The sequence below is a fragment of the Podarcis raffonei genome, chromosome 6 (genome assembly GCF_027172205.1).
Source record: "Podarcis raffonei isolate rPodRaf1 chromosome 6, rPodRaf1.pri, whole genome shotgun sequence".
Lineage (NCBI taxonomy): Eukaryota > Metazoa > Chordata > Lepidosauria > Squamata > Lacertidae > Podarcis > Podarcis raffonei.
In genome coordinates this window covers 94802274-94874106 of record NC_070607.1, presented here as the reverse complement: position 1 = coordinate 94874106, position 71833 = coordinate 94802274, and the positions used below count along the sequence as shown (strand labels likewise).

The 71833-nt window shown below is 47.2% G+C and overlaps 1 protein-coding gene across 1 annotated transcript; it reads left to right on the top strand.

Moving 5' to 3' along the window:
- The first annotated feature begins 33230 nt into the window (after window positions 1-33230).
- Window positions 33231-52439, top strand: LOC128416617 (serine/threonine-protein kinase 35-like). Its single transcript, XM_053394602.1, has 4 exons — window positions 33231-33335; window positions 33986-34606; window positions 40600-41349; window positions 52174-52439. Exons 2-3 carry the CDS (start codon window positions 34156-34158, stop codon window positions 41310-41312), a joined length of 1164 nt encoding a protein of 387 aa, XP_053250577.1. The 5' UTR covers window positions 33231-33335; window positions 33986-34155; the 3' UTR covers window positions 41313-41349; window positions 52174-52439.
- Window positions 52440-71833: the final 19394 nt, after the last annotated feature.

The window sequence follows — 71833 nt, the reverse complement described above, 5'->3', positions numbered from 1 at the left end:
TCTGTAACCTGAAGCGTCTGTAACCAGAAGCATCTGTAACGCGAGGTACCACTGTAAAGGGCCAGACTCCTCTTGCTACAGAGTCCTCCTCCTAATGCCAGATGTGTAGATGTAATGGATCAGAAATGCACTCTGCATATGCTCAGAGATGCCTCCTGGTTTTTTTTTTAAAAAAAGAAACTTTAGTAACTTTGAAAATAAAGATGAAATACAAGCAACACCAAACATACTGATACAAAACTGGAGGGAAGGAAAACTAGAATGAATAAGAGGGAGGGGGAGAAAAGGGGAAAGAACACTCTACATCAGGCATAGGCAAACTCGGCCCTCCAGATGTTTTGGGACTACAACTCCCATTATCCCTGACCACTGGTTCTGTTAACTAGGGATGATGCGAGTTGTAGTCCCAAAACATCTGGAGGGCCGAGTTTGCGTGTGCCTGCTCTACATTAATTGATGTGATGCAGTTTTCATAATCGCAATCCAAGGCATTGAGAAAGCAATTTATCTTAACTATCTGAAGTGCATCTTCTCCACAAACTTCATTGGACCACTGGGCGTCTATGTTTAGTCTCTGTTGTATTGATGCATATCAAAAAATTAGACCAAATAGCATAAAAATGATCTGATTTAGATTCTCCCCTAGTTACTTTTCTTTGATATGTGAGATGCTCAGAAATAGCTGTATCCCAGACTCTACCAAGCCAATAATCAATCAAGGGAGGTGAGCAAGATTTCCATTGACAAGCTATTGACATTCTTGCTGCCATTAGAAATGGAAAGATCAGCATCTTATGAGATACTCTGGGATTAGAATTGCTTTCTATTGAAATCAAGGCAAAGGCTGGATCTGGTGTTAGTGATTGATCTGTGATTTGAGAGGTACTGATAGAAAACCTTTATCCGAAAACTATATAAAACTTCACATTCCCACCACATATGCATATATGTTCCAATAGCAAATTGCCAGTATAGTGGAGAGATATTTGATTTAGGAAAGGTGTACGAGCTGCACCATAAAGAAGGCTGATCGCCGAAGAATGGATGCTTTTGAATTATGGTGCTGGAGGAGACTCTTGAGAGTCCCTTGGACTGCAAGAAAATCAAACCTATCCATTCTGAAGGAAATCGGCCCTGAGTGCTCACTGGAAGGACAGATCCTGAAGCCGAGGCTCCAAGACTTTGGCCACCTCATGAGAAGAGAAGACTTCCTGGAAAAGACCCTGATGTTGGGAAAGATGGAGGGCACAAGGAAAAGGGGACAACAGAGGACAAGATGGTTGGACAGTGTTCTTGAAGGTACCAGCATGAGTTTGACCAAACTGCGGGAGGCAGTGGAAGACAGGAGGGCCTGGTGTGCTCTGGCCCAGGGGGCCACAAAGAGTCGGACACAACTAAATGACTAAACAACAACAAAAAGGGTGCAGTCAAGGAGGAGGAGCAGCAGTTGGGAGGAGAAAGCTGCACAGAGGAGGGTGAATCAAAGGAGAATTGAGGGGTCACACATTCCACATCAAGCCAAGGTACAGATGCCCACCCCCCTGAGACCCCACAACTGAAGCATCAGACTAGAAACCTGGAGAAAACCTCCCTTCACTTGGTTAGGAGAAGCAGGGCCAATTCCAGTGCTACTTGAGTGCCAGTCCCTGAGTGACACTTATGGCTCGATGGGCAGATGTCCCTCTCCACCCTCATCGACTGAGATGTTAGCCAGTCCCTACAAAGGGTCTTGGGTGGCCATCTGCCTTGACTGAGCCTATGCACTCCACTGCACTGGAGTAGCTCTCTCTTTCTGGATCAGGGCAAGACCTGAACCAGGATTGGGAGGCAGTGGAAGACAGGAGTGCCTGGCGTGCTCTGGTCCATGGGGTCACGAAGAGTCGGACACAACTAAACAACAACAAAACACCGGCCTCCAATACAGCCTAAGTATCCTTTTTAGAGTGGATTCTTAAATCCTAGAAGATATAGTTTTTAATGGAGTATTTACCCAAATGGATTGATTCCATTTATGTTCATCAATCTGTCATTTAGGTTCACCCTCCCAGGATATCTTAAGACCCTGCAAGGAGCCCATTGCCTGGCTTCTTAGCTATTTGTAAATAAAGGACACCAAGCCTTTAGCATTCAGAGATATTTGAGCAATTAAGGATTCAAAAGTAGTTAGAGAACATAAACAACCCCCTTTATGAGCTAGTGATTTAGCAAATGTAGTCGTTCGAATTAATTAAATCCATATTCATGTTTCCTTTTTTTCATTTAGGGCAGTCGTGGAAATAGGATGAGTATTAGGAGGAATATCCTTAATTCTATAAAAGTATTAAGTCTCTGAACCATTACAGAGGAGAGTAATTTAGCATCTATAGGGTGGTATGACCCCAGCCCTGGAGAATCAGTATTTGGTTTGGGCAGTAACACAATTCTTGAAGATTTCCATGAGGGTGGGGTCACAACCCCAGCCAGAATACTGTTAAATGGTAAAGTCAAACAGGGCAATAAATCATCACAAAAGGCCTTATAAAAATCCCCAGGAAATCCATCTGGCCCCAGAGATTTGCCCTTTTTAGAATCCCCTCATAGAATCATAGAGCTGTAGAGTTGGAAGGGACCCCAGCGGTCATCTAGTCCAACCCCCCTCAATACCAAAATCTCAGCTGAAGTATCACAGATTTCCTCCTCAGAGATAGCCCTGTTCAAAAAGTTCCTATGATCTTCTGTGAAGATTGGAATAGCAGTCTGAGCAATATATGAGTAGATAGCCTCTGGAGATGGTGAATAATAGGAATATAAAGTAAAGGGACCCTGACCATTAGGTCCAGTCATGGACAACTCTGGGGTTGCAGCGCTCATCTCGCTTTACTGACCGAGGGAGCCAGCATACAGCTTCCGGGTCATGTGGCCAGCATGACTAAGCCGCTTCTGGCGAAACCAGAGCAGCGCATGGAAATGCCATTTACCTTCCCGCAGGAGTGGTACCTATTTATCTATTTGCACTGGTGTGCTTTCGAACTGGTAAGTTGGCAGGAGCAGGGACCGAGCAACGGGAGCTCACCCCGTCGCGGGGATTCGAACCGCCAACCTTCTGATTGGCAAGTCCTAGGCTCTGAGGTTTAACCCACAGCGCCACCCATGTCCCTCAATAGGAATATAGGTTGTGGTGGGGGTTTTTTGAAAGCGTATATAAATTCTTTAGGGACACGGGTGGCGCTGTGGGTTAAAGCCTCAGCGCCTAGGACTTGCCGATCGAAAGGTCGGCGGTTCGAATCCCCGCGGCGGGGTGCGCTCCCGTCGTTCGGTCCCAGCGCCTGCCAACCTAGCAGTTCGAAAGCACCCCCGGGTGCAAGTAGATAAATAGGGACCGCTTACCAGCGGGAAGGTAAACGGCGTTCCGTGTGCTGCGCTGGCTCGCCAGATGCAGCTTGTCACGCTGGCCACGTGACCCGGAAGTGTCTTCGGACAGCGCTGGCCCCCCGGCCTATAGAGTGAGATGGGCGCACAACCCTAGAGTCTGTCAAGACTGGCCCGTACGGGCAGGGGTACCTTTACCTTTACCTTATAAATTCTTTGCTAATTGAAGGAGCGTCATAGATCAAAGCACCTTGAGATGATCGGATACAATGAATTAAACTCCTGGATGTCCGTTTCTTCAAGGCATGAGTTAGCAACCCAGGTGGCTTATTGCCAAACTCATTGTAACCACTTCTTGTGTACACCAGGGTCCGAAGAATGTCGCCTGTCTCTAAAGTTGGCAATTCTGCTTTTTTAGCTTGCAGGCATCTAAAGACGGAGTACTGGCAATTTTGTGCACATTTTCTTTCCAGGTTTTTTGAGGAACCTAAATGGTACAGCCCTGCATGCAGAAGGTCCCAGGTTCCATCCCTGGCAGAGGAGACAGATCCCTGCTTAAAACCCAGCACAGCCACCTCCAGTCACCCAGGTAATCCTCAGCTAGATGGGCCAATGGCCTAACTCAGTACCAAGCAGCTTCCTCTGTTCAGGGATGCTGCATTTGCAAGTTTCTGCATCGTAGAACCCGCATTGAGCAAGGAAGCTGAACTTAGATGCTCTCCGTTGCTCCTTTCAGCTTGCCAATCCATTGAGTTCAGCTCAGCAGGCAGAGATCACCCTCCCTCCACGCTCGTGGACACAATGCAACATGATACAGTGCCCCCAAATCTCCCTCTTGTTATTCCCCCCCTGCAAACTTCTAGCGTCCCTGATTTCCAAACCTGTTTTCCATTTTGAGTGCCTCCTGTTGAAAAGGCACAAAAGGGGCCGCTTTTTTTGTCGTCAGCCTGCCTGATAAGGACCTTTCTGCCTTCAAATGAGGGCATTCAGCTGAAATGAAATCCTCGCTCTCCAAGGCTCCCATCTCAGGCTAGATCATGAATAGGTCCTGAGTTTGGGCCTTTGATTCCCTTTGTGCGCGCCTGCAATTACAGGAAGGCAGAAGTGCCGGTGTTGAGCTACAGAGAGCTGATTGCACTCACGTCAGGCAATCAGGTAACAAAACATGAGATCTGATCAGCTGCGCCCACCAACCTCTGGAGCAGCCTGCAGGGAAGAGTTTTGAGAGCCCCTGGAGCTCCTGGTTATGAAAACCAGAGGTACTCCATTTTGTACTCCTAACCTAGAAACCCGCCATCTTCTCTGATCAGAAAAGAGCTGGATCAGCTCGACTGGAGCCAGCATTCAGCGCACAACAACAGCCAGCCAGGGGCATTTGGAAAACTCATAAGCAGGAAATGAAGAAGGGAGACACCTCCTGTTGTGGGCACTCAGCATCATCTGGCATTACGGCTAGAAGAATAAAAATTAGCTGGCATTTTCCCAGGCTAATATCTCAATCTGCCTGGTTTCTTAGACAGCCACGTTTTTAATGGGCTCTGCTCCTGTGCCTTTGGTGATAACCTGGAGCAGGAAAGGTTTAGCAGATTGTACTTTGCTCCATGCCAGGAGAAGGGTCACTCGTTGAATTTATGGTGCTTCTCAAACTGCTGTTAAGGATACAGAAGCATGGAGAAGATTTAAAATAAAAAATGGCAACCCTGTTTAATGCTAGAGAGCCAGCATGGTGTAGTGGTTAAGAGCGGTGGACTCGTAATCTGGTGAACCGGGTTCACTTCCCCGCTCCTCCACATGCAGCTGCTGGGTGACCTTGGGCTAGTCACATTTCTCTGAAGTCTCTCAGCCTCACTCACCTCACAGAGTGTTTGTTGTGGGGGAGGAAGGGAAAGGAAATTGTTAGCTGCTTTGAGACGCCTTCGGGTAGTGATAAAGCGGGGTATCAAATCCAAACTCTTCTTCTTCTAAATGAACTCTGAGGAGCTTTTGCCTCGGGGAGGATTCCTCCAGTAGCCCTTTGGGGACAGAAGGGAGAGCAGGAACCACTGCTTTCATTTAAAGTCTGTTCAAAGTCTGATGGGTCAGTCTTAAGAACTAATAAAGATCTGTAGGATCTGAGCCTGCGGGACATTTAGTCTACCATTTAGTCTACATTTAGTGGTCTCACAGTGGCCACCTGAGCACTTCTGGGAAGCTGAAGTAGACCATGTACAGGAACAGGCTTTCAATTGATTTTTTAAAATAAAAAACCCCTGAAAAACCACCATTGAACTCAGCCACTTTCAAGAATGGTGCGGGGAGGGGTCTGCTTAACCCTCCCCTCTCCCACCATGTATTTATCAAAATCTCTATTTATCTATCTCTGGGTTGCTCTTCTCCAACAGGTGGGAAATTAATCTGAAAAGGAGGGGTTGTTTTGTGCAGCCCTCAGGCTGTTGTTAAGGGATACTGAAGCCAGCCATGGGAGAAGTTCACAGCACAAAAAGGGCGGCAGCGGCAGAATTGCACACATACACTCCATGGTTTGTTTAATTAATATTCATACTAATGGAATAGTGTCTGTGATTCACTCTGACATTTTGCTGGGACAATGGCAATTAAGCACCAAGGCTGAAGATGAAGAATAAGCAGTAATGGCAAAGTTAAGTTCTCAACTTGATCACAGTTAAAAGCTTGGGGGGGGGGTGTTTAAGAATTAGCATAGACTCTGGGCTGGTGAGAAAGGAAGTGGGCGTTAATTTAACATCATGTCACATAGGAACTCTTGTCATCTTTTTTTATATATATAAAAAACCATCTCCATTTTGCCAGTGCCAAATGGCAAGCCCCAGAACTGTTGAGGCGGTTTTCAGAGCACTCCCAAGAAGTTTCTGTACCCATGAAGTATGCCTCTGAATAACCGTTGTTGGAGATCGTGCATGGGAGAGGGCAATTCTACCTATGTCCTGCTTGTGGACTTCCAGGAAGCAATGACTAGGCACTGCAGGAGACAAGAAGCTTGACTAGACAGGCCTTTTGCCTAATCTATCAGGGCTCTTATGCTATGTCCTTGCATCCTTGCTTTCTTTGCAGCTTTAAAAAAATTGTCTCATTTATTTATTTACCTACCTGACTTATGGGGACATGGGTGGCGCTGTGGGTTAAACCACAGAGCCTAGGACTTGCCGATCAGAAGGTTGACGGTTCGAATCCCCGTGACAGGGTGAGCTCCCGTTACTCGGTCCCTGCTCCTGCCAACTTAGCAGTTCGAAAGCACGTCAAAGTGCAAGTAGATAAATAGGTACCGCTCTGGCGGGAAGGTAAACGGCGTTTCCATGCGCTGCTCTGGTTCGCCAGAAGCGGCTTAGTCATGCTGGCCACATGACCCGGAAGCTGTACACCGGCTCCCTCAGCCAATAAAGTGAGATGAGCGCTGCAACCCCAGAGTCGGCCACGACTGGACCTAATGGTCAGGGGTCCCTTTACCTTTACCTGACTTATACACCACTTTTCTGGATGTGGTTGCCACTTCAAAGCAGCGTACGGAATCTCACAAGATACAATATTATCTGGTTGCCCACTACAGAAACAGGATGGTGGACTTGCTAGACCCACCTCTGGACTCAGTTCACAAGGTTCAGGTACTTTGGGAGGGCGAACTTTTCCTACCAGTTTCCCAATTTCTACTTGTTGGACTCTTGAATGGTGTTTCAGGACCATGGACAGCAGCCCAGTCCTGATAAGGAGAAAGAGCCAAGAGCCTGTTTCACAAACATACACTTCCACAATCGCTCTTGGAGGGAGGCCTTGTCAGGCAATCAGGACACACAGGAACACGGGGACAAAGGAATCTCTCCAGGGCTTCAGCCCGACCTGGGAATGCTGGAGACTGAACCCAGAACAATTGAATGCAAAGCAGATGCTCCACTGTCGGGTTACGGCCCTTCCCATGGTTACACAACATCGTCTTTTAAAAGAATTGCAAAGGCTTTCATTGAATCCCTCTCATCCGCACAATGGGGGAAGCAGTTGCCAGAGTGATGTTTTGAAGTCTCCAAGATCTTGAGATCTAGAGAGGGACATATCCAGAGGCAGAGGGCAGATTTGGAGCAGGAAGAGCAAAAGTGTGTATGGTATCACATTGCGATCTACAAAAGAATTGCAAAAAACAATTCTGTGCACTTATATAGCACAATGTAAGCAGCAAAAGCACATTGTAGGAAGAGAGAAGCATAGTGGTCCATCTAATCAAGCATCCTGTTTTCACAGTGGCCAACCAGATGTCCCCAAGCAGGACTCAGACTGGGTTCAAACTACTTGTGATTCCCAGCAGAATCACAATATTCAGAGGAATATTCCTATCCGACAGTGGAGAGGAATCATAGTCACATTGGGATTAGCTCAACCATCCTTGCAGCAGCCTTGAAAGAAAGGCAGGGGCTAAAAGAATAACTGGTTACCATCCACCATTAGCCTTTCATATATTTGTTTCACTTTTGTGGTTTTATTAGGTTTTCTGTGGTTGGCACCCATCTGTCTTGGGAGACAATGGAAAAGTGTGCCTTCGAGGGTCGAGTCAAACCATTGGAGAGTTTCAGTGCCTGCTGTGGCTGTAGAGACCAACATAGGAGACATGTTTAGTTGCAGCTGGGGCAGATGACGGCGTCCGGTTGTGCTGCTGCAGATGCACTATGGCGTTTCTTCTCTCTGTGCTCCTCCCAGCGGTTATTCGTCCTTTGGTTACTGCTATGGACACACAATCTGTCTGTCTGTCTGTCTGTCTGTCTGTCTGTCTCCAGGTACTGTGGCCGTGTTCCCCACATGGCAGGGTTGATGTTGCCAGCCTTCATGTCCCATGTGCAGACATCTTTGTAACACAGAGTTGGTCTGCCAATGGGCCTGGTGCCTGAAGCCAGCCTCCATAGAGCCCGTCCTTGGGGATCCTGCCATCTTCCATTCTGTAGACCTGACCAAGCCAGCATAGGTTAAAAGAAAAGAAAAGGTAAAGGACCCTTGGATAGTTAAGTCCAGTCGCGGATGACCCTGGGGTTGCGGCGCTTACCTCGCTTTCAGGTGGAGGGAGCCAGTGTTTGTCCACAGACAGTTTTCCGGGTCATGTGGCCAGCAGGACTAAATTGCATCTAGTGCAATGGAACACCATGTCGGAAGCCAAAGCGCATGGAAACGCCATTTTACCTTCCCACCGCAGTGGTACCTATTTATCTACTTGCACTGGCATGCTTTCGAACTGCTAGGTTGGCAGGAGCTGGGACAGAACAATGGGAGCTCACCCCGTCGCGGGGATTCAGTCAAGCCTGGTAGACCTTCATCTTGGTATTGTTAGCATCAATGCCAATACCTATTATGGCTGCATATAGATAATGGCACCATATATAAAAACAATGAAATTGTTTTTGGTATCCAAAGCAGTGTTAAGCCTCTTATTGGCACAATGATTTCTGCTTGTGCATTGCAGCTTCTCCCCCCACCTCACCCCCGTGAGCACCCTAAATCTGTTCTGGGGTTCCCCCAACTCTCCAAAGTGATTTTGAGAGAGTGCAAGCAGGAAAGGAAGGAAGTCTTGTTGATCAAGTGGTTAACTTTGAGCTGACAGGACGTGCTAGTTGGATATGGCCCGTTGTGAATACTTACAAATCTGCAATCTATGCGCTAAACAATTTGCAGGAACGTGTTAGGGGAACAATATAGATACCCGGGAGGCAAATTGCTAGCCTTCGTTGCAAAAAACAGGTGGAAAAGAGTTGCTGCAAAAAGAGGTGCAAAAATATGTGGGAACCATCAAAGGATGGCTGGATTAGAAAGGTCTGGCATGTAAAGCTAAAAAATAAAGTTACAGCCTTTAATAAAATAGCACAGGGGGTTGGTCGCATTATCCAATCATGAGAAAGTTGGCAGCCAGTTATGGACTATTGGAACAGAAATAAATCACCAGAATCCATTTAAGAGCAGGCTCTACCAGTGCTTTAGAATTCCTCAGCGGAAAACTCTGTTGCTTATAAAATGCTATTTGGGTTAGGGGTGGGGTGTTTTTTGCTTTTCAGCGCATGGAATAACTGCTTGTTTAATTCCCTTTTATTTTTTGTTTCTGGCTTTTCAACATCTGCTTCTTATTTGGGTAGCATATGTTTAAGGGTTGTTGTTGTTTTTAAACCAAATCATAATTGTTATTACTTGGCATACTTGCATTTGTATGTTTATAGCTAAACTTTAAAGAGATACCCTTAGCACCAATTTCAAAATCATGATTTTTCACAACAGCTCAGCTGCAAAACCACTTAAAAAAAGAAGAAGAACTCACAGCAAATCAGATTTGAGCTTACCAAGGAATTCAGTCTGGAGAGCCTCTGCAGCAGTTGGGTAAGAGTTTCCTCCAAAAGTTTAGTGCCCAGTGGATCCCATGGGCCAACTAGAACCTGCTAGGATTCTTGCAAAAAATTCTGATCCACCACAACAATGTTATTGGGCAGCCAGGATACATAAGAGACAAGATTCATGAAATGTACTAAGATTGTTGTGCACCTACATTTGTATTGTACACTTAGCCAATGTGGTAGCTTCCAGATGTATTGGACTACAACTCCCATCATCCCTACCATTGGCTAGATTGTCCGGGGCTGATGGGAAGTGCAGTACACAACATATGGATGGTACTACATTGGCCATCCCTGATGTAAGTTAATGACTTTTTTTCGAATGCCATGTACATGGGTAAGAATGCATGCTCATATCATTTAATAAAATTAGTAATGCTCTAACTGTTGAGAGGTCGTGGAGTCTTGCTTTATACATTTGCATTGGTGGGGCATGGAGAATTGAGGGAGAAAAGGTGGCCATGGAAGATCAAAGTTCGTCTATGCTTCTTTGTGATTAGGGAAACCAGATAAGGGGAGCCAACACAGGGCTCTCAAAAGATCATGGGACTCAGGGCCATCTTACCCATAGGCACTAGGGGTGCAGGGCACCCGGGCACTGGGCTCTCAGGGGTGCCAGGCCAAGAGTCCGGGGCTGAGATTTGGAGTCCGAGGATTGGGAAGAGCCGACAGCCGCTGCTGAGCAGAGCAGAGCCTGTCAGAGTGCCACAGCTGTTCTGCTGTGGGCGAATGAGGCGCTGAGGCAGCCAGCTGGCTCCACCCTCCTGCACACCTGGGATTGGCAGGCCATCAAGAGGGCCACCCAGCGCATGCTGCTCACATGAGGCACCCAGCTTCGCTCAGTCGCTGCCGCCGCCTCAGGCTCCCCTGTTGGTGCTGAGGTGGCCGGCCAGGCCAGTTCTGCCATGCACACCTCCCCCGCCCACGCTAAAAAACAACTCTGAGCAACCTGGGGGACGGAGGCACTGGGCAGATCTTTGCAACCTGGCACTGCATATGCTTAAGACAGCCTTGATTGGACTCCAGTTCCCATGAGCCCCTGTCAGCATTCCCAATGGTCAGGAATGAGCCCAGTGCTAGGGCCAGGGTGCATGCCTGTTGCCTCCTTCTCAGCCACCCCCCCCCCAGCTGGAGGGCACTGTGAAAAGGACATAGCAGCCCACAGCGCCCTCCCTGCAAGCAGCGCCACTTGGAAAAGCAGCTCTGGGCCTGCAGGGGCCAGGGCACATGCCTGTTGCATCCTTCTCAGCTGCCCTCCAGCTGAAGGGTGCTGTGAATGATGCAATGGGGCAGGGCACCGTGATGGGGCAGGCCCTCCAAAAACTGTGCCTGCAGCGACAGCTCCCTAAACACACACACACTATGCTACGCCACTGCTTTCACACACCCTTTCAAACACATGCATTTGGAGAGGAGAGAGAGAGAGAGAGAGAGAGAGAGAGAGAGAGAGAGAGAGAGAAGACTTGAAATACAGGACAAAACTGTATCAGTACAGGACACAGGGCTTTTTTTCACCCAGAACTCACCAGAGTTCTGGCATCTCTTTGTAGCATGCTGGCAGCTGTTTAGCAGCATGATGCCCAGAGCTGCATGTCGGAGGCTTCAGGCTGCATGCTGCTCATGGCTTTGTGTTGGAGACTGTGGGGCAGCGTGTCGGAGGCAATTTTGTAAATGCAGCCACAGCAATGCTCAACAACTTTGGCTCCCCACTAAAAATTGCTCAACAACTTAGGGTTGTCCGTCAAAAAAAAAAGTGGGAGTTCCTGCACCTCTTTTTCTAGGAAAAAGCACTGACAGGACATAGCATTTTACATTGAAATACGGGACAACCCTGTATTATATAGGACAGGTGGCAATCCTATGTGCAACTTCCATCAGTCTCCAACCAACAGGTTGGTGGCAAGTGGAATCCAACAGTTTGAGGGCACCACAATGTCTCCCCCTGGTGTTGGCTTGATGGAAAGATGGAGATAGATGATGGTGATAGATGATAGATAGATAGATAGATAGATAGATGATAGATAGATAGATAGATAGATAGATAGATGATAGATAGATAGATAGATAGATAGATAGATAGATAGATAGATGATAGATAGATAGATAGATGATAGATAGATAGATAGATAGATGATAGATAGATAGATGATAGATAGATAGATAGATAGATAGATAGATAGATAGATAGATAGATGATAGATAGATGATAGATGATAGATGATAGATAGATAGATAGATAGATAGATAGATAGATAGATAGATAGATGATAGATGATAGATAGATAGATAGATAGATAGATAGATAGATAGATAGATGATAGATAGATAGATAGATAGACTTTATTCGCATTAGCCAATGGCCATAGCAACATAGCTTGATGGAGAGATAGACCAATAGTCTGACTTGGCACGAAGGCAGTTGGTGGACTGGATGAATCCCAAGCCAGAATTAAGATTGCCTGAAGAAATATCAACAACCTCAGATATGCAGATGACAGAACTTTGATGGCAGAAAGTGAGGAGGAATTAAAGAACCTCTTAATGGGGGTGAAAGAGGAGAGCACAAAATATGGTCTGAAGCTCAACATCAAAAAAACGAAGATCATGGCCACTGGTCCCATCACCTCCTGGCAAATAGAAGGGGAAGAAATGGAGGCAGTGAGAGATTTTACTTTCTTGGGCTCCATGATCACTGCAGATGGTGACAGCAGTCACGAAATTAGAAGACGCCTGCTTCTTGGGAGAAAGGTGATTACAAACCTAGACAGCATGTTAAAAAGCAGAGACATCACCTTGCCGACAAAGGTCCGTATAGTTAAAGCTATGGTTTTCCCAGTAGTGATGTATGGAAGTGAGAGCTGGACCATATAGAAGGCTGATCGCCTTCTATATTGATGCTTTTGAATTCTGGTGCCGGAGGACACTCTTGAGAGTTCCATGGACTGCAAGAAGATCAAACCTATTCATTCTTAAGGAAATCAGCCCTGAGTGCTCACTGGAAGGACACATCCTGAAGCTGAGGCTCCAATACTTTGGCCACCTCATGAGAAGAGAAGACTCCCTGGAAAAGACCCTGATGTTGGGAAAGATGGAGGGCACAAGGAGAAGGGGACGACAGAGGACAAGGTGGTGGGACAGTGTTCTCGAAGCTACCAGCATGAGTCTGACCAAACTGCGGGAGGTAGTGGAAGACAGGAGTGCCTGGCATGCTCTGGTCCAGGGGGTCACGAAGAGTCGGATGCAACTAAACAACTAAGCAACAACAACTCCCCTTCAGGTAACTAACATGCTATGCATCCACTGTCTTAAGCCTATAGTGCTATGCACACTGATGGCTCTGCATAAGCAAGCACACAATTCAGTTTGAAGTGGATGTCCCTTTCGGGCATGATGTAGCACCTCTCACTTTTTGAAATCAGGCACCAGCAAAGCGCCGTCGTCATAACCCAGTACTGGTTCATTTGAACCGCACTGGGAAGGCACAGCTTTGCTACTGATTAAGCACCCATTGCCCCCAAGCTGCTAGATTCAAATACCACTCAAAATCTGGATTGGTCCCAGGTGAGAAGATGTCTTAATGGGTGAAGAAAAAGCAAGAAGAAGAAGAAGAATCACAAGATTATAATCACAAGGTTTCTGCAAGTGCTCTTGAAATTTCCTTTTGGAAGGGGATAATGCCATGCAGGGAAGTGTTAAAACATTCAAGTGTTGCCAGATTGTAGACCTGAAAAATGGCATGTGAGGCTTGGGGAGAAACCTCTTCTCTTAGCACTGCACACTGGCAATTAAGGTTGCTGGGGTTTAATCGCCAAATAACAGTGAATGCAGCCCAGCTTTTTTAAACGAGGGCGAATTATCCATTGTAGAGGAGAAGCTGAAACAGCAGGGGGAGCCAGTTGTCTGCTGAGAGTTGCTAATGTTTTCCACAGGAACGCCACACAAAGCCACAGGTAGTAACAGATTTAAAGTGGCAGATTCTTGAGCGATACCTTCATCTTTCGCACAGGAATCACACACCTCCCGCCAGGTGCCAGATGACATTTGCCCACCGCTGAATTCTATTCCCAAATAATGAACACACACAATGACCCAATCTCAGGGGCGGAGAAATCTAAGCACAAGGAGCCTGGCAAGTGGCTGATCCTACAGAAATCTGCTGATTTGGTAATTACGGGAGCTCGCAAAGCAAGTTAATAGCAGGTGACAATAAATCTCTTTGCTTTGCTCTTTGGGGAACTAATGGATCAAAAGGCGAACTTCCCTCCTAAGCCACTTGAAAGGGCACAGTAGAGAATCCTTGGGGAAGAAAATGCATAAAAGAAGAACAATCATGCCAATTCTCCTTTCAGTATAAAACCCACCAGGAACACAAGACAAGCTCTGTTAACTCAGCCCTAAGCCCTGTCTCAGCAGTGGGAGGAATTTTCCAGCCACATTCCCACCATGGCAAACTTCCAGGGGCCACAGACCAGTGGGGCCAGGAGCAAAAGTGGTTGGGACAAGAATGCTAATTTTAGCAGGCTAATCCCCCCCACACACACACACACACAAACCTCTGCTGTAATAGGAATTTTGAGGTCTTTGATATATGGTAATGTTCATAACCGCACATACATAGATCAGCACAGGAAGACCAACCTGGAACCATTTTGATTCCTAAACTGAGTAAATGTTTTCTCTACAAGGTCAAAATGGGAAACCTCCCAATAATAATAATAATAATAATAATAATAATAATAATAATAATAATAATAATTTATTATTTATACCCCGCCCATCTGGCTGGGCCTCCCCAGCCACTCTGGGCGGCTTCCATAAAAACCAAAAATACAGTAAAATATCACACGTTAAAAACTTCCCTGAACAGGGCTGCCTTAAGATGTCTTCTGAATGTCAGGTAGTTGTTTATCGCTTTGACATCTGCTGGAAGGGCGTTCCACAGGGCGGGCGCCACTACCGAGAAGGCCCTCTGCCTGGTTCCCTGTAGCTTTGCTTCTCGCAATGAGGGAACCGCCAGAAGGCCCTCGGCGCTGGACCTCAGCGTCCGGGCAGAATGATGGGGGTGGAGACGCTCCTTCAGGTATACTGGACCGAGGCCGTTCAGGGCTTTAAAGGTCAGCACCAACACTTTGAATTGTGCTCGGAAACGTACTGGGAGCCAATGTAGGTCTTTCAAGACCGGTGTTATATGGTCTCGGCGGCCGCCCCCAGTCACCAGTCTAGCTGCCGCATTGTCTCTTTCCTCACAAATCCTGTCTTAAAGACACATTTAAGATATGAATAGGGTGTGAGCCTGTGACATGGCCCAGGAACTAAGTATTTATCATGACAAAAGACTGGCCAGGCTACCCAGGCAATCCAATCAAGTAACCTGCCAGACAAGAGATAAACAACAACAGGAGAAAAACAATATTCAAATTTCTGTTTTAGACCGCCTTTTCTGTGATGTATGTATGATGTTTCTGGGGGCGGTCCTGATCTACAGGGTGGCAATTTCAAAAGTCTTTATAAGGCCTTGCGCGCCATTTTTCTGGGTTCCTCCTCCTCTCCTGCATGTGGTGAGGGGAGCACCCTGTTGCAACAGTTCAATAAAGATCAAGCTTACTAGCTGCTTTGCTTCTCAATATTCTCTGGTTGGCCTCTGTTATTCTCTCCTACCAATAGGGAACCTATGTAAGGACTCTATATGGGCTCTTGGAATCCCCATAAGGGAAAAGGACAATTTTTGTTTACAACACTGCCTTCCATCCAGGCCAAGCAAGAGGCTTTGTTGGAGTTCAGGGATATGTCTGAGACAGGCAAACACACTTGTCGTGTGAAGAGGGATCAGAAAGGAGTCGCACTGTTTGCCTGGTGGGCCCGTCCCTATGGAACTTCCTCCCACTAGAACAGGGTAAAACAGCCCTGCTGTGCTGGTGTGCCCCTCCTGAGCCTTCTGCTGAGTGGGGCTCTGGACCTCTGCCCCAAAGCCCTGCGGTGACGCCGCCACTTTCAGTGCAAAAATCCTCAAGGCACCAATAAAAGCAACAAAGCATTACCGACCAAAAACAACCACCAGCATCCAAGGAAAAAAGCTGTAGCTGGGAATCCGTAAAAGGATATCCATCACCATTCAAAAGCCCGAGAGGGCAGAGCTGATTTCGCCTGGCACCAAAAACATAACATTTTCAGTTGGCTCTCATTTATTTCTTTAAAAACATTTTATATGGTTTTAATTGTTTTAAATATCATAGAATCATAGGATTCTAAGTTGTATTGTATTGGCATGCCGATGTCTGCCACCCTGGGATCCTTTGAGAAGAAGGGCAGGGCACGAATTTAATAAACCAATAAATAGCTAGGGAGGAGGTTGCATGGCTTGGGAGCCACCACAAAAGAGGCTCTCTCTTTAACGTCACCTGCCTGACCTCAGAAGGTAAAGTTCCAGAGAGGAGGACCTTGGATGAAGAACAGCATCAGTGGGCAGGTTCCTGTGGATTAAATCTGCCCTGCATCAGGAATTGCGCCTCTGAATTCATTTCCCCCCATTAGCACGAGCCGCTTCTCCTGAGTACGTTGTGATTCACTTCAGCCTTGGGGAATGGAGGCATCCTTGTGACGTGTTTCTCAAGGCTGTTGTGCAAAGGAGCTCTGACACGCCTGCCTTCGCGCCTGCGTTGCTAAGGAAGCGAAGCTGACATCTTGCAGGCAAGAAGTGACCCTGTTTTTGGTTGCTGCCATTTCAGGAAGCGCCAGAAGGAAGCAGGAGAAAGAAGAAGCCTTGAGCTGCTGTTATGGGGAGCACCAGCCATCGAAACACATGCATTCCTTTATTTACTAGCAAACTCCTCATCTGTATGAAGGCTCCAGTGGTGAAAGCAAGTTCTGATCAGGCACAGCTTTGAAACATATACAGGGAAACAGGCAGTTGTGGGTGGGCTGTTGCTTTTTATTAATCTAGAAAGCCTCTCTACACGAGGTCCATCTAGCCAAGGGCTTCCCAAACTCTGGTCTCCAGCTGTTTTTGAACTACAACTCCCATCATCCCTAGTTAGCAGGACCAGTGGTCAGGGCTGATGGGAATTGTAGTCCAAAAAACAGCTGGTGACCCAAGTTTGGGGAAACCCTGATCTAGCCCAGCATTGCTTCTTTCAGGGATGGGGAACCTTTGGCCTTCCAGATGATGCTGGACTACAACTCCCATCATCCCTGACCATTGGTCATGGAGGCTGAGCTAAACCATCTATGCCGTTCAGAATCCCGCTTTGTAAGAAGCAAGTTTCTTGTGCTTGTGAAGGTGGTGCTTGCAAGCACACAGGCCATCAGCAGATAGGAGAAGGGTGGTAGATAAGTGATAGAGCATCCATTTTGCATGCAGAAGGTCCCAGGTTAAATCACCAGGTAGAACTGGGGATATCTCTTGCGGGAAACCATGGAGCCATTGCAATGTGGACAGTACTTAAATGACCTGGCTGTCAGGAGTCCAGGTTCCCAGCTTGATAACACAGTAAGCGTAGATAATTAAAAAGGAGGATTTATTGCAAAAACAAACAGATATGGACATGCGGGGGAATGTTTGGTCCAGCCAGTCAAAAACTTCCTGTTTTCTCCTGGCTGGGAGATACTTCCTTTGCATGTGACTAGTGGTGGGTGTGACCTTACCTGCCCAGGTAACAAAAGGGCAAGTCACGCAGCACACCTTCTCTCTTTTTTACTTCCTTCGTCGTTGGAGCAGCTTTTCAGCTAGAGATGCTCTGTTGGCCCTCAGCCAACAGAGGACACTGAGATTATCCTCATATGGTATAGATCCACACGTATCTACTTTGTAACTAAGTCTGCCTTCAGGGATCCAACTGTGAACTGATGATGTGAGTAAACTTATTTTATATACTTTACACAAGATTGTGACGTGTTTATTCTTTTAAGAGGGAAATAAGGGAATGTACCAGGAACCTAATATTGAGAGGCTTAAACAAGCCTGCAACCAGCTATCTGCTGTGCTTTTAAAAGGGGAATGTAAAACTCTGCTAGGTTATAGAACTTGCTAGTGCAAGTTAGCGAGGATATTAATAAGCAATATATCCTCTCCTGCCTCCCTGAACATTCCCACAATAAGGCTATCAACAGCTATTTAGCCACAATACCTCCACTTTCGGGACACGGGTGGCACTTTGGGTTAAACCACAGAGCCTAGGACTTGCCGATAAGAAGGTCGGCGGTTCGAATCCCCGCGACAGGGTGAGCTCCCGTTGCTCGGTCCCAGCTCCTGCCAACCTAGCAATTCGAAAGCAAGTGAAAGTGCAAGTAGATACATAGGTACTGCTCCGGCATGAAGGTAAACGGCGTTTCCGTGCGCTGCTCTGGTTCGCCAGAAGTGGCTTAGTCATGCTGGCCACATGACCTGGAAGCTGTACGCCGGCTCCCTTGGCCAGTAAAGCAAGATGAGCGCCGCAACCCCTGAGTCGGTCACAACTGGACCTAATGGTCAGGGGTCCCTTTACCTTTACCTCCACTTTCAGAGGCTGTATGGCTCTGAATATCAGTTTCTTGGAACTGGAGTTGGGGAGAGAGCACTGTTGTGCTCAAGTCCTGCTTGCAGGCTTTCCATGGACATCTGGTTGGCCGCTGTAAGAACGGAGAGCGGGACTGGAGAAGCCGTTGACCTGATCAGGCAGGTTTCTTCTTATCTTCTGATGTTCATCCCCTGGAGGAGATGGGCTGGCTTAATCTGGAAACGAGTTGCAGAGTTGAAAGGAGGGATCCCCGACAGCCGCCTACAAGCGCTCTTCGCAAAGGCTGTGCAATCTGCTCTTTAATCAGACAGAACTTCATTAGGCCGCGAGGCTGCCGAGTGATCCGTCATCAGAGAACAACTCCACTCCTTCATGCAAAATTAACTAGCCAAGGAGCTGCTGACTGTGCGAAGGGCTCTTTCCTGGCTTGTAATTACCTCCTCTAGCTTTTCAAAGTGGATGGGGGTGGGGGGAGGGAACCAGCTTCATCTCAGAGAAATCAGGAGACATCTTCTCCTTGCAAATGGAAATTTTCCATCCCCCCCCCCCCAGTATTCAGAGAGAAAACTCCTGGGGTCTTGGTGGATATGTCACCAAAATAATGACATCTCAATGTGCTGTGGCGGTGAAAGGAGGTGAATGCAGCACTAGGACTTATTAGGAAAGGAGCAGAAAGGGAAAGTGCAAGCAGCATAAGAATAATAATAATAATTTATTATTTATACCCCACCCATCTGGCTGAGTTTCCCCAGCCACTCTGTGTTAAAAACAATACAGCATTAAGTATTAAAAACTTCCCTAAACAGAGCTGCCTTCAGATGTATTTTAAAGAGAAGATAGCTGCTTATTTCCTTCACATCTGAAGGAAGGGTGTTCCACAGGGCAGGCGCCACTACCGAGAAGGCCCTCTGTCTGGTTTCCTGTAACCTCGCTTCTTGCAGTGAGGGAAACACCAGAAGGCCCTCGGAGCTGGATCTCAGTGTCCGGGCAGAATGATGGGGGTGGAGACGCTCCTTCAGCTATACAGGACCAAGGCTGTTCAGGGCTTTAAAGGTCAGCACCAGCACTCTGAATTGTGCTCGGAAACGTACTAGGAGTCAATGCAGATCTCTCAGGACCGGTGTTATGTGGTCCCGGCGGCCACTCCCAGTCACCAGTCTAGCTGCCGCATTCTGGATTAATTGCAGTTTCCAGGTCACCTTCAAAGGTAGCCCCACGTAGAGCGCATTGAAGTAGTATCGTGCCATGATGTATATAGATCTTTGGCGAGGCCACGTTTTTGGCAATCCCATGCCCATATAGAAGCAAGCACCATTGAACGCAGTGGGATTTGTGAAGATGTGCTGTTGGAACACTGTACATCTCTGGCCCCTCGTTGTCAAAAAGGGCCAGAAGACTTGCAGAAGAAGGAATGTCACACCCAGAGAAGGCAATAATCCAGGCACAAGAGGGAGTGATGGGCAACATCAACATTTGTAGGGTACCAGGGCAGAGCTGTCTGCTCTAATTCACGGGGACAATGCTTTTGTCCTCATAAAAAGTTGCACCTTCTGAAATCCCCCTTCCTATGTGGATATTAAAGGGATCCTTCTGTCAGTTGCTTCCACGCTAGCTATTTCCTCCAGACAGTCCAAGGGTGGCCAGAGGATGGACCATCATAGCATTCATAGAAGGCTGCTACAAGAAAGATGGCAATTTGATAGCTCGGTCAGTAGAGCATTAGGCTCTTAATCTCAAGGTTGTGGGTTCGAGTCCCCAATTGGGCAAAAGATTCCTGCATTGCAAGGGGTTGAACTAGATGACCCTCAGGGCCCCTCCAACTCGACAATTCTATGATTCTAAATATTTGTTTTCTGCCAAGGCAGGAGTAGATCTAATGGGCTCATGTGACAGGGAGCTAGATCTCAGCTGAATGTTGGGAGAAACTTATTGGCAGTAGGAGCAGATTGACAATGGAGCCAATTGCCTATAGGGGTGCTGGCCTCTCACTTGCTGGGCGTGCTCTTGTTCTGAATACTCTGCATTGTGCACTGGGTTGCTGGTCTAGACAAACTACAAGGTCACCGCCAACTTTCTGTTCTGATTCTACAAAATGGCATCATTTGCTCACTTGGTTTTTACAGAGAAGCCAGGCATTTTTACTGAGCACCCAGTTCATTCCACTGTTTCGCACATTATTCTTCCAACTCCTCCTCCTCCTCCTCTTCTTCTTCTTCTTCTTCTGATGATGATGAAAATGCAGCATCAACTCATCCAACAGCAAAGTGCTACTGCAGCTTTTGGGGGGCTCCTGCCCCTTTTGTTAGAAGCTTCCTCCGTGCCCGTTTACACTTTGAACGAAACATGATATTGACTATGAGAATGGGCATTGCTGCTGCTGTTGTTGTTTTTTAATGGGGAGCATAGTGCTACTGTTTAGTGCCCTGTGGGACTGCTGTTTTCATTCAGCTTCCAGCTTCGTCCAGAAATAACCCTCCTTTGCATCCAGTCACCTTACAAAAAGGCCCTTTGCAGCACGTACTTTCTTTGTCTCAGCTCTCCTGAGCAAATGACACTGTAGGAATTTCTTGAGACACAAATGCATGCCAAGGCTATTTGTGCAAAGTAGCTGCTCACATGGCCCAGGAAGCTTTCACCCCACCAAAATGCAAACCGCAACGAAAAGGGGAGTCAGCACAGCGAAAATCACACGGACCACTTGAGAACTACCTTCACACATCTATTTTGTTGCAAGGAGTAGCCATTGTCCCTGTTTCCCACCGTGTTTACATGCTCCCATAATGCGTAATCTGGCCACAGATGCCTCCTTGATGGGAGTGATTTGTTCTGAAGTGTCCTTGACAGGAGATTCTGGGAGGGCAGTCCTTCGACAACAAGCAACAAAAAGGCACAGATGCCACAAAGAGTAACCATCACGCAATCCATTGTCCCCGAAAGCTTTTATAAGGTGCACTTCAATGTCACCTGAATGGAGAGAGGAAAAACCAACAGGGAAAGAACTGCTCTCACTCGGCTTTTAAATGCCGTGGCTGAGAAGGGTTTGTAACTTTGTGGGAGGAGATGTAAGGAACAGTGTACTAAACCTTCTCCCTGGGAAGCAATAAGTACGAGGTATAATTAGCCACGGGGACGATTGTTAAAGAGCCATGGGTTAAGCGACTGGGCAGGGGCGTATTGTATAAAAGTACTGATTTACCAATTACGAGAATCAAAAGGCGCTTTTGAGCGGTACGTGAATAGCAATTGCCACTCTGTTTGAAAAGCATCTCTGATGCGGATTCGAGTCCCACTGTGTGGGTGTGGAAGCAAGCCATTTTACATGACCTCACGTCTCTGAAATATTGTGTGTGTGTGTGTGTGTGTGTGTGTGTGTGTGTGTGGATCATGCCTCATTGCCTGGGATGTTGGGATTCTCTAAGGACCGAAGAAGAGCCCGTTAGATCAGGCCAGTGGCATGTTTAGCCCAGCAGCCTGTTCTCGCAGTGGCCGACCGGATGCCTATCGGGAGCCTGAAACCAGGACCCGGGCACAAGAGGGGTCCTTCAGTTCCCAGCATCTGACATTCAGAGGCATACTGCCTCTCACGGGGAAGCAAGACACAGTGAAAGTACAGTGGTACCTCTGGTTACGAACTGAATCTGCTCCGGAGGTCTGTTTGTAACCGGAAACCGTTCTTATCCTGAGGCACGCTTTCACTAGATTTCCGCTTGCATCCCGGGGCAAAGTTCGCAACCAGGAGCAGCTACTTCTGGGTTTGCGGAACTCGTAGCCCGCAGTGTGCATAACCAGAAGTGTTCGTAAACAGAGGCACCACTGTAGAGTCTTCAAGATGGGGGTGGCTAGCCCATTGCTCTCCGGACGTTGCTGAACTACAACTCCCATCAGGCCCAGACAGCTTGACTGATGACCAGGAAAGGGCAACAACTGGACAGCTAGCAGTTGAAACAACAATGTATCTCCCTCATCATAGCTAAGGGATGCTTTTGATATTAAAATAACAACAACAACAACATCAATAACAACAGCTGCTTAGAAAATGGGTGAAGAAGAGGGTACATTTAATGTTTATACATTGGTACCTCGGGTTACATACGCTTCAGGTTACATACGCTTCAGGTTACAGACTCCGCTAACCCAGAAATATTACCTCGGGTTAAGAACTTTGCTTCAGGTTGAGAACAGAAATTATGCTCCAGCGGCGTGGCGGCAGCAGGAGGCCCCATTAGCTAAAGTGGTGCTTCAGGTTAAGAACAGTTTCAGGTTAAGAACGGCCCTCCGGAATGAATTAAGTACTTAACCTGAGGTACCACTGTGTCTTATTTGTTTTAAAAATGTACACCCTGCCTTTTCCCAAAGAGGCTCAGAGTAGCTTCACACCATTTCCAGGTGTGTTGGCATTGTTGCTGTTTAGTCGTTTAGTCGTGTCCGACTCTTCGTGACCCCCTGGACCAGAGCACGCCAGGCACTCCTATTTTCCACTGCCTCCTGCAGTTTAGTCAAACTCATGTTAGTAGCTTCGAGAACACTGTCCAACCATCTCATCCTCTGTCGTCCCCTTCTCCTTGTGCCCTCCATCTTTCCCAACATCAGGGTCTTTTCCAGGGAGTCTTCTCTTCTCATGAGGTGGCCAAAGTATTGGAGCCTCAGCTTCAGGACCTGTCCTTCCAGTGAGCACTCAGGGCTGATTTCCTTCAGAATGGAGAGGTTTGATCTTCTTGCAGTCCATGGGACTCTCAAGAGTCTCCTCCAGCACCAGAATTCAAAAGCATCAATTCTTCAGCGATCAGCCTTCTTTATGGTCCAGCTCTCACTTCCATACATCACTACTGGGAAAACCATAGCTTTAACTATACAGACCTTTGTTGGCAAGGTGATGTCTCTGCTTTTAACGACACTGTCTAGGTTTGTCATTGCTTTTCTCCCAAGAAGCAGGCGTCTTTTAATTTCGTGACTGCTGTCACCATCTGCAGTGATATATGCCTGTTGTCTTTCTCCATGGGGTTTTCTTGGCAGGGATTCTGGAGTGGCTTGCCAGTTCCTGCTCCAGGTGGATCACCTTTGGTCAAAACTCTCCACTATGACCTGTCCATCTTGGGTGGCCCTGCATGGCATAGCTCATAGCTTCTCTGAGTTATTCAAGCCCCTTCACCACTGCAAGGCTGGAGGAGACTCTTGAGAGTCCCATGGACTGCAAGAAGATCAAACCTCTCCATTCTGAAGGAAATCAGCCCTGAGTGCTCACCGGAAGGACAGATCCTGAAGCCCCTTTGCCACAGCAAGGCAGTGATCCATGAAGGGGAGAAGGGGGCATACAAGGTGTCCAAAAACCTTCTTGGGAACTCCACTCCGGATTTGTGTAGAGTTTACTTCTTAGCTTTTTCTTCTCCAAAAGGCAGTGGAGGTTTAGGATCTGAGTTTTCCTTCTCCCAGAGAGTCTACCTTCCCAGGTTGATGAGCCCCAACTGCCCATCACTTCCCTTTGCCGCCTTATTGACAATGGGACTGAGACCCATCGGCTTCCCTCACCTGGTTTAGCCAACCAGTGAAAGCTGTTTCCCGGGCTGTGACCACTGTCGCAAGCTGACGGCTTCTAGGAGCCACAGATGAGAGCTGACCGCAGGGTGGGGACCAAAGATGGACAGTCTACCCCAGCAGCAGCATGGCACCCCATACGATTCCCCTTTCCAGGTAATCCTCTGTTTGTATCATCGGGCACTCTAGCCTCTCTGGCCTGGTGTCTATGATACAGTGATGGGTGGTAAATGAGGTCGCACTGTGAAAGTTAATTAGTTACTCCAGTACTTTAAAAGTCACTCTAGGATTAATGTCTGCTAACTTCTCTGTTATTAGCTACAAAGCATGTGTTTGTCCAATTTTGGAGACCAGCAATAATCCCCGCGGTAGCATTCTGAAATCTGGAATCTGTTAATAAGGGAGCAGCTTACTCACCAATTAAAAGCTGCAAGGAGCCCAGGTAACCAAACAACTTTCTCTAAATGCCTGTTTATCGATGTGAGGTATAAAAAGGTTCCCTTTTATATCTTACATTGATAGTAACTCAGAGAGGGGATTAAATAAAGCCCTGTTCTGGATTTCTTAATAAAGATTTGCCATTGTAGTGGTTGTACCTTATTGGAACTAAATATATATATATTTTAAAAAAACAACCTGAAGCAGAACCACCATTTTCAATGCCAGGAAACGGTTCATTATGAGAAGTTTCTCTGCCCTTTAAACAAAAAACAGCAACTTACATTTGTAAACTTCATTGCACATTGTATAGCAAAGACTTTCTTCTGCGGTGATCACAAAAGGTCTCCATATATATCCCCTTAAAAATTAGCCATGCTAATTCCAGAGCTGGTGGTTTCTGCAAACTGGCAAGCTATGCTGCGGTCTTCCCTCCCTAATGTTTCCCAGGTGTCAGCAATGTTGATTCTCCAAAATTGCCCCTTGATTTGCCTCTTACCACTCAGAGATTGGGGTGGCATGAAACCCTATATTCCAGAGTGAGTGGTACCAAGTGTCCGGTGTAATATTTGAGGATGTTTTCAATTTGTGTTGCAATTACTATTCCTGCTGTCAAGATCATATACAAGACCAGTTCTTTTGACAAAACATTCGTATCATCAAAAAGATTTAGTAACGTTGATTTTGGACAACAATCAATAGTTTCTTTAGTGATATTTACATTTTGGTCCAAATTTAAATTTAAAAAATCTTGCACCAAATGAAATTCCCACCACAAATGTTGGTATGTACAGTGGTACCTCGGGTTAAGAATTTAATTCGTTCCAGAGGTCCGTTCTTAACCTGAAACTGTTCTTAATCTGAAGCACCACTTTAGCTAATGGGGCCTCCTGCTGCCGCCATGCAATTTCTGTTCTCATCCTGAAGCAAAGTTCTTAACCTGAGGTACTATTTCTGGGTTAGAGGAGTCTGTAACCTGAAGCGTCTGTAACCTGAAGCGTCTGTAACCTGAGGTACCACTGTACTAAGTTTATTACAACCCCTCCAGCAATTAGGTGATAAAAAATAAAACATTTTTGACATTTTTGAAGGAGTGCAATGCCATCTGTATAGTGAGAACAGATTTTAAGCGTCGCAATTCTGAAATTTTTTTCCCATCCTTGGGAAGAATTTGTGTCCAGTTCCCATATCTTTTTAAGGGCTTCCATTGATCTGTAAGTTACACTAAGCAATACAAAGTACAATTTAGAAACTAATCCTTTGCCCCTCTTTGTGCTTAAACAAAATAATTCAGATTGTGTTAAGGATCTCAGAGCTTGTGCTTTTACATGTTCCTCTTTAATAAAACTTTGAATTTGATTAAAATAATTCCGGTTTGTGTTATGATTTGACAAAGTTAATTTTATTTGGTTAATAGAGATAGGTTGATTTGGGGTACAGAAATACCATAATGTATAGAAGCCTTTAGAATCTCAGTGTTCAAATAAGCACCGTTTCTTGGTCATTTCCCAGAAGAACATCTTTTATACAACCAAGCAGAACTATTTTAGGTTCCAAGGGCATATGATATCCTAACATATCAGAGATATCGGCCTGAATGGATTTCCAAAATATTGCCTTCATTACACCAAGCTAATCAAGTCAGTGCTGCAGAGAGGCTCCGGTTAAATCAACAGGCAACCTTCACAATTGTGTTCTGCGCCAGGGGTGTGTTGGGGCACTGCCAGCCCAATAGAGTTCTGCACAACAAGATTAAGCGGCAAGGTGGAAGAGCAAATTGGCTTGACGGGTTTATTCAGCAGTATTGAGTGAGTAAAGCAAATTGACTCCTTAGCACATTTTGGAACACCTCCGGGGGAGGTTGAGTTATATATTAAAACAGAAGAAACCTCCAACAAGGCAGGGGCAATTGAGATTCAGTAACAAATGGAACGACAAATAGTATTGTGGCACCTTAATGACTCAGGCCTCATCTGCGCTATGCGTTTAAAGCATCGGCATACCATTTTAAAGGGTTACGTTTTCCCTCAAACAATCCCAGGTACCGGTAAGGGTGCTGAGAGTGGTTTAACAATCAATCCCTCTTCCCAGAGAACTTTGGGAACTGTAGCTCTGTGAGGGGAATGGGTGCTTTCTCGTGCGGCGGCCCAACGTTGCGAGATGGCCGCAGCTCCACACCCGGGTCAAGCCTGACCCAGGATCAAAAGCGTCAAAGAAAAATGAACTGCCAAACTGCAGGCTCCCAAACCACACCTCTGACAAAAGAGATATTTCTGCTTGGGTCTCTCCAAACTGATTTTCCAGATCTGAAAATGTGTAAACTATGGGGTGGAAATATATAGGTCACCTGTGTGGAGTAAATAATAGCAGAACTGGCTGGATCCCTATATCCAAAAAGTGGGGCTAAGCACACTCTCTGGGAGAGAGCCCCTAACAGAGTTTAAAATCACCAAAACATCCAGCACAGTGAAGCGTGGGAATAGCAGACCTTTTACATATCCTGTTCTAGTCCACTTACGGCACTTCCCCTCTCGCAATGAAAAGACCACAGTCTAGTAAGCTTTACTTACAAACTCCAAAAGTCAGATTCATGCTTTATTCCATGCAGCAGCAAGCAAACACAAGCAGAAATCTGGAGATACAATATATAGTGAAATGTCCTATCTCAGTGATAGAAAGAATGAACAAAGGAGGAAACATAACTTCCTTCCATGTGAGGGGCATGACCTACCTGAGTCTAGGAATACATTTCTATGATCTTAACCCCTTCATGTATTAACCAGCCTCAAGCTTGCTAGTTATGTTTGAGTGTAATTTCCCCCAAAAGAAACTCCAAACACTCTGACGATTCTTTAATTAAAATGGTAACTATCAGGCAGCAACACAAAGTACTCAGTTGCCATCAGGAAACTTACTTAGGTGTGCAATGGAGCACTAGAGGCACAAGGAATGCCGTTTAGCCAACACCCCAGATTTGTGGGTGCATCAGTAATATTATCCATCCCCACAGACAGAGATCACTTATATAAATGAATACATTTTTACACTCCAAAACGGCAAGTTCTAGTTGTGCCTTGCAGTAGAAGCCCTTTAGATACCGCTGTGCTTTAAAGATGAATGGGAACCCTTTACAAAGTATTTGAAGACGCAACAAAGTGAACTGGACTCCTTGGCAGGTTTTGAATAAACATTCACAAACCTTTTATTGATAATAATCAGCTAAATAGTTTGAGGATCTATACAACTTTGTAACATGCAGAAAACAGCAGTCTTAGAGAAACCAAAGACTGGAACTGAGGGAAGTCGGGGAGGGGTCTGTGTGGGAGGGTGGGGGGAGGGAGGAAAAATAGGGGGGAATGATATGTTTTTGGATAATATGTCTTGTTTAAATTTTGAATAAAAAAATAGATACTGCTGTGTATCTCCTGCAGATATGGCTTCCCACTGCACACTTCCATGGATCTTACTTAGTGTGCAAGTTCCAGTGTTATTCAGCAAGGTGTGAGCAGACAGCCACATTACATTTCCAGTTCTAGACTCATGTTTCTATTCATCCGCATGCGAGCATAATAATAATATAATAATTTATTATTTATACCCCGCCCATTTGGCTGAGTTTCCCCAGCCACTCTGGGTGGCTCCCAATCAAGTGTTAAAAACAGTACAGTGTTAAATATTAAAAACTTCCCTGAACAGGGCTGCCTTCAGATGTCTTTTAAAGATAGGATAGCTGCTTATTTCCTTCACATCTGAAGGAAGGGCATTCCAAAAGGCGGGTGCCACTACCGAGAAGGCCCTCTGCCTGGTTCCCTGTAACCTCACTTCTCGCAATGAGGGAACCGCCAGAAGGCCCTTGGCGCTGGATCTCAGTGTCCGGGCTGAACGATGGGGGTGGAGACGCTCCTTCAGGTATACAGGACCGAGGCCGTTTAGGGCTTTCAAGGTCAGCACCAACACTTTGAATTCTGCTCAGAAACGTACTGGGAGCCAACACAGATCTCTCAGGACCAGTGTTATGTGGTCCCAGCGGCCGCTCCCAGTCACCAGTCTAGCTGCCGCATTCTGGATTAATTGCAGTTTCCAGGTCACCTTCAAAGGTAACCCCACGTAGAGCGCGTTGCAGTAGTCCAAGCGGGAGATAACTAGAGCATGCACCACTCTGGGAGGACAGTCCGCGGGCAGGTAGGGTCTTAGCCTGCGTACCAGGTGGAGCTGGTAGACAGCCGCCCTGGACACAGAATTGACCTGCGCCTCCACGGACAGCTGTGAGACCATGCTAGCCGGTTGCTGCTTTTTGCCCCAACGCATCTGCTTCCTGACAAATACAAAGATGACTGCGGTGGGCCAACAAGGCTCACCTTTTTTGGCGGTGTGAGTGTGGGTGTGTGAGACCATCTGGCCCTTTAAGAGGGCAACAGCTCCCACATGAGTCCACATGCAGGTACTGCCTTGAGGTCCCACCTGTGAGCAAAGCAGCAAAGTGGGGCATTCTCAGCCTTCTGCCTGATGGGAAGGAAGAAGCCAAGCTGCGCTGCCTCAGGCAGAAGGGAGGGAGGGGACACAGAGAAGATATAAAAAGCCTGGAGGCCTTGCAGAGAGGTGGAAGCCCATTGGAGAGAAAGGTGAGACTAGTGAGGCTCCACCCTGGGGAGTTTTGGCCCTCACTCCCTTATCAGAAGCCATCTTTAGGCTGCCCCCCACCCACTTAAGCCCCATTGCATGGGGCCAGAGGGGGAATGCAAGCATCCCAGGTTCACCATAACTTCTCCTCCATGGATTTCTGGACTTAAGCCTGTCGAGGCCAAAAGCACTGAAGCAAGACACCCCATTCTCTCTTTGGCGACAGCCTTCTCCAGAACCCTGAAGCCACTCTGGGAGGAGTGCACTCTCTCTGGGGATTTACTCTTGAGGAGGCCAGAGTGGGCAAAATGGAGAACTGGAAGGCCTGGAGAAGGGGTTGACACTGATGCGGCCACCCTTGCAGAGGAGGCCTGCTGGTACACTTACCTGTGACAGTAACCCAAGACATGGGAGGGAAGAAGGTGAGTGAAGCAAAGCGATGCACTTGAAATGAAACCTGAATTGCAGGGTGCTACAGGGGAGCTGGTGCTGCCTTTGACCCTTTGGTCAGGCATGGTCCATGAAAGAGATGAACACGCCTTCTTTGATGTGTCCATTCCCCTAAGATAGCGGCCTGACCTATTGTGTTGAATGCGTCTTTTTAGTTATTGCATTTGAATCTCCTACAAGGAGTGCCTCCTTCTCCTTCCAGCAACACTGTTATGAGGCTAGAGGCTGTGACTTGCAAGAAGCAATCCAGTGAGCTTCATGGCTGATGGCCAAGGGAAACCTTGGGTCGAATCCCCAAGTCCAACACTTTAACTTTTAAAAGTCAGAGAGGGCTTTAATTGCAACATCTTGAAATGGGCCCAGAAGGAAATTGGTCATGGCTAGACTTGCAGAAAAATATGGTGCATTCTGTTCCTGCTCCCTAACCTACCCTCTGCCAAGAGGTGGGTGTTAATCTGAGCCCTACAAGGCCTGGGGAACCATCAGTTTCAGCAAACCGTAGAGCAGCCATGATGGATTAAAATGGATGTGACCAAGATTGAAAAGCTCTGTGTTAAGTTTATGCAGGCTGCTTGGGACTCCTTGCTGACCGTAGGCATCTTGAAAAGCATCATGCCCTCAGGATAATAATACGTTGAAGAACATTAAGAAAATGACAGTGGTGTCTCAGCAAATGTGGAACCCTAACGTTATGGAAAATGGAATGTGTCAAAGTGAGCGTTTCCCTCGGACAGATTATGGTGGCAGGTGAAATTGAAAGACATGATACGTAGATGAGCTTGATCACTCTAATCTGGAGCAGTTGCCTTGTGCAGAGTCAGGTCCATTTCTGTCTAAGCCAGGAGCAAGGGTACTTTTTCAACCAAAAAGCCACATTCGCTCCTGCCCAACCTTCCAGAGACCATATGCAGAGCTATGGACGTGGGCAGAGCTATGAACTTGGTTCTTAAAGGGACCCCTGGCCATTAGGTCCAGTCGTGGTCGACTCTGGGGTTGCGCCGCTCATCTCGCTTTATTGGCCAAGGGAGCCGGCATAAAGCTTCCCGGTCATGTGGCCAGCATGACTAAGCCGCTTCTGGTGAACCAGAGCAGCGCACGGAAACGCAGTTTACCTTCCCACCAGAGTGGTACCTATTTATCTACTTACACTTTGACATGCTTTCGAACTGCTAGGTTGGCAGGAGCAGGGACCGAGCAACGGGAGCTCACCCCGTCGTGGGGATTCGAACCGCCGACCTTCTGATCGGCAAGTCCTAGGCTCTGTGGTTTAACCCACAGCGCTACCCGCGTCCCACAACTTGGTTCTTACAATAAGCTATGTTCCATCTAAGCAAGTGTCAGGGGGTTCTACATGTGCACACAAACATCCTTCCCTCATCTGGCCAAGCAGAGTCCAAGGACCTGTTCCAACCAGGCAAAAGCCTTTGAACAAAGCAGGGCTAGTAATGGGTGTGGCGTAAGGAGGAGTGGCTTGGGGAATCCCAAGCACAAAAAGAGGCGCCTCCAGGGCTACATTCAGCCTCCATGACCTGAGGGTTCCCCCACTACTGGTCTAAGCCCATGACAATCTATCCTGCTTGAAGGTCACCTCTGCTACCTAAGACTAGGCTTTTAGCAGTGCTTTGTTGTGTTGAATTGATGAGACTCCAGCAGGTTCACGCCAACTTGATATGTGGCTTCCTTATACCAAGACTCACCATCTGGTATTGTCTAGCTGCCTTGGCGGATTGCAGCTCAAATCCAGAGGCATTTCCTTTTTTTTATTGATAGCATTAATATTCTCTATTTTTGTAGATTGCTTAGCGGGTTGGTGGGTTGTTGTTTTCACAAACAAGCCGCGTGCCAATTTTGTTAAATAAAAATAAAGCTATGTCAGTTTGACATTGACTGGGAGATCCTGGGGACTGAACTGTGGGTCCTGCTCTATATGCAAAGCCCACGCACTGCCTCACTGCCACATATTAGCCCTCCCTTTTGATGAGGATTAAGGGTCTGCCAAGCAGCTGCCATTCCTCAGGTGACACCTCACCAAGTTGTGAGGACAAACTCAGCAAACTGCAAGCGAGTTGAGAGTTCCAGCACTTCTATTGTGTTCTGCTTCTGGTTTTTATTTGGAAATGCAATCTTAAAAAATACATTAAAAAGGCATTTGCACTTTGGAGCACCTGCCGATAAGCCACTTTGCAAAGTTGTCATTCCAAAACAGAAGTAACATCCCCAGGAAATCATGGTTAGGGTCAGATTGGCAAAAGTTCATGTAACCAATACATTCCAGAAGACTAGCATGTGCTTGGTTTTAAAAGCATCAGAAAAACTTCTGTGTTAGATGTGTCATCATAGTAACGTAGACAGCTGCTTTATCATTGATCCATCTAGCTTGGTACTGTCTACACTGAATGACAGCAGTATTTCAGACCAGGGTCTCTTCCAGGGCTACCTGGATTTATACAGCTCTGTTCCATTTGGGCTGTTGTTGTATTTTTGTCATTTTATGATTGAAGTGGTTTCATCTGTCCCCCCACCCCCTTTAATAGTTTATTAATTTTCAAAAGAAAGAACATAGGCATGAACGTAAACATTATCAAAGTACTAGATTCAGGTAGGTAGCCGTGTTGGTCTGACACAGTCGAAATACATATAATTTTTTTTAAAAAAATGTCCAGTAGCACCTTAGAGACCAACTAAGTTTGTTCTTTGTACAGTGGTACCTCTGGTTGCGAACGGGATCCATTCCAGAGCCCCGTTCACAACCTGAAAGGAACGCAGCACGCGCACGTTGCAATTCGCCGCTTCTGTGCATGATGTCACTTTGCGCACATCCGCGAGCGGCGAAACCCAAAAGTAACCCTTTCCGGTACTTCCGGGTCACCGAGGGACACAACCTGAAAAGATGTAACCTGAAGCTAATGTAACAAGAGGTATGACTGTATAAGCTTTCATGTGCATGCACAATTCTGAATAAGTGTGCATGCACACGAAAGCTTACACCAAGAACAAACTTAAGGTAAAGGTAAAGGGACCCCTGACCATTAGGTCCAGTCGCGGCCGACTCTGGGGTTGCGGCGCTCATCTCGCTTTATTGGCCGAGGGAGCCGGCAAACAACTTCCGGGTTATGTGGCCAACATGACTAAGCCGCTTCTGGCGTACCAGAGCAGCGCACGGAAACGCCGTTTACCTTCCCGCCGGAGCGGTACCTATTTATCTACTTGCACTTCATGCTTTCGAACTGCTGGGTTGGCAGGAGCAGGGACTCACGCCCTCGTGGGGATTTGAACCGCCGACCTTCTGATCGGCAAGCCCTAGGTTCTGTGGCTTAACCCACAGCACGACCCGCGTCCCTAAGAACAAACTTAGTTGGTCTCTAAGGTGCTACTGAACATTTTTTTAAAAAAAAACTATTATCAAAGTAGTTAGGTTTTCCCCAGAACAGATGATTAGTGCATCAAGTGTTCCCATAAACCTACATGTGCTGTTGGTGGGTGTCAGCCATCAGGGTCTTCATCTGTTTTACGGCAGCAAAGAAATCCTGCAAATCAGTAACAGCAGGAGTTGTTGGGGGTTGAAATCTGGGATCTTTTGCGTGCTGTGTAACGCTCCACCATCGAGCTATGGCCTTTCCTAAACTTAAGGGAAGTTTGCATTCAGATTAAATAATTCCCCTCCCCTTCCAATTTGAAAAACCCACCAAGGGAAAGAGGCGAGTCTTCCCTCCCAGGTTCATACCCCCGTTCCCAGGCAGTAGCGCACGCACCGCTTTTGGTGCCTCTTCGTGAGGATAAGCAGATGTTGCTTGCCTGCCTGCCTGCATGTCCCTCTCTCCCCTCACCGGGGATGGCCAGTTGCTATTACATAAGGGGGCTTATGCAATGATCCCCTCCCCCCCCCCATTCCCCGCCGTCCACCTCTTTCGCTCCTCTCCTAGCGACAGCATCAGCTAAGCTCGCAGCGTCTCTGCATCCATTCAGAGGTTCAGAGCATCTCCCTCGCCTCCCTTTCTTCCTTCTCAGCTTGGGAACCGACACCTCCAACCACGCAAGCTGGGGAGGGGGCGCTCAGAGGAGGGAGAGGGTCGTCTCCTCGTTCCAGGTAAGTCGAGGTTTCTTTGCGGTCCAGCAGTTGCCCCACCCCCACCCCCAAAAAATCCAGGGTTGCAAGAGTTGTCAAGTAAGGGAGTAGGGAAAGCAATACAATGGAGCATCTGAATGGGCTGATCTCCCGTTCCCCATCCCAAGCTGCAGAATGGACTCGTCCGCCTCCCTGAAGCTATGAATGAAATGTTGACAGTCCAAGAAGGGAGCGAGCTATTCCGAAGGGGGAGGGGGGGTTAACGACGGGTGCTCTCGGCTCACCTCGCGCTACGGCGGAGGAAAGGGTTTATTACGCGCGTTATTATTTAACGTTCCTCCCGCGAAAGCAATCCGCGCTGGGGAGAAGGGCGGCTCTCGTTCGGGTTTTGAGAAGGGGTTGCTCCGTCCCCCTCCCCCTTCCGATGGGGAAGATGGTACGGCCCGCTTCTCTCCCCCGCCCCGACTTCCACCTGGCTGCCGCGAGCGGCGATTGGCTGCGCGCTTTTTAAAGGGGCAGGCAGGGCGCGCTTTCTCCCCTCCGACCTTTCGCTTCTCCCATCCCCCGACGCGCTTCTCTCCTCACTGACCAGCCGCCCTTGTGTGTGTTTCTCTCTCTCCCCCACCTTCGCCTCGCACCCGACGCCGCCCCCCCTCCTCTCCCTTCCGCAGTTCCTGAGGCGGCCCGGAGGAAGCGCGTCCGAGGCGGCGGCGGCGAGCCCGAGGAGCGGCCGAGCCCCGTCCCGGAGCAGCCGGGCGGGCGGGATGAAGAGGGGGCTCCCCCGGCCGCGGCCACGACGACGGCGGCGGCCCCACCAGCTAGGCCCCGCCGCGGCGCTGCCATGGAAACGGGCGGCGACGGCGGCCGCCGAGGGACACAAAGGCTGCCGGAGCGGCGCTTGAGGCGCGAGCGGGCCGCGCCGCTGCTGAAGGAGGGAGCCGCCGCCGCTACCGCCATGGAGCTGGGAGGCGGCCCGAGCCAGGCGGCGGCTTCCCCGCCGCGCTACCGCCTGGTGGCCGAGATCGGGCGCGGCGCCTACGGCGTGGTGTACGAGGCCGTGTCGGGCCGCAGCGGGGCCCGCCTGGCCGTCAAGCGCATCCGCTGCGACGCGCCCGAGAACGTGGAGCTGGCGCTGGCCGAGTTCTGGGCCCTGACCAGCCTCCGCCGCCGACACCCCAACGTGGTGCGCTTCGAGGAGTGCGTCCTGCAGAGAGACGGCCTCGGGCAGCGCATGAGCCACGGCAACAAGCAGAGCGCCCTCTACCTCCGCCTCGTCGAGACCTCCCTCAAAGGTAGGCCGCGGGGGGGGGGAGGGGCGCCATATACCACCCGGGGGGGAGGAGGGCCACCCATGGAGGGTCACCCCAAAAAACCCCCAGCCCTCGCCCTGCATACCTCGGGAGGAAATGCCCCACCTCGGGAGTAAGGGGCCCACCCCGGGAGAGTCCCTCCCCCCCGCCTTTGCTGGCGCTCCTCGGAGGGAGGGGGTGTGCTGGGCGAGGATCCTGTGCAAAGGTAAGGAGGCTGCTGCTGCTGCTCTGTACAGGCCCAGCACACGCGCGTGCACGCTGCAGCAGGTCCGCGCGTCCCCTTCCCTCCACTTTCAGTTTGTTTTGCTCTTTCGATCTGCATGCTGCTCTGGGGAAATGATCCCCGGAGTAGTTTGCAAGTCGCTTGTGCCTTAAAATGGGGTGCTTAATGCACTGGGCCTAATGCTGCCCATGTGTTGGGTGTCTGGGAATGCCTACTTCCTGCTTGCGAGTTTTCTTCTGGGGGGGGGGTGAGGGCAGAGGACAGGTGCCCCTTCCGCCTTGAAAGGCCTGATCCCAACAGCCAGCCTCTTATTATGTTAAGTGGCATCTGGTGAAAGGAGGGGTACTGGAGGTTTGGTTCAGGGCAAGACTCTATGGAAAGGGGGGAGTTTTTTCTCCCCAGGTCGGTCTGCTAAACTTCCTCTCGCTAAACTGAGGTGTGTATGTGAGGGGAATCCTTCCTAGGGTGCCTTATGTGGAGTAATCTTGTGTGGCTACATTTAAGGGATGGATCCTGCAAACTGCCCTTTGTGTTCGTAGCAGAAGCAAAAAGGTGCGTAAATAGCGGTTGCGTGGCACATGAAACTTCTGTACAGTGGTACCTCTAGATGCGAACAGGATCCGTTCCAGAGCCCTGTTCGCATCCTGAAGCGAATGCAACTCGCGTGCGCGGATCGTGATTTGCCGCTTCCGCACATGCACGTGATGTCATTTTGAGCGTCTGCGTAAGTGGCGAAACCCGGAAGCAACGCGCTCCATTACTTCCGGGTCGCCACGGAGCGCAACCCGAAAAAGCTTAACCTGAAGCGACTTCAACCCGAGGTATGGCTGTATATGCATACACTTCAAGGTACTGGACCTTGTGGAGATGTTGGGGGAGGGACAGAGAAAAATCCCTATGCAATGTTCCCTATACAGTCATACCTCAGGTTACAGCCACTCCAGGTTGCGTTTTTTTTGGGTTACGGATCGCCGAAACCTGGAAGTACAGGACCAGGTTACTTCCAGGTTTCGGCGGTCGCACATGCGCAGAAGCACTAAATCACGCTATGCACAGAAGCGCCGAATCGCAACCCGGGCGTGTGCAGATGCGGGTTGCGAACGCTGCAGGTTGCGAACGTGCATCCTGCACGGATCATGTTTGCAACCCGAGCGTCCGCTGTAGATGCCTGGTGTGTGCATACACCAAAGTATTGGGGCCCATGAATGGATCTTTATATGTAATAGGTACACAGTTTTAAAACAAGTATGAGAAGGGGGTGCTAAGCATCTTGCTTACACATCCTACAATATACTGGACCCCAGGGCCAGACCATCTGTGAGATGACTGCTTCGGGTGGCAGGATCCATCGGGGTAGCAAGTCTCAATGTAATACACACACACACTTCCTGGTGTAGATCTTGCTTCACCCCTTTTATTGGACCAGCCCTGCTGGACTCTTTTGGTTATAGCGCAAAGAGTCATGGGGAAAGATGGGCACATCCTCAGTGGGACATAGACAGTGTGGCTAAGTTCTACCTCCAGCAGTGCGCTGGCTGCTGTGAGAACAGTATGCTAGACTAAATTGACCACTGGCTTTTCTTATGTTCTTACCACTGAGCTGTGCCTATTCCCTGAGTACAGTGGTACCTCAGGTTACATACGCTTCAGGTTACAGACTCCGCTAACCCAGAAATAGTGCTTCAGGTTAAGAACTTTGCTTCAGGATGAGAACAGAAATCGTGCTCCTGCGGCGCTGCGGTGGCAGCAGGAGGCCCCATTAGCTAAAGTGGTGCTTCAGGTTAAGAACAGTTTTAGGTTAAGTACGGACCTCCGAAACGAATTAAATACTTAACCTGAGGTACCACTGTATAGGAAATTTGCATGTGGTCCTCTTAGGTCCCTTCTCCAAATCCAAGCTGACTGAATCATGTACAGAGACCTGAATCATGTACAGAGACCTTCCTCAGAGAGAGCACTGAGTATGTAGGCCCTGCAAAGATGAGTGAATGCTTACAAAATACCAGCCCCTGAAGTGCTTTTTTATAAAAATCCTCAGAAAGTTTGCTTAACAGTTGTGTGTGTGTGTGTGTGTGTGTCTTTGATGGTTCTTTGCAGTTGTTGTCTTTTCTGTTCCCCCTTTTTGCCTTCCTGACTTCATAAGTTGAAGCTGCATCTCATGGTGGCTTCAGTCAGTGCAATAAAGAGCTCCTAAAGATCTCAACATGATCTTTGGAACGAGCAATTAGCTTGCAGCCCACCTGTAAATATTTTTCCAACTTTGTTCAGGCCAGTCTAGTGTGTGAAAGAGTCATTTTAATGCATATATCTAACCCTCTACACATGCGCACCTATCTCCTTGTCCCTCATCTCTCCTCTGATAGTAGTTCATTTCCTTTGGGATGAGCAGAGACCTCCTGGAAATAGCTTTATTTCTTTCCTCATACCCAACTCCCACCACCACCACCTCGGTCTGTATTCCTGTCCCTAGTGGTCCACCTCCACACTAGTCAACCTCGTATGCCGTCAGGAGTCACTGTTGCCAAGCCCTTTGGAATAGCAGGCACCACAATTACGCCGAAGGCTCAGGTGGTGAGGATGATCCTCTTGGGGGGTGAGGTGCCTAATAAGGAGGGAAAGAGAGCAAACAGCAACTGATCTTTCTGTGGGACAATTCTTTAGCAGAAGGTTGCCACAGATTTTCTTTTATTATTTCTCTACATTTAGCGTAGCCTGCGTCTTTTAATAAAGGGCATTCCTTAGACCCAAGTAAATCTACCGCGTGTGGAGAGCGGTGGGGGTGGGGGATGGGGAGAAGAGAGAGCATGTGTGTGGAGCATGTGTGTAGGCAATGTGCAGCCTTGGACAATGTGCAGCATCACCCAGTCTGAGCTTGTGCTGGACTGTGTGCTCTTTGCAAGGCAAACTGTCAGTGTACAGAGCTGGCTTATTATAGCTAAGCCAAGCCCCTTCACGTGTCGGCTGGCGTGCCACAGAGCCTGCTCAGCTGCGTGCCATGCGGGAGCTCACAAAATGCCCAAATGGGCACCACAGAAAAACGTGCAGCATCCATTTGCTGTGCGTTGGCAACCTTTTGAGTTTCTTGCTTTATTGCCTCGAACTCACGGCTAGTCACTCACTGTTGCCTCGTCAACACAACATGGGGGGGGGGTGTCACTCAACATTGGAAAGAGAAGGTGATCGCTAACCCTCCAGTGTGTCTAATAAATATGGGAGAGGGGTGCTTTTCCCATAGCCGTTTAGCTAGTTTTGATGAATTGACTTTCTGCTAATGTGCACTAGGCATCTTAGCAGCAGCAGCAGCAGCAGTAGTAGTAGTAGTAGTAGTAGTAGTAATAATAATAATAATAATAATAATAATAATAATAATAATAATAATAATAATTTTTATTTATACCCCACCCTCCCCAGCCAAGTCCGGGCTCAGGGTGGCTAACACCAGGTATAAAAACAATTGATCAAAATACAACTTAAAAACAAGATTAAAGTACAGCATTAAAATGCAGCCTCATTTCAGTAGAAACTCAAATCAAAAACTTTTTGGGGATGAAAACTTCAAATGAGGGATTTCACAGTCCAATCCTACACACATTGACTTGAAAGTAATTCTAATTGTGTTCAGCTAGGCTTTCTTTCAGGTAAGTGTGCATAGGGGTTACAGTTTCTGTGTGTGGCTGTTTATACCGTGTGGCTGTTAATTGCAAAGGACGCTCCAAATGGATGCGTATTCCTCATGGCCCATTACTGGCTATGAAATTGCTTACCGTGTTTAATACTTGAGACGGAACAACCGAAACATTAAATTGTTTCATCTTGGTTATGTTACAAACTTCATGTTTTTCTTTAGAAGGGAAAAAAACCTTAGGTTTGAGGCATTAATGGAACAGGGGGAGCACCTGCGTGGCTTGTAATTTAGTGAATGGAGTGACGCCCATAAGACCTTCTGATTTTTATTTTCTGAGTGCAGCAACGGTCTCTTCAGTTTCCATTTTCTCACTGCCTTCCCTCTCATCCTCTTGTTCACCTCCAGCTTATAACAGGAAAGAATACTCTCTTTTTCCGCCCGTTCCCCCTGTATACAATCAAATCCTTCTAGAGGCCTGTAGCCCACACCCTTTTTCATGTATTTTTTTTTCTTTCTAAAGTTTTTCCTGCTTGCTGTTGACAGGGCAGGATAGCCAAGTGGTGATATAGCCTTCAATTACCATAGCAGTAGTCATGGGAACAGACTTGTTTATGCAAATAGCCTGTGCTCCTCACTATTATGGAGGCTGTTATCAAAGACCTGGGAGCAACTTATCTCTGGTTCTGTTTGGTCATACTTGGCGTCTTCTCTTTGGAAGGTCTGTTATGCTATCTTGCACTCTTCCCAAGGCCCTTGGCTTGCTGCAAGGTGGAGCGACAAGATGTGCGAGAGCCCAAAAGACATTTCAGTAGGAAAAGGAAAAGCAATTCAAAGCTTACATGCAGGAGTGTTATTATTTCATATATTTATATATCGCTTAGTACTGTCTTAAGTGGTTTCCCAACATATAAACATATATGTAATACAGTCATACCTCATGTTACATCCGCTTCAGGTTGTGTGTTTTCGTCTTGCATCCCACGGCAACCCAGAAGTACTGGAATGGGTTACTTCCGGGTTTTGCCACATGCGCAGAAGCGCTAAATCGCGCCTGCGCAGACACAGCGCGTCAAGTTGTGGGCTTTTCATGTTATGGACGGGCCTCCGGAACGGATCCTGTCCGTAACACAAGGTACCACTGTAATGGAACTAAGAGGCTGTAATACCAGATGAAAGAATAGCATCTCAGAATAACAAAAACATAGTGGCATACTTAGACTTTTAATATGTTTCCAGGGAAATGAGTCAGTAGCCTGGCAACAAAATACCTGTACAGTGGATGGAGGATTGAAAAAAGGTATGGTCCACAAACATTTGGACCCTTCCCCTCCAACCATAACCACAGAAACAGGATCACCATCCCTCTCTTCCTCTGGCTAAGGTACATCCACCCTCACAGTGTGCAGCACTCACCCCACAAAAACATACACACACCACAGGAAAATGCACACAGGGCATAGCCTTTGTAATATGGTATCAAATGCTTTTCGTTTCAAAAGCGAAACCAGATTAGCTTGATTGAGCAATAACTTGTCTCCTGGATTTAATAAATTCCATCTGCTGATGGGCTGCGTGCTGGTGAGGACTACCTGCCTTCCCATTCAAGCAGCCAGTTCAGTCAGATGGCTCCAAGTCATTGTTTACAATGAAACACACCCCGGCAGCCATTTCTGTGGTGCTTTTGTGGTAGAGGCCTTGGAAGAGGGTGCCTAGGAGATAGCTGCTAGTCAGCATGGGAGAAAGTGTATTAAAATATTGCCCGCGGGATGTCAGAATATTGCTGGAGGTCTGTTCCTGTGAGATCTGAAATGTTGCACAGAAGTCAAAAGTGTGTTGATCTTTAATAGAGAGATTTCTGAAAGCATGTCTGTTCATCTGTGTTCATCAAAGAGCCAGGCCATGTCCTGACCTGTTGACAGGGCCTCCAGTGATGGATTCACTACTGCACATCCAGTTTTCACAAAATAGATCGGTTTAGTTTTGTGTAGAATAGACCTCTGGGACAGTGCTAGGAAGATGTGCTGTCCAATTGCACACTCCTTTCCCAGGTTCCGATTTATCTTTGTAGTCTCCCCGTCTTGCTCATGCAGTAACCCTTCTCCTTCTCCTTTCTCTTCCCCCGGCAAGGTGAGAGGATCCTGGGCTATGCTGAAGAACCTTGTTATCTCTGGTTCGTCATGGAGTACTGCGAAGGGGGAGACCTGAACCAGTACATCCTTTCCCGCAGGCCGGACCCGGCCACCAACAAGAGTTTCATGTTGCAGCTGACGAGCGCCATTGCCTTCCTTCACAAGAACCACATTGTGCACAGAGACCTGAAGCCGGACAACATCCTCATCACGGAGCAGTCGGGCGCTCCTGTCCTCAAGGTGGCAGACTTTGGGCTCAGCAAGGTGTGCGCCGGCTTGACTGCTCGAGGCAAGGACGGGGGGAACGATAACAAAAATGTGAATGTGAACAAATACTGGCTGTCTTCGGCTTGCGGCTCAGACTTCTACATGGCTCCTGAGGTCTGGGAGGGGCACTACACTGCCAAGGCGGACATCTTTGCCCTGGGCATCATCATCTGGGCAATGATTGAGAGGATAACGTTCATCGATGCCGAGACCAAGAAGGAGCTGCTGGGGACCTACATCAAGCAGGGGACTGAGATTGTGCCCGTTGGGGAGGCGCTGCTAGAAAACCCAAAGATGGAGTTGCACATCCCCCAGAAACGCAGGACTTCCATGTCCGAGGGGATCAAGCAGCTCTTGAAAGACATGTTGGCTGCTAACCCGCAGGACCGACCCGATGCCTTTGAGCTTGAATCCAGGATGGACCAGGTTACTTGTGCTGCTTAAACTCAGGTCAAAGTGTTGGTGTGCTTTGAAAACTGGGGTAAGTGCTCTGCAGTGTCTCTCTTCTCTGCACAACTTAGTGGGGCAATGAAGCCATTTTCTGTCTGTTAAGCTGCTTGGGGCTATAGAGACATTCAGTTGCCTAAGAATTTATTCCTTTGATAGCATTTCCACCTGGTTTACCTTGGTTTTCCCCTTTAATGACCATTGAAAAGATTGTTCTGTGAACCACCCTGAGAACTCCAGGTATAGGGCGGTATATAAATTCCATAAATAATAAAACATAACCTACAGCTCTGCTCTCTAATGCTGTTCAAATGGTGCAAGAGCAGTGTCTGCTCCCTTCCTTTACCTGAATAAGATGAGGTTCTGTGCAGTGAATGAGATTAAGGAGCAAGATGCTGAACCACTAAAAATCAGGTCCTTGTTGTTACAAGGATACCGTGAACCCTGTATACAAAGGCAAGTATTTGTATGAATTTGCATACAGGTAAAAAGCATTGTTTTTGAAATAACAGCAGACATCACCTTGAAAGAAGCATTCATCCTGTGTTCAAGAAAAGGGAGAAAGCCTCTTCCAAGATGTTGCTTGCCACCTGCAGTTTTTATAGTCATGTCAAAACCTTTTTTTAAATGCTCAATTAATCAGGAGTGTGTTTAATAGATAAACACATTTAACCAGTGCTCTAATTGGCTAAACATTGCAGCCCTAAAGGCAGCATACTTGATTGCTTATATGAGAGCAGTGAGCTGCTGTTTATAAGAAAGGTTGGTGAACTCCCTTCCTCGCAGATACCTTTCACCCTAAAATTATGAATGCAGTGTCACTCCTGGGTCAATAACTTCAGTGCGTCCTTCCTCCTCCTTTGAGGCGGTGGGCCTACTCTCAGCTTTTTTCATATTGGTGATGTGAAGCAGCAGAGGAACCCCTTTGTGTTCTGAAACAAGTATGTGTTGGACCCTCAAGACACTAGTTGCCTTCGGTAGCCAGCAAAGATTTGTGCTTGCAACATGCAGCAGAGGAAAGGTCAGAGTCTGGTTTGACATCACTCAGTGCTTTAGGCTCAGGGAAAGTGGAGTAAAGGAAGTTGCTCCTTCCCTCTCCAGCTCTGAGCTGAGGCAATGAAGGATGGAGGGGAAGGGTCACCTCTGTTTTGCAGAGTCACAGCAACACACCAAGAGCTGTGAGAAAGCCTCAGTGCTTTCCAAGCATCTCTGCAGACTATTAGGCAGAGGACCCCATTCTTCTGCAGACTCGGGGCAAGTATGCTGCAATTGCCAGGTTAAAAGATGCTCTTTCCACCTGCCAATGGCAATCTGGTGACTGCAGCTGTGAGCCCTTGCTTGTTGGGGTAGTGGTCCTGTGATGCTCTGGGTCCTTAAGCAATGGCTTGGGGAATTTTGCCAAACTTTGTTTTTTATCTCCGCTTAAGAATGATGGCTAAGTTTTAGAACTGCCATGTTCAGAGGCAGTGTATCCCTCTGAATAGTGTGTGCTGGGGGCAGCTACAGAAGGCATCTAAGTTAGCTGCTGCGGGAAATTTGATTCTGGACTAGAGGGACCTTTGGTTTGATCCTGTAGGTCTCTTGTGACATGCAGCTGTTCCCAACAGGGGCGAGTGTTAATGGCCATTATTAGCTCTGTGATTTACACCTTCTATCCCATGTTCAGGTTCACTGCAGAAAAGGGGCAGTAGCTTCTGAATATGAACATATGGGCATGAAATAAAAACAGCAGAAAGCTTGTCTAGTTCAGGCATTCATTCATTCATTAGCCGCACTTTTGAATTACTGAATTGGGCATTTTTAAGAGCAGAACTATGTGCTCCCCAACACCTGAGAAGTAATATAATAATAATAATAATTTATTATTTATATCCTGCCCATCTGGCTGGGTTTCCCCAGCCTCTCTGGGCAGCTTCCAACAGAATATTAAAATACAATAGTCTATTAAACATTAAAAGCTTCCCTAAAAGTCTTCCATTCTCCTTAGTTTCTTCACCCAGAACCAATGTTCCCACCCTTCCCTCAGTACAAATTACCCATGATGCAACTGCTTCTGGAGAGTCCCTCATTAGCTTCCTTATAGAGGCTTCCTTCTCTTTTGGCTTCACCAGTAAGGAATGCAGTTGTCTTTGTTTCGCTTCACCTTCGCAGGGCTGAGCGAGGGCCGTCCTGCTCTTTTTGCACAGTGCACGCACAGTACTTATAGCTGTGTCCCTCTCACGTACTTGCAGCAGGAAGGCGGAAGCCTCCTCCAGAGTAGGTGCCAGCAACCAGTCAGCTAGCCAGTCAGCAGGGCTCAGTGACCATGCTTTTGATTCTCCGAATCCTGCCACGTGCTCCTGAATTGAAAACACAGCAGAAACAGGAATCTTGTTTCCCTTCCAAGCACTGCTTGCAAAACACTTTCACATTTCAGGAATGGGAGGACCCTTGAACCATTTGCAAAGCCATATACAAACAATCTGTTACCAAGGATGTGCAGAGAACTTGGCTGAAATTATGGAAAATGGTTGTTAATTTCAGTAGGCGATCAGAATGCTGCAACAGTAGTTGAATGCTGCAGCAAGTGAAGTGATAAATTTGTCTTGGCAGGCCAGTTCTTCTCCATTTTATTACAGTAGATTGGCAAAAGCCAATATTTAACTGGACTGCAAAATGCAAGTCAATATGATCTTTAGAGCAAGTATAGGGCACAAGGAGAAGGGGACGACAGAGGACGAGATGGTTGGACAGTGTTCTCGAAGCTACAAACATGAGTCTGGCCAAACTGCGGGAGGCAGTGGAAGACAGGAGTGCCTGGCATGCTCTGGTCCAGGGGGTCATGAAGAGTCGGACACGACTAAACGACTAAACAACAACAACATAGCATGAAAAGATGACTACTTAGTAAGTAGCAGTGAAACTTTAGATAACCTGAAGGACAGAGAAAGGTGAGGCATGGTGGGAGCTTTCTCTGCCCAGGGCAGGCTTGCACAGCTAGCGGTTCATCGCCCTAAATTCAGCCCACCAGCCGTAAGGGGTCCAAACAACCTTCTGTTTGGCGATCCCCAAAACAAGGGATTTTTAGGGACCTAACAGACCACCATAAGTGACTCAAGGGCTCCGTTTGGCTTGCTGCATCGCAAGTTGTGCAGGCCTCCCTCACACAAGCCCAAACCATTGAATTGGCTTCCTAAGAATGAATCTGTCTTCAGGTGCATCCTCTCTCTGCGCTGAAAGCGACCTCATTCATTCCTACCCAGGAAGATTATGTGAAAGGTGCTCTTGGCAGCCTTTGCCTTCCAATTTCCTTCAGCTGTCGGGACTGTCTTGCCCTCCAGCATACATTCCAGAAGTTATATAAAAAGTGATGTTCTGTTCTTTCCGCTCACCAGTCCGGAATGAGCTTAGATAAGAATGTTGTGTGGGGTGTTGCCTAGTGGTGCCTGTTTAGCTTCTTAAAAAATCCCTGTTGAACTGTTACTGTTCTAAAATAAAACTTGTGCACAACTTTTCCATGGGTTGGCCAGGTTTGGTGTCAGGGCTGTGGCCTATAATTTGGCCCAGTTCTGTCTGTGCTGAACTGTCAGCAATGTTTAGGCAACACGATGACCATATACATACATAATAGACAATCTTTATAGAATTCCTTCAAACAATAACAAGTTCAAAATGAAATCTTAGTCTCAAAGTCTCTGAAAATCTTTAAATGAAGCGAGGTACCAGACTTTGTATGATGAAAGATAAGCTGTGGAGCTTAGTGTATTCAGCAAATATCATGTCCAACACTGAACAGAGATTCCAGATATTGACTGCTGTTTCGTAGATCTTCATCAGCATGGTGGGAGAATATAAAATTGTTTCATAAACCCATCTTATTTCGAATGGCTACATATTGCTGTTTATTTTGAATGACAATTCCACCCCCTTTGTTCACAGGTGAAATTGGTGAAATAAAAAAATGGACGGATTCGTATTAGCTGGAGTAAATAATGATTTACTTTATTTCACCAACTGGTATTATGAGATTTGGAAAAATTAGAAAAGAAAGGTCCCAAAATTAAGGACAATTTGTCCAAGTCACAACGCGATTGTTTGAAAGGTCTTTCACACAATCCTAACATCATTACAAAACCTGCGGACAAAGTGGGTGGAATTGTCATTCAGAGTAAACAGCATTATGTAGCCCGGCATGCTTCTGCACACCTTCCTTCTTTATCCAGTCCTATATTTGATGCAGACTTTAAATTTCAGGAAGAAAGTACTCTCCAGATGGTGGATGTAGCCAAAATGCATCCTGTGCCCCAATCTATTGCCACATCTCCTTAGGAGACATTGCATACATCTGAGATTATGCCCAATGGGGAGGGGGGGCCCTCAGTACCACTGTGAGACCATGCGTGATGTGGGAACTATTATCTTTTAAGTTCCTATCATCCTCTTCTTAAGCAACCTTCTCCAAGTTTTCTAAGAAGTGAACATAAAAGAATTTCACTCCTTCAACCTCCATGGATAAGCACACATTAAAATTTGTCTCAAGTTTGGATCCATAAGGTAGTCTCTGATGCAATTGCAGCCGTATCTGAAACTGGTAGAATAATAGGGTCATAAGTGAATCCAATGGGCGTGACAGGGATCAAGGAACTTGCAGGCCAGTTAATGTCTGTTCTTCCTAATAATAATAATAATAATAATAATAATAATAATAATAATAATTTATTATTTATACCCCGCCCATCTGGCTGGGCCTCCCCAGCCACTCTGGGCGGCTTCCATAAAAACCAAAAATACAGTAAAATGTCACACGTTAAAAACTTCCTAAATTGGTAGAAAGCATTCTTAAGGATAAAAACATTGCATATAGAAGAATAGGTTTTGGCAAGGAATAGCTAACAGGACTTTATGGGCTTTTCCATAGCCCAATGATACAGCGCACTGTTTGCATGCAAAAAGGTCCCAGATGAAATCTGCAACATTTCCAGATAAGACACCTCTCTGCTACCCCGGAGAGCCACTGGCAGTCAGTGTAGACACCGTTGAGTTAGATTGGCAGTTCCCAAACTGTGGTCCTGGAGGTGTAAATGACTATCAGGCTTTGAAAAGCAGGAATCACTGGTTATCAGTTTTGTTCAATTAACCAACCTAAATAGTTTTAATTCGATTTTGAGCAAATGTGCAATTAATTGTTACTGTTTTCAATTTTAATGTGCTAGTATCTTCTTTGGTGGGTTGTACAAACTGCTATTCTTAATCTTTTTACAGGGTAGAGGGCATGGGTTGAGTTTATGGAAGGAGGGGGTTGGCCCCCAAATGTTTGGGAAACCACAGAGCTACATAAACCCATGATCTTGATTCAGTATAAGGCAGTTTCCTCTGCTTGCAAAGAGAAAGATCTGTCTCACTAACCTTTTGAAGTTTTTTGGGAAACGGGCAAAAGGAAGTACTTCTCCACAGCACGATATTAAACTATATCGCAAGATGTAACAAAGGGTTAGCTGGCTTCTAAAGGCATTTGTGCTGATTCCTGGAAGATAAGGCTGTCAATAGCTGCCAGCCATGATGGTTGTATACCACCTCTAAAATGATGAGTACCAGGCATTGGGAACAGTAAAGGTAGAGGGACCCCTGACCATTAGGTCCAGTCGTGGCCGACTCGGGGGTTGCGGCGCTCCTCTCACTTTATTGGCCGAGGGAGCCAATGTACAGCTTCCAGGTCATGTGGCCAGCATGACTAAGCCGCTTCTGGCGAACCAGAGCAGCACACGGAAACGCCGTTTGCCTTCCTGCCGGAGTGGTACCTATTTATCTACTTGCACTTTGATGTGCTTTCGAACGGCTAGGTTGGCAGGAGCAGGGACCGAACAACGGGAGCTCACCCCATCACGGGGATTCAAACTGCCGACCATCTGATTGGCAAGTCCTAGGCTCTGTGGTTTAACCCATTGGGAACAGTAGGAGAAGCTATTGTCCCCATGTCCTATTTTGTGGGCATCTAGAGACATCAGGTTGGCTAGTGTCTGGAACCTGGGCTGGGTAGGTATTTGATCTGATGTGGATGACTTCTTCTTTTTTTTCCTGCTCATGGGGGTTTGAGAGGCGTGAGGGTACTGGCATCCAAGATCCTTTCTGCTTTCCCTCCTCTCTCTTCTCTCCCCCCGCCCCTGCTTTGGGCAGCCTGTGTTTTGCCATCTGCAGTCACTCGTGCTCTGCTAACATGATGCTGCTGCTGAGTTGCGTAACCAGGCTGTGCCCTCGGGGGAAATCCCTCCTGCACATCGCTTCAGAATGGTAAAATGCAAACGTAATAAGCACTGCGAGGGCACAGACCTGCCCTGTGGCTGTTTATTCTAAGGCCCAGCTGCCTCTTCCACCCACCCTGGGCCCAGAGCTGGTAGCGTCTCCATCCAAAGCGCAGCTGCAGTGAAGAAGAGGCTGCCCTGTTATGTAAGGGGCAGGGACGTGCCACTCTGCATATCCCCCTTGCTCGCTTCTGAGCAAAGTGCCAGCCATGTGCTCTTAGAAATGGGTGTCGTGTTCTTTGATGGGCACTGATTTCCCGCTGCTTTCATTGGTGCTGTTGGCTTCTCATCCTGGCTGAATACCTTGGAGAACAGAGACGCAGGCAGCTGACTTATAGAGAGTCAGACCATTGGTGCATCTAGCGCAGTTTTGTCTACACTGACTGTCAGGATTTCAGGCAGGAGTTTCTCCCAATCCTTCCTGGAGAGGCAGGAGATCGAACCAGCAACCTTCTGCTTGCAAGCAGATGCTCTCCCACGGAGCTATGGCAGCTGAGGCCAGATTTCTGCAGGCGCTGGAGTTTGCTTGTTGCAGTGCTCTTAACATAATCATTTAGCCTGGGCCACAAGCCTATGGAGCTGCCTTATACCAGACTATTCAGTCCATTAGCCCATTCATTCTTCCTCGTGAGTGAGAGGTTTGACAAGGGGGTACATGTCCACTACCTGCCCTACTTCCTGAAATATTTTCCATGGATTTGAACCTGGGACTTTAATTGCGTATTGGTCTTGTCCTTAATTAGTGAGCCATAGGCCCCTCCTCTCGCATGATTCATTTGCGTTCAGGGGTTGATGTGAGCTGAAAGTCACCAACCTTTGGCTCGGTCAGGGCATGCTTGTCTCTCATGCCTGTCCTGGGATAAGTAAATAATGTAAACACTCCTCACCCCCACCCCAGTATTATCCCTGCAGCACAATTCCTCAGAGATTCACAGTGAGCTATCAGTGACCTGGAACAGGCAGCGAGGAGGAGTGGTTGGAACACACCCTACAATTCCTTGTTAATGTAAAATGGGGAGGCTGTCCTAACTATGACAGAAAGGGAGGCTTGGTTGTTCACATGAGCTCCTGCTAAATCGCAAGTGAATGATTTCAGAACTGAAGGCTGTTGTGTCCAACCAGCAGAAGACTGAGATCTGCTGGGCTAAAATGCCTCTCGGTATCTGCAGTAGGGTTCTTTCCCCCAACGCAAGCTGAAGTGGGAAAGACAAAGATTTCAAAGCTTTGCATTCGCCAGAGCTACTGCTCTGTAATGCCTTTTCTCTTGCTGGTGGTGTTTGAATTCACCTAGACTGTTGCCCTCTGCTTGCTCTGCAAAAAGTGTTTTTTGACACACAGGAGTGTTTGCCTGTCATCTGCACCAACTTGTATATTAGGCAGGACTGATCCTTGGTGTGGCCTTCCTTCTCACAGGGTCAGGGCTAGTGACTAAGCCTTTTCCTTCCATTGGCAAGATCAGAACCATTAATCTTGCAAAGGCTTACATAAGACTTATTGCCATGATCTAACTTGATGGTTGTCATGTTCACTCCTGCGAATTGCAAGGGTTCGGGTAGACCATTGAGGGGCTGTGGGGGCACGCACAAACATATTGATGGAATTTAGGTAATGGGGTGTTTTTCTCCCCGGCCCACTGATTTGTAAGCATAGTCTGTATGTGTTTGTGGAATACAGCAAACATACCAGTTTTGGATTATTTCAGTATTTGGAATTCCATAAAAATCGGAATTTCTGGCAAAGATCTGAGGTGACGAAAGAGATGAATAGGATTAGGAAGAGTCAAAACTTTAGTTTTTGTAAGGGGGCCTGTGATGTTTGCAGGAGAGAGATATATTTGCAGTGACACCAAGTGCACAGTCATGTACGTAGAAAGCCTCAAACGACACGTCAAAATCAGAGCTTTCGAAATGACAGCCCATTCCACAGGGTCTGATAGGTCAGGCAGCATCTTAGGCCGAAATTTACCTGCTTTCTGCTTCAGCTGATTTTGTCAAATAGGTTGCCCTGTCTGTTTAAACGTTGCTCTAATTGCAGCAGCCTCACCTGAACCCTCCTCTCTTAAGGGGCCAATTTTAACTGTATCTAAGCTCCGTTTATGAAGCACCTTTGCCAAATCCAACAAGAAAATTAGAGCCTGGGAAAATGCATTGCCAATTATCGCATACCCTTTAACCATTATTTTCTGCTTGCAGCTTCCTCCAGCTAATTGGGCTTTCCACTGGAGGGTTTGTCACAAGAAACTTGGTTGCTGAGTTTGGATGCTGAAGTGAAAACTAGCCTAAACCTTACTCCCAGGTGCATTTTGTCAGCGAGGTATGAGGCAGGTTGCCTGCGTTATGAGCCCAATAATTGGCTTAATGCCTCTTTACGCTCCCAGCCAGGCTAACTTGAAGTCTGTGCAGTGGGGGCAAAGCTTGTCTTGTTCTGCTAATTCAGTACAGAAAGCAACACCTGGAAGCCCTGTGCCTTTTAGAACTATTAAGCTGCAGGGCTGTTAAACAGAAAATCTGACCATGCTCAGTTAATTCTCACCATTGGGAGCCAAGGGCTAAGTGACTTAGATGTGATGTCATTCATGTTATATTTAGCATTTATAAAGGGCTTTGTGTACAGAAGACTGAAAATACATTCTAGCAACCCCTACAATAGCCGTGTAAAGGAACTGACGAAATTGCGATGTTACTTTAAGAGTGAGCTGGGATGAGATTTGCATTGGGAAAAAACTCTCCTTCACTTTTACAACCCACCAGCTCTCACTGGGGATAGACTTGTGCCGTTGAGTCTAGTTTAGGGCCAGTTTCACAGAAGCACGAGGTGGCTTTGAGAAGGCGCAAGAGGACACTATGGCATGTTCCCTTCAGCTTATCACTTTATGACTATGGATCAAGCTAGACACTGTTGCATTCATGCAAATATCAATTGCACGAAATGGCTTTTTCAAAAAAAGTAAAAAAGCAAGCCCAGCAGGTGCTATCTAGATGGAGATAGGTGCTTTAACCCTTCCTGCCCCCGCTGCAGTCCTGATCCTGGTGAACTTTGGGACATACCTGCTTACTTTCAAAAAACTACAAATCGCATGAATGTTGCGTGGTCCAGTTTGACATTATGACTCCCCTGCTGGTCCCAGCCTCTTTCAGTGCCTCTGTTTAGAAGTGACTGTGTAATAAGATTCTTATCCAAAAGATGGTGACACAAAATGGGGAAGAAAATGCAATTCACAGGGTAGAAGAGATCAAGGCCGAGGTAGTGCAGCTGCCCGTAAACCCAGGCCACAAGATGCTTGAGCAGATGAAACCAGAACTGAAACACTGTGTGCACTGGAAGAGGCCAAAATTAGCAGTTAGTTGGGGGACTGTAGCTCTTGAACTGAGCATGTAAAGCATCATGTAATAGCCAAGTGACAGCGGTGTTGGCGCAGCTTGCATCTACTGCCATTTAAGGTGGAGGTGAGCTGGAACGGTGCAGACGGTTTCATTGTGTGGAGGACAGGAGATAGAGCAACTATATAGAGACTCTTGATTTAGCCTTTGGATGAAGCGAGTGCTCTGAACTTCTTCAGTGCATTGCAGCAGTCAGCCAGCTTCCCCTCCACCGTCTGCAGTGTAGAGGAGTTGGTGTTTGGCCGGGAAATCTACAAATGCTTGCTTTCGGCACTCAGGGGAGAGAGATGCTGCCGCCTCCACCACCACCATTACAACTTCGATGAAACACTATAATTACGCACAGACCTCTGAGAGCCGCAGCGGAGAAGTTACAGGATAAACTGCAGAGCAAAACACGCAGCCAGCTTTGCAAATGAGTCTGGTGACGCTGGTAGAATGCTGATACACTCGGCCAGAAGCTTGTCCCTCTAATCTCCAAGGTCCTGGGGGATCTCTTTGCTGTTTCACTGGGACCATTGCCCAGCCCAGGTGCAGCAGTCAACACTAGGGAGGTCCAATCTTAATCTGGTTCATTGTTTAAATTTGGTTTTAGTCTTTTGTGCACTGCCTTTGGGGCCCTTGTTTTAGGGCTAAAAGGCGGTTTGCATATATTTTAATTTTAAAAGATCTTCTTAAGGGGCAGGTGGAATCTCTGAACAAAAGTCAAGGACATCCCTGCCTTGTTAGAGGTCGAAGTGCCTCATTGGTTTCTTCTGAACATCCACAGTTGCTGCTGGCATCTAACTGGGAGACTGTATTCCTTGAAAAAGAAGATAAGACCCCCAAAAATTGTTTAAACAAGCCTACCCAGATGTTTAGGAAGTTGATGCGTGTTTAAATCTGTTTTTAATCTATTGTTATTTTAACTTTTGGATAGGCTTAAATTATTGTTGCTAACTTTTCTCGTTGGTAATTTCCATGTTTTATCTTTTTTTGTAAACTGCTTTGAGGATATGTTTTTACAGTGAGGCAGTGTGTACATACTATGAAATGAATCATAAAATCGATGGACTTGGTATGCCCCTTGTTCTCTGCCAAGGCTGGTTGTTTGTGGCCAAAGGAATGCAAAGGGTTTGGAGGCCAGCAAATGTAACCAGGATTTGTTCCACCAGAGTTGTCATAATTCATTTTCTTTTCTCTTTCTTGATTTCTCACCAGGGACCTACAATCTCCACGACTTACATGCATAGAGGAAAACTGAGGAGGCTCCAGGCCGATCACCGGGATCTCTGGCGACGTTAAGCTTCGAGATTCTTCTTAAAAGTCACACGAGAGGAGCAGGAGCTGTTGTAACCCATTTCATTATTGAGACTCTTAAAAGTTTATCAAATTTATGTTCCCCCCTTCCTCTCCCCTTGTTCCCTTTCCCCTTCCCCTCGCTTCTGCTCACTCAGCTTTGCTGACCAACTAAATCTGTGCACATACTTCTGGAGAATTCCTTTTTTACCTAAACAAAATACGGGGTTGGGATATGCAAAACATTTTTTTCTACTGCTGCTAAACACCAGAACTCTGGGTCCAAGATCTGGTTTTCTTAGTGTTTGTTTTTAGCTGGAAGAGATTCAGAAGGGATGTTGGGAGACCTAGAGCTGAACACAAGTTGTCAACTCTAGAGGTTGCTGCTTATTTGGGGAACAAAAAGCAAAGATAAACCTTTCTCCTTCTCCCTTTCCTAAAAGTGTTCTTCACCAGTGGAGCTTGGCAATAAGAAGTCATGATTACAAGAATAAACTCTCTTTCCTTTTTTAACGTGGCCACAGGACTACAGGCAGAGAAACACCTGCAGTTTTGCCAAATTTCACAGGTCAAGAACATAGTAGTATTTGGAGGGGATGAAGAGAGCCCACACGTGGGCAGGTGTTTTTTCTGCCCTTGAAAAGTCCACCAATGAGTTTGGTGGCTTGCTTGGCTACTTAAATGACCGTGAGAGCCTGGACACATCAAACTGATCCCTTAACTTTGGGTTCATTTTGGCTACTTTGGCTTGGTAGATCTTGCCCAGAACTGCCTTGGTGTTAAAGAGAGTGTGTATTAAGCCTAGCCCAGCTTGCCCTTGGGGCTTGTTTGTGCTAGCAAATACTTATACATAAACCCACTCAAACTCACACTTAATACCCTCCCTATCCTGCAGTCTTCTAGTTTGAAACACTCTTAACTCTTCCAAATATCCCATTTCCTAGCTGGCATTCCAGCAATTGTTTTTTAGCTGAGCTCTTCCAGCGATGAGCGGGTCTTTACACTAAACTTACCAGCTGCCGCAGAGGGAGTTTCTAATCCTGTCCATCTCTTCTTCCATTGGTCTTGATTGGCAATGGTGCTACTACTATGGGGATGAGGCTGTTTGTTCCAGGCACTGTCCAGACCCATGGAAGTGAAGGGAGCGGCTTTGCCAAGCCAGCGCAATTCGGTTAACACTTGTTGGCAGTCCACTTGCTGGGTTGCCCGCATACCTCCACACTACTACTGAGGCTGATGGCTGTGGCCGTGGCCAGGATTGGTGAGACTCTGGAAGAGATGCTGTGCTGTTTATTCTGTGGCTCTTGGAAGGCCATGAAAGAAGTCTCTGCTTTTCCTACTGTCTTGCTCTTTGCATCCCCTTCTTTCTGGGATGTGGGCAGCCACAACCAGGACAAAAATCAACCAGATTCTTCCCTGGGTTTGTGGCTGAGAAGGCTTGCCTGCTTATTTCAAGGCCTACCATTTGCAAGTCCTGGTCTCAACTGGATTTCCTAACGCTGGGGATCAATTTGTGTTGAACTTCCTTTGCACACTACCCAGAAAAACCCTCATTTAATTAGCTGTCAAGAAATCTCAGTGTAGGCTATAGACTTTTTGCTCTTGATCTAAGCCACAACCTCTGTGTCTGTCTGTCTCTCTCTGTCTCTGTCTCTTGACCCTTCAGTAATTCCCTTAAAGTGAAAATGATTCACCTTGGCTGGCCCAGAACAGGATTGAGGAACCTTTGGCCCTCCAGAGATTGTTGCAGTTCCTATAATCCCTGACCACTGGCCATGCCACTTGGGGCTAATCTACCAGTTTCCTTGATGCTGAACTAGAAGGCTCCAGGTGATGCACAGGTCTTGCTCCTCCTAACCAGGAATATATTTCAGCCAGTTAGAACAAAGCAGCATGAAGTAGGTGAGTCAACCATAGAACAGCCAGAGTTTCATAACGGCATTCTTTTGCTCAGCAATTCGTCCTCTGTTGCTGTTCCACACAACTGTGCTCATGGCCAGAACAGCAAGATGTGTTGATGAGGAGAAACAGTCTGTCGAGAAGGTTCACCAAGGGTTGCTTTGAGTTTGCAACTTGGCTAGCTGGCAAGTTTTGAAACCAAGAGATCAGTGAGCCCCTTAGGCTTAACCCTTTCATATTTCTGAATGCTAGCAAGATAGGCAGTTTCCCTTCCTCTTCTCCAGAGCATCTGTGTGTAGCTGTCTTTGTCGGAGTAGATTAGTCCTTGCTTCTCACTCCTGTGCCTTTGAGGCAGGGAGGAACCCACAGGAGCAGATGCATGACCCAGACCCTGGGATAAGCTCTGCAAGCAAATGCCAACCCGTAGCCCAGTTCATCCTCGCTGCTTCTGGGACTTCAGGCACACATGCCCCTCTCGTGCTCACGCTGCAGTAAATGCTTGTGGTTTTGTGGTGGTAGCTTGACCATAGTGCCTTTATTTGGAGGGGTGTGGGGCTTGAAGGAGGCAGCACTGGGCCAAGGAAGGAGTTTCCCCCTCTCACTTGTACTTCATTGTTGCCCCCAAAATGTGGTCTCTTCTCTCTTATTCTCTGGGGCAGCTTCGTTCGGTTGCCCACGGAATACAGCTAAATCTCTTTGGAAAGACCTTAAATGTTTTTGCATTGTCCTTGTGAATCTGCAACAAACTTTTATGGGCAGCGTGGGAGATCTGCAAGATGGCATCTGAATGAGAGCAGCGTTCCTTCTTTGAAAGAGCAGGCACACACGCAAGTTTCTCTTGAGGAGACCTTCTGCCTGATGAGCTGCTCCCATTTCTGGATGCTGTCCCGTTTACGGTTGTTTGTGTGAATGCACCGATCCTTGGGGTCCCATACTGTAGCCTGGTGTTTCGTCTCCCAACTTCACTCCTATAGGGATGGGTGGCAAGAATCCTTCATCCTTGGATGAATTTGGCATGGGGATTGCCAGCTTATTCCTGAGGAATGTGAAATATCACTGAAGGTCCACGTCACAGTTGTTTTGGAGGGGTTTGACTGACATCACTTTCATGTGTCGTGTGTATGACTTTACATTAAAACTGTTTACATCCATGTCGTTCGAAGCTGGCAGTGTGGGCTCAGACCTGCCAGACATTGTCTTGTATGGGTGCGGCAAGTGGCAGCAGAGGACCTGAGGGGTGAATTTCACAACTGGCTTCCAAAGTCCCTGACCACTACAACCACCACCTCCCTTTCCTTTGACTCCTCCTTGTGTGTTGCAGGCATAGCAGACCCAGCCACAAAATTAGCAGCATTGCTTCTTTTAGTAATCTCTTTTGCAAGCACACAGAGGGTGCTGTCACCTTCTGTACCAGAGTGGGCCACTGTGAAGTTGGGATGGAGGATGAGGACAGGGTGACTCCTAACCTCACCACAGGGTATAACTGTCCCAGGGGCTACTGCTGAGCAGTTTGTTGCAGCACTCCTGAGACTTAGGACTGCCACCTCCTTGCAGGCTATTTTGGACGTCCTTTTCAGGGACAGCACCGTTGGTAGAATCAGGGCATGAAATTTTGGTCCATAATGGCACTGTCCCATCAAAAAGTCTCTTCCTGTGCTGCTCATGTCATGCTCCTGCGTGAAGCCTCTGGGCAAGCAGGCCGTGATGGTCCTCACCAGCCTTTCGTGGTTTGGTTGGATTACAATCCTTAGGGAAGATTGGCCAGTGATATTTGATGCCCCGGGCGCTTCCATGCTTCCGGTGCTGCTCCTTGAGAATTAAATGCCGCAGGAAACCCACCAGTTTCTCTTAAGCTAATGTGGCTGTTCTCCTGGCAACGTTGATCCCTTTTCTCCCCCTCCAGTATCTCCCTGGACCTTGTTTTTCTTCCATGGCAGAGGTCAAGGGGAATCAGTATACTTAAGGGGCCCCTCTTTCTCCTCCTGCTGCTGCTGTTTTTAGGATTGAGGGGCTACTAATGGGTGGCAATTGTCTTCCTTTTCCCCTGGCGCTTTGGTTCCCTCAGGATCCCACTCAGACATCTCCAAACACTGTCAGAGTAGAGCAATAAACATCCCCCACTCCTGGTGGGAGAGAGAACGCAGTCTCTGTGAATTCCTTGTCTTTCTCCCCCTCTCTCCCTGTATGCATTTGTCTAGTCCGGATTTAACCTTGCTGGGTTTCACTCTAGCACAGCTTACAGTTTAAGCTAAGGGGTATTTTTTACCTGGGCTGCACCTGGCTTCTCCTTTCAACAAAAACACATCTCTGAAGCAAACGCACCTAAGAGACTGGATTGCTCTTCCATTTAAACAGACTTGCGCCCCTTCTATCAGAGGTTGTATGTGGAAGGGCAGAGGCACAATGAGGGACTTAAATCCCCTCTCTCCGAAATAGACCTCTCCCCTCCACCATTGGCTTGGGGAAGAGGCTGTTGGACCTCCCTCTTGTGACATATGTCACCGTCTGTTGTTTCCCCAATCTCAGTGTTTCTCAAACTTTGGGTCTCCGGCTGTTGTTGGACTACAAATCCCATCATCCCTGACCACTGGTCCTGCTAACTAGGGGTGATGAGAGTTGTAGCCCCAACAACAGCCGGAGACCAAAGTTTGAGAAACGCTCTCCTATTTACTTGAGTCCAAGGTACCTAACTGAGGGTGGGTGACCAGTTACCTTGGAAGCTGCTTTTTGAGTGCCCGGTGCCATGTGTCCACTCAGCGTGGACCGCTTCCTCGGCATGACTCTTTATCCGGACGTCCCAACGCAAGCAGCAGCTTTCCGCTGACTGGAATGAAGTGTCTGTTGCGGAAAGCTGCCCAGAGCTACTATCTGAGTTGCTTTTCTGCCAGGCGTTTTCAAGTCATGGGACGCCAGTGCTTGATCGGCAAGATTTAAAAGCCACCTCACCCCTCCTTGCTTGGATGTGTTTCTCTGCTGTAGAGCTTTCCTAGTTGCAAGAAAGCCAAGTCGAAGGAGAAAGCGGGATGCGTGCATCAAAGTCACAGCTTCTCGCTCAGGTGGTCACTCTGTGTTTAGCTGTACCATTTAAGAGTGTAGGTGAGGTCTCGTATATGGAAGTCACTTGTTTTCTTAACAAAAAAAACCACCACATAGGAAACTGGCATGTCATGGACAAGAAGATCTAGCCGCCTCTCTGCCCGACACCAAGTTTTCTGAGCAGAGGGCTGGAGGAGTACTCCATTATGCACCACCACCACCACCACCCCAAAACACATCCACACACACTTGCAGTCTGAAATGACACAGCAAAGGTAGCCCACCTTGGTCTGAACTGGCCACAGTCCAGCCTTCCCTCCCCCTGCCTCCAACCTCATCCCTTTCTCTCTCCCATTTTTTCCCGTTTGGTCCAGTTGCGAGTTTGGCCCACCTTAAGCTTGACTGGACATGGTGTCTTCTTAAACCTGGAAAACCTGCACACACAAGGGAAAGGCTTAAACCCAGACTCCAAAACACAGTTTCCAATTTTGCAATTTCTCATTTTTCTTTGCACAGAAGCTGGTAACCTAGGACCTGTGTGTGTGCGCGTGTGTGTGTGAACAACTTTATATGTTGTTGGTTGTTTTTTTTTTAAGCTATTTGGTTTACTTGGGTTGGTGTGCGACCTTGTATTTAAGTTTCTTGAACACTGTGGAAACCCTGATTGTGTATGAATGGCAGCAGTTTTGTAAATTAAAGAAACGTTTGTGTGAATAAACGTAGAGGATGGGGTTGAAAAGCCATACCCAGTTTTGAGATGAAGTGTCTTTGTCTTTGTGTTCATTATTCCTTTTACAGCTGTGTTTGGTAGGCGGGGATCCAGCCATGAGCACTGGGGCATGGGGTGCCACAACCCTCCCCCCCCTTTTTTTTTAACTTGACCACCAGCAGCTGTGGAAGGGCTTGGATTAACTTCTCCTGGTGACAAGCTTCCAGAAGATGAAAAGCTGCACATGTGATGCAGCAGCAAAAAAAGCTGATGCTATTCTAGACTTCATCAACAGAAGATTAGTATCCAGGTCAAGGGAAGTAATAGTACTGCTCTACTGTGTCGTGATCAGATCACACCTGGAATGCCCAGTTCCAGGCACCACCCTTTAAGAAGGATGTTGACAAGCTGGAACATGGGCAGAGGAGGGCGACCAAGATGTTATAAAGGTTCTGGAAACCAGGCCCGATGAGGAGCGGTTGAAGGAGTTGGGTATGTTTAGCCTGGAAAAGAGGAGATTGGGAAAAGATAGGATAGCCATCTTCAGATATCTCGAGGGCTGTCAATGGGAGATGGAGCAAGCTTGGGGGGGTAGGACTCAAGTTACAAGAAAGGAGATTTTGACTAAACATCGGGGGGAATTTTCCTGACTGTAAGCTGTTTGACTGGAACAGTCTCCCTTGAAAGGTGGTGCACTCTCCTTCCTTGGAGGTCTTAAAGCAGAGGTTGGATTGCCTTCAGAGATGGATGCTTTAGTTGAGATTCTTGCACTGCAGGAGGTTGAACATGATGACCCAAGTCTACAATTCCATGGTTCTAGGCAGGGAGGTACACACAAATTGTGTTGCTCTGCATATCTCTACAAAGGGTTGGGGTGGAATTTGGTCAGTGGGGGAGAATGGAAGAAAGGGTGGGCATAGGGATTTGGAGAACCGAGAGATCTGAAGAGGCAAGTAAGAGCCAGGAAAAGAGGTGTGGCGAGGGTTTAAGAACAGGCTGTCTGATGCAGCAAATGGAGCTACAGAACCCACCACAATTAGTGAGCTAAAAATGGCTTCATGCACTGGGAAATGAACCAAGTGAAAGGAGTTACACAGAGTTGCCTTCAGGCCTCCCTCCCTTGTCTAGTCTCCATTGGAAACAGGATGCTGGGTTCTTACAGCTGATCCAATAATTACATTCTTGTTACGCTAACTTTTAAATAGCAGTGGCAGGTTGCAGCAAGGCTTTGGGGATTGTCTAGCTTTTCCTTTGCGGAAAGAATCAATTAGGCCAGGACTATAACAGGCTGAGTAGCATCTGATCCGAATCGGGGGCATGAACCTCTTGAGGGAAAGGTATAGGGTCGGGGCTCTCCTGAGCTGCTTCAGCAAGTTGCTGCCTAATTCATTTTGCCCTTGTACGATGCAGCTTTCACTTGCGTAGAAAGCAAAAACCTCCATCCATCTGAATCTATTTCAAGACGACCCCCTCCTGCTGGCATTTCGCAGAATTAGAGAGTTGGAGGGGGACTGCCTAGGAACATCTAGTCCAGCCTCCTGCATGCAGGAATCCCAACTGAAGCATCCTTGACAGATGGCCACCCAACGTTGGCTTAAAAATATCCAAGGAAGGAGAGTTCACCATTTTAGGGGAGTGGGGATGCAGACACTCCCAGTTTGCCTTGGTTTGCTCTATCCTGGCCTCTGTTATAAGAGACTTTGACACATTTTACATCTTTTGGGGTGTTGTGAAGTATAACCCCACAAACTTGCAATCGGAACACCTCTGTTTGCATACCACATTTCAGCTTTCTCTTCTCTTAGCCATGGCGATAATCTAGAGTGACTTGAAGAGATGCAAGGTGCTGTACAAAGGTTTAAAAATATCATTTGTTCCTCTGCTGAAATTTCTCTGTCCCCAACCACTGCTGACATTTGGCCCTCAGGAGGCTAGCCAGAAGCAAATGTGGCCCTCCAGCTACAGAAGTCCCTCCCCCCCACATTGCCCTACACAGACAAGTACTTTCTGATGAGCTGGGCGCAAAAGCGTCCCTACCTGGGGTCCTCTCCTAAGGTCCTTTGTCTTCTCCTGCATTGTCTTCTGCATTTTTGACCTCAAAGTGGTTGGTTGCACAAATACACCCTCCAAGTTGACCGTGAAACCAAATGGCTCTTATCAACTCCCTTGGATATAATCAAAAGCCACATTAGGAAAAAAAAAATTGTCCTTTTATGGCTTTATTAGGGGAAAAAAATCAGATACTCCCAGTTTGGCCAGACAGTACCATAGTTCCTCCAGCTGCTTGGCTTCCAGCACTCCACCCTGTCTCGAGTTGACAAGAGGTTAGTATAAACTCCTGCCATAACAACCACTCAATTTTTTCTCTCTCTCTTGTATAATTTGGATGCAGTTTTCCTAGTTGCTCACAGCTTAGTTGGCAGAGCAGCTGCCCTTAAACGTGTGTGTGTGTGTGTGTTAAAAAGAAGGTTCCTCGAATCAGCCAGTTTTTTTAAGGGAGGAGAGCTGTTTTATTTATTCGTTACGGACACTTGTATACCACCTTTCTTTCTCCACGGAGCTCAAGGTGGTATTCCTGGTTGTCCTCCACGCAACAGCCCTGTGAGGTAGGTTAGGCTGAGAGATGGTGACTGGCCCAAGGTCACCCAGGGAGCTTCATGGTTAAGTGGGGGTTCAAACCCTGGTCTCCGAGGTCACAGGCCAACACTCTAACCACTGCAACACACTGGCTCTCTTTCAAGGTGTACCTCAGAGCATCCATGAATTCTTGGCACACTTATTGTTCACTCAAGGGGCAGTTGGATGCCAACAAGAAATTAAAGACCACCCAGAAATTAAAGCTTCCCTCCTGCTTCCTGGATGGTGCCAATCAACCCTGGCGACTTCAGGTCAGACCTGCAGGTCTGGCAACCCAGGAAAGTAACACGAATCACAACACTTTCATGCGTTGGTAATCTTCACCGATATGCAAGCGCATCACAGCAATACGCATGCTGCACAAGGGACTCGTCCAGGCTGCAGCTCCCATTGCGTGGCAGAGCTGCGCTTGCTTCCACATCACGTGTGAACCAGCCCTGCACGATCAGGGTCTCAAGATGTGCAGAGGGGCAGGCCATGGTGCTTCCCGGAGGGGCCTGCGCTGCGCAAATCGGCGTTCGGAGTGGCGAACGGCAGCAGCTCAGGAGAGCGCTGCGTGACGCAGACTTCCAGGGAGTTACATAACTGGCAGCGCAGCTGGCAGCTCAAGCCGCCTTACGTAATCGGCCCAAGCCGCACATCCCTGGGAACGTGGCCGGTTTGTTTTGGCCGTGCTTTGTGGGCGGGCCTTTGTCTCCCATCCCACCCCAGCCGGGCGCTGGAATCTACCAAATACGCCGAAGGCAGCAGCCTCCAGCTCCCATGGACAGACCTCGTCAGCATTGTGTCCCTTAATGGTTTCCGACAACGACCTGAAATGGATTGATTCGGCCCGACTCGGTTTGAATGCCGCCTGTCAATCCCAGCTAGCTGCCCAGCGAGACAAGGCCCTGGCGTGGCTCCAAGCCTGGGCCACAGGAGACTTCGCTCGCCTCCCCAGGGCCTCTGATTTCCACCAAGTCGAGCTGGCCGGGGGCTGGGATCATTCAGTGCCTTGGAAAACTGCTGTTTATCTGCTCCACTCAACTTTTATCACAAGGGGAGTCTGCTGAATCCAGCCAATGGCCCGTCTAGTCCAGCATCCTGTTCTCACAGGGTCCAACCATATAAGATACGATACTCTTTATTGTCATTGTCCCATACAGAACAACGAAATTGAAAAAATCTACATAAGACATTAAAAAACCAACAAGCCTGCTATCCCAGCCATCCCAACCTGGTTAGCCGCCTAAAAACTCTTGATACCCCATTTTTAAATACAATATACTCCCATAGAGACTCCTTAAAGGGACCCCTGACCATTAGGTCCAGTCGTGACCGACTCTGGGGTTGTGGCGCTCATCTCGCTTTATTGGCCGAGGGAGCCGGTGTACAGCTTCCAGGTCATGTGGCCAGCATGACTAAGCCTCTTCTGGCAAACCAGAGCAGCGCATGGAAATGCCGTTTACCTTCCCGCCGGAGTGGGGCCTATTTATCTAGTTGCACTTTTACATGCTTTCGAACTGCTAGGTTGGCAGGAGCAGGGACCGAGCAACGGGAGCTCACCCCGTCGCGGGGATTCAAACTGCCAACCTTCTGATCGGCAAGTCCTAGGCTCTGTGGTTTAACCCACAGCGCACCCAGGTCCCTAGAGACTCCTTACACTGCATTTAAAATCAAAATCGCATTTGGATAGAAACTGTTTCTCAGGCGGCTAGTCCTAGTCTTTATAACCCTGTACCTTCTTCCAGAAGGCAGAAGCTGAAAGAGATCGTTTCTGGGGTGAGCACTATCCTGCGCTCTCTCTGCAGCTTTCTTATGGCACCTGGAAGCATAGATTTGATCCAAGGTGGGAAGAGTGCACCCAATTATTCTCTCCACAGTCTTTACAACCCTGGACAGCACTGTTTTTTCCCTGACCGTGCAGCTCCCAAACCACACACACAGAACATAAGTTAATACACTCTCCACAGTACAATGGTAAAATGCCATCAACAGGTCCTTTGAGAGATTGGTTTTCCGGAGGATTCTCAGAAAATATAACCTCTGCTGTGCTCTCTTCATCAGGTCTTTGCTGTCATCCCCCCAGGTTAGCTCATTTCTCAACCCCATTCCCAGAAATCGAAACACCGAGACCTGTTCCACGCACTTCCCCTCAATAATAAGTGGCTGACTATTCAATTTACATTTCCTAAAGTCCACAATAATCTCTTTTGTTTTCTTTGAGTTAAGGAGTAAGTCATGGGTTTCCTGTGGGAAACCCGCAAGCAGGATTTGAAATGCAAAATCAGCCTCCCACTCCCCTGTCTTCATGGAAACAGAGCACAGCCACCTTGTCTAGTAGCCATTCATAGCCTCATTGTGCATTGCAGGGGGTTAGACTAGATGGCCCTTGGGGTTCCCTTCCAACTCTACAATTCTGTGATCCTTCATGAGTTTGTCAAATCCTCTTTCAAAGCTATCTAGCTTGGTGCCCATCCCTGTCTCCTGTGGAAGAGAGTTCCACAGTTTAACTACTTGGTACACAAATAAGTCCTTTTCTTTTATGTGTCCTGAATCTTCCAACATACGCAGCTTCACTGCATGCCCACGAGCTCCAGTATTAGGAGAGAGGGAGAAAAACTTCCCTCTGCCCTCTTTCCGCATGCTATGCATGATTTCATAAACTCCCATCATGTCGCCTCCTGCTTGACTTTTCTCTAAACTTAAAAAAGTCCTAAACCAGGGCGGTTGAATTTTTCACACCAAATGGGCTGCAAAAATACAGAACCTGCAGGTCGCACCCTGAATTAAATTTCCACTTTGTAAATTGAAGTGTTTCCAATATATTTGATATAATTTAATATGCAACAATCTATTTAACTAAATATATCTAATTAAATGCACAATAGATTTAATTATCAAATGAATTTAATACACAAACAGATGTAAGCGCTTCCGTTAACAAGGCATTTTTTTTCTGGGATGTTGCTATGAGCCGTGAAAGGAGGACTCATGCACAGCCTGCGGCCCACAGGCTGCAGGTTGGAGCACCTTGACCCTGTCGCTTCCGCCCCTTGATCATTTGTTGTTCAAGAGGAAAAAGAGCAAAGCTGGCCTGGAAGATGCTCTTGTGGAGGTGAGGCCTTATCATAGGTAGTGACACGTAGCAGGGGCACCTCATCTTAGAAATTATGGCAGAACGTAAGGGAGGAACCTCAAGGAGGTTTGCAGGTGATACAACGGTGGTTGGTTTAATCATAGCTGGAGAGGGGGAGTCAGCCTATCAGAAGGAAGTTGAGCAGTTGGGGGAGTGGTGCAGGAAAAACAACTTACTCCTTAACTTAAAGAAAACAAAAGAGATTATTATGGACTTTAGGAAAAGTAAATTGAACATTCAGTCACTTATTATTGAAAGGAAGTGTGTGGAACAGGTCTCGGCGTTTCGATTTCTGGGAATGGAGTTGAGAGATGACCTAACCTGGGGAGAAAACAGCAAAGACCTGATGAAGAGAGCACAGCAGAGGTTATATTTTCTGAGAATCCTCCGGAAAAACAATCTCTCAAAGGACCTGTTGATGGCATTTTACCATTGTACTGTGGAGAGTGTATTAACTTATGGTCTCTGTGTGTGGTTTGGGACCACGGTCAGGGAAAAACCAGTGCTGTCCAGGGTTGTAAAGACTGCGGAGAGAATAATTGGGTGCACTCTTCCCACCTTGGATCAAATCTATGCTTCCAGGTGCCATAAGAAAGCTGCAGAGATAGCGCAGGATAGTGCGCACCCCAGAAACGATCTCTTTCAGCTTCTGCCTTCTGGAAGAAGGTACAGGGTTATAAAGACCAGGACTAGCCACCTGAGAAACAGTTTCTACGCAAATGCAATTCTGGTTCTAAATGCAGTGTAAGGAGTGTCTCTAGTATATTGTATTTAAAAACGGGGTATCAGAGTTCTTAGGGGGCTAACCAGGTTGGGATAGCTGGGATAGCAGGCTTGTTGGTTTTTGAATGTCTGATGTAGATTTTTCAATCTCGTTGTTCTGTATGGGACAATGACAATAAAGATTATCGTATCGTATCGTAAAAAGGAGGTAAAGCGCAAGACAGAAACACCCACCTGGTTGTTGCACACACGGCTTCTTTGAAACATGGCCTCCCTCCGTCCCTCTTTCCCCTTTCAGTGAAGAACAAGCGGCCTCCTTCTGCTCTTGTCTCAGGAGAGTCCACCCAACTCTTGTTCTTCCCTTCTTCCTCCAGGTGCTGGAAGACTGTAATGGGAACTGCCATTAGCACCGTCCCCCTAATGGCTTTTCCCCCCAGGTGCCTGCATGAGCGTGAAGTTTATTCCCTCCAAACCCCTTACAGATCATTAAGCACAATTGCTCAAAGAACAGGAGCACTGCAAGGCCCTCTGGCTGGCGTTTTAGGAGTTCTTTTCCAGCACCAAAACAAGCCCAAAGAAAAAGTTGTGAAGAATAATGTCTCTCTCCTTAAGGTCATTGGGTCTGTCCAGCATCGTAACAATGTGAGAATGGGTCGTCTAAGTCTGGCATCTTGTGCAAGAGCAACTCTCCCGTCTTGTGGCTTCCAGCGACTGGGATTCAGAAGCATTGCTGCCTCTGATTGTGGAGGCAGGACTTAGCCATCGTGGGTAGAAGCCCTAGGCCATCTCATGGTATACCTGGTCTGCAGCAGGGGCCACTGAGGTCTTGAGACCAGTGTCTTCTTCATCAGTCCCTCCAAGCACTATAGAAACAGAGGAGATTGTGGAGCCCAGACTTCCACCACTGGCAAATATAATAATAATAAATTTATTATTTAGACCCCGCCCATCTGGTTGAGTTTCCCCAGCCACTCTGGGTGGCTTCCAGTCGAGTGTTTAAAAACAATACAGCATTAAATATTAAAAACTTCCCTAAACAGGGCTGCCTTCGGATGTCTTTTAAAGATAGGATAGCTGCTTATTTCCTTCACATCTAAAAGGAGGGCGTTCCACAGGGTGGGCGCCACCACCGAGAAGGCCCTCTGTCTGGTTCCCTGCAAACTCACTTCTCGCAGTGAGGGAACTGCCAGAAGGCCCTCGGTGCTGGATCTCAGTGTCCGGGCTGAACGATGGGGGTGGAGATGCTTCTTCAGGTATACAGGACCGAAGCCGTTTAGGGCTTTAAAGGTCAGCACCAACACTTTGAATTGTGCTCGGAAGCATACTAGGAGCCAATGCAGATCTCTCAGGACCGGTGTTATGTGGTCCTGGCAGCCACTCCCAGTCACCAGTCTAGCTGCCACATTCTGGATTAATTGCAGTTTCCTGGTCACCTTCAAAGGTAGCCCCACATAGAGCGCATTGCAGTAGTCCAAGCTGGAGATAACCAGAGCATTCACCACTCTGACAAGACAGTCCGCAGGCAGGTAGGGTCTCAGCCTCCGTACCAGGTGGAGTTGGTAGACAGCTGCCCTGGACACAGAATTGATCTGCGCCTCCATGGACAGCTGTGAGTCCAAAATGACTCCCAGGCTGTGCACCTGGTCCTTCAGGGGCACAGTTGCCCCATTCAAGACCAGGGAGTCTCCCACACCCCAAACATTTTGCTTGCTCCCTTCAGTTCGCTGAAAACACCTGTGGTCAGGCTGCTTCCCGGTTCCTGGCTAGAACTTGGAAAGTTCTGGAGCCAATCAGAATGAAAAGAGGTGGGTCGGCCACTGAGGATTGGCTCCTGGGGTTACTCTGGAGTAAGTGTACAGGAATAACACAGGGGAGGAATTTGTTCTCCATGCGCCAATGCTAGGGAACGGAAGTGCTTCTGCTTCCAGAGTACGGTGCACATGTTCCGTGGCAACTTCAAGGGAAACACAACTTAATTCACTCCGAAAGTAAGACACTGGAGCGCTCCGAAACAATTGCCCATGAACCTGCAAAGACAATGGCATATCCAGCTGGAAGGCTGCAAATGGAGATCTGCATTCATCGTTGAAATGCATCCATTATTTATATATATATATATATATATATATATATATATATATATATATATATATATATATATATATTTTATTAGTTTTTTAACATATCATTTTCAACAGTAATTAAACATACTTTTACATCTTATTCAGTTTTTTGGACTTCCATCAATCCTGTCTGAAAATTTTCCAATCTAGCCTCTTAGTATGCATTTCTTATTTTCCCTATTACATTTCAAACCCATAACCAATATCTCTATCTTTTTCTACTTTGTAACACTGCGTATATTTCCCCTTACAAAACTTCTTGTAGTCCTACTAGCGTAATTTGTTGATTACAGTTGCTCTTCAAATAATACATATACTTCTTCCAATCTTCTGTAAATCTCTGGTCCCGCAGGCTTTGAATCCTTCCTGTCGCATCTATTATTATTATTATTATTATTATTATTATTATTATTATTATATGAGATTATGTATAAGAAGGGGGCGTGGCTGTGACTATCATGGAGGGACCGTGCACTTCTGAATGAGCCACTACGCAATTGCTCTCTGCGCTGGATCAGACAGACGCATTCAGCTACAGGCATAAACACCCACTGCAACAGAGGTGGCAGCAGCAACCCTGTGTGCTTCCAAGCCAGTCCTCCCCTCCCTTGCCGTGTTTCTTGTATCTCCGCATTTTTCATTGTTTAACCCTCAAGTCGAGATTGACAGAGACATAACTTTAAACGCCACCTCCCGGTTGAGGACCAGCAGGGTTGCCATGCCAACAGGAGCACGCTGGGCTGGCAATTTGCTAGCTCCATCCTCACAAACCTCACAGGTCACCTCCATCTCCGCACAGCCTCAAAGAGATTCCTTCATCTGTCGTGATTTGGAAAAGTCCAGATGATTTTTATTGTGATTGTTTTCATTCCTTAACAGCTGCTTTCTTGGTTCAGTTCTGGTTCTTTAACAACTCTGCAGCAACAGGTAAAAGGTGTGGGACTCTCCCCAGCCCCACACCCTCCTACTGGAAAGAAGCTTCACCTATTGCATTTCTGCCTGCAAAGAGATGTTAAAGGAACAGGAGCACAGTCAAGGTTGGGGAAGATAGAGAGAGAAGCAACCCTACTATTGGCCTTCAGCTAGGAGTCTCCACTGTTATTGCCCTAAATGGATGCATAACCTCCGTCTCTGGTTTCCATGTTGGAATACATAGATGGTCTAGAAACTGTTGTCGGAGATCATCATACATTTTACATTTAAGGGCCATGCGACGAGATCGCACAGGCCTATCTATTCTGAATGTTCTTATGTGATGCCAATAAAGGTTACTTGACTCGACTTGACTAAATGGATGCAAAAGGTGTTCAGTAAGGCCTTCCAGAATGATCCCTGTTAAGAAATATAAATCATTTTGATCTCTTGCGCTTTCACGGTCTACACTCAGAGCTCAGCACTTGAAAAAGTGTCTCTCTTATTGGCCAGTGTCTCCAGATAAACAATTCACAGTTTTAGAGGAGAGGGGCAAAAGCAAAAATTAAATGTAGAGATGAATCATAGAATCATAGAATTGTAGAGTTGGTTCTTTGCTGAAAGAAAATTACGGTACATGAAAATGATGTATAGATGGTATATAGCACCAGTGCAGATAGGAAGAATGTATAAAACTTGCTCAAATATATGTTGGAAATGTAAGGAAAAAGAAGGGACTTTTTACCATATATGGTTGGACTGTGGTAAAATTTTAAAAAATTGGGAAATGATATACAATGAGTTGAAGAAAATGTTCCAATTAATATTTGTAAAAAAGCCTGAAGCATTCTTGTTAGGGATTGTAGAAAAAGACCTTCCAAGGAAATTGAAAAACATCTTCATGTACGCAACAACTACGGCAAGAGTCTTAATAGCACAAGGATGAAAGAACGAGGAAATCCCAACCAAAGAACTATGGCAAGAGAAACTGATGGACTACACAGAATTGGCGAAATTGACACACAAACTACGCAATAAGGACAACTGTAACTTTAAAGAAGTATGGGAACCTTTTACAAAGTACTTAAAGAAACAACAAAATGAACTGGACTCCTTGGCAGGTTTTGAATAAACATCCACAAACTTTTTATTGGTAATATATAGATAGATAAATTAAGGATCCTTACAATTTTATAATATGCAGAGAATAACATGTGCTGAAAAACCAGAGAGAGGAGCTGAGGGAAGTCTGGGGGGGGGGGTATTTTGGGGGAGGGGAGGGGGAAATGGGGGGGATGAGGATGATGTGTTTTTGATAAATTGTTATGTTGAAATTCCTAATAAAAAAAAAGTTTAAAAAAAAGAATTGTAGAGTTGGGAGAGACGCCCAAGGGTCATCCATTCCAACCCCCTCAAATACAGGAATCACAGCTAAAGCATCCCTGACAGGTGACCACCCACCCTCTGCTTAGAAACCTCCAAGGAAGGAGAGTCCACAACCTCCCGAAGGAGACTGGTCCACTGCCAAACGGCTCTCACTATCATAATGTGTGTTTTTTAATATATATATATATATATATATATATATATATATATATATATATATATATATATATATATATATATATATAAAATTATTATTATTATTATTATAACCTTTAAAAAGCAGCAGAGATAAAGTCCATTCACTGATAGCATCCTTGGGTTTCTGAACCCAGTCTCTTTCATCCAGCTGCTGCATAATGCTTACCTGAGCTTACCTGAGTAAGGAAACTTTCCCACAGCGAAATGACTCACAATTGTTCCGCTCTTTAACCAAGGCTCATGCGCCCCCTTGCGGACATGTGAGTGCCTGCAACCCGAAGCCAAAGCGAGAGATGGGAGGTTTTTTATTAATTTATTGTTGTTGTAATAATCATAAATAAATAAGAATAAAAATGTGCACCCAACCACCGACATCATTCCACTGTAACTATCCAACCTCCCAAAATTTCAACACCTCTTGCGATGGTTTGACCCCTTTCCGTTTTAACAGTACAAATTCTACAAATACCCTCCATATCTCCCCCAAATCATTTCTCTTGCATATCCCCCGTCTTACTTTAATGGCACATGTTAATTTATCAGTAATAGCTATGCCCCACACCTCTTTATACCATTCTTCCATTTTATATTCTGCTTTCCCCTTCCACTTCCTAGCAATAATAATTAGTGCAGCTGTCAATAAATTTGTGAGCAAGCCCTTCATAGCCTGCAAACCTCCCACCCAGTCGTAAGTTGATAATAATGCTACCTCTGGACTTTCGGTCAGCTTTAACCCAGTGATTTCTGTTATCACCTTAAACACCCTTTGCAAAAAAAAAATGTACATATTTACACCTCCACCACGTTGTTGTTGCTGTTTAGTCGTTTAGTCGTGTCCGACTCTTCGTGACCCCATTGACCAGAGCATGCCAGGCACTTCTGTCTTCCACTATACCTCCACCATATGTGAACATAATTCCCTGTTTCCTGGCATCCCCTCCAACATAACACCAAATATTCCTTGTTTATTTTTTAATTGTCACACTTCCAAAATTATGTTACATGCAAGGGTTTGAAGAGCAGTGTCGAAAGCCCTGGGGTGAAGACAGACTACAACGTGACTGTCTGTGCTGGGCCCGGGGGTAACCCGAGCGACACGGTCCAGGTCTGGTCCCGAATCCAAGGGTACCGCAAGGAGACAGTCCGACAGGGCCAAGGCAGGACACAAGGCGGGAAACCAGGCTAGGTCAGGCACAGGGTCTCAGGCAGGTTCTAGCAAACAGCAATGTTGCTCCCGCAACCTGGGGCGAGGTCTGACAGCCTTTTATCTTTGTCGGGGTAACGGCCAGTCCTGATCCCCCGGCGACTCACCTCCCTGTCTCGCCCAAAGGCAAGCACTCCTCCTGCGAGTACTCGGGTCTCTCCTTCTCTCAGACCTCAGTCTCTGCAGCTCGGGAGACGTCGGTGGGTTACTAGACCCAGAGGCCGCCTCAGCCTCCCCTGACCCAACTGAAGGCAACAAGGTAATCCCCGCATCTGGAGCCAGGACAGGCTCAGGCCCCTGACTCGGCCCAGCTGGTGCTTGTTGCAGGGGAACCTGTGCAGACTGGAACTCTTCAGAATCAGGCCCCAGACTTGGTTCAGATGCCACCTTAGGCAGAAGATCTGGTGCAGACTGAGACCCCTCTGGTTCTGAGTCCGAGCCCGAGTCCCAGGCCACCACACTGTCACCCGTCACCACTGCCTTGATGTGTCTTAATATTCTCTTACTGCCAGCGGCTGTCCCAGGTCTTAAGAAGGGTCATTTCTGAGCCATGCTACCTGTGGGATTATATGGGCCATTGGCCTGATCCAGAAGGCTCATCTGAGTTTGGTCCTTTTAGCTGGTGTTGGGTGGGACTCAGCCTGGATGACAGCTCTGCCTATGCACACATGACGTGGCTTGACTCCCTTTTAGCTACACCATTGCAGGGGAAGTTGTGGCATTCTTCCTTGGCATGTCTCTTCTTCTGTCTCGGTCCAGGTTCCAACCATCATCCCAGGTTGTCTTATGAGTAGCAGAAAACCTTTCAGGACTCCAGCTAGGGTTTTCTGCCCTCTCCTACCACCGCTGCTACTTATTGATCCCGAATCATTCCCACCTTTTCCCCTGTTAGTTTATTCCTATCAATTATTTGTGCTCCACCTTTCAGAATGCAAATAAGAAAGATACATTAAGCAAAGCATTACAGGATTGTTACAGGATTGGGGGTCAGTCTGGATGATATCTATGGATCCCTTCCAGACCAGTGACCCTGTGTCTGTGAGGTTTAGAATCTACTAGAAGTAAGACAATGAACTGGTCAGATGATGGCCTTAGCTGGCCAGTTAAGCACTGCCATTTACATGTCCAAAGAAGTCGCTCTGTTGCCGTAGAGACAAACGGGAGGACTTTTCATCACACTGTCTGGCTGGATGCCACATCATCCTAGGATGGAGAACAGCAGGCCAAAGAGAGGTTGAGTTTTGGCTGATGCCGGAAGCTTGCTGCATGCTAGACCCATAACGATGGTTTAAAGATCTCCATGGGAGACTAAAATGTTGTGAGCCCTCCTCCATCCTATGCTCAGGATATATATGAGTGTAAACAAAACCATGTGAAGACACCACAGTCCCACTGATCTTTACTCCAAATAAACCCCGAACCCTGGGTAAGCACTGGAAACCCTGGAGCCTCTTGCTGCTTGGAGACTGGGGTGCAGACAAGAGTATTAACGTAATGTGTTCTTTGGGATCCTTCCCTGTAGCCATTGGTAAGGTAAAGATAAAGGGACCCCTGACCACTAGGTCCAGTCGCAGTCGACTCTGGCGAACCAGAGCAGCGCACGGAAACACCGTTTACCTTCCCGCCGGAGAGGTACA

Coding starts and splice junctions, on each gene's coding strand:
- LOC128416617 (XM_053394602.1), top strand. CDS start 34,156: ATGGAAACGGGCGGCGACGGCGGCCGCCGAGGGACACAAAGGCTGCCG. Junction 34,607..40,599: donor CGTCGAGACCTCCCTCAAAG/GTAGGCCGCGGG, acceptor TCCCCCGGCAAG/GTGAGAGGATCCTGGGCTAT.